This window comes from Ursus arctos, unplaced genomic scaffold (assembly GCF_023065955.2).
Source record: "Ursus arctos isolate Adak ecotype North America unplaced genomic scaffold, UrsArc2.0 scaffold_19, whole genome shotgun sequence".
Classification (NCBI taxonomy): Eukaryota; Metazoa; Chordata; class Mammalia; order Carnivora; family Ursidae; genus Ursus; species Ursus arctos.
In genome coordinates this window covers 38,587,037-38,641,563 of record NW_026622863.1, presented here as the reverse complement: position 1 = coordinate 38,641,563, position 54,527 = coordinate 38,587,037, and the positions used below count along the sequence as shown (strand labels likewise).

At 40.8% G+C, this 54,527-nt stretch overlaps 1 protein-coding gene across 9 annotated transcripts; it reads right to left on the bottom strand.

The window, feature by feature from the left end:
- Positions 1 to 3,335: 3,335 nt before the first annotated feature.
- ZNF507 (zinc finger protein 507) lies at positions 3,336 to 49,102 on the bottom strand. 9 transcript variants are annotated; one of them, XM_044378925.3, is made up of 9 exons: positions 48,909 to 48,986; positions 47,396 to 47,489; positions 45,898 to 46,020; positions 39,564 to 41,698; positions 38,030 to 38,147; positions 34,297 to 34,411; positions 15,895 to 16,029; positions 15,470 to 15,777; positions 11,961 to 12,753 (listed from the first exon to the last, which is right to left on the bottom strand). In XM_044378925.3, the coding sequence occupies exons 4-9, from the start codon at positions 41,694 to 41,696 to the stop codon at positions 12,467 to 12,469; spliced, it is 3,096 nt and encodes a 1,031-aa protein (XP_044234860.3). In that variant the 5' UTR covers positions 41,697 to 41,698; positions 45,898 to 46,020; positions 47,396 to 47,489; positions 48,909 to 48,986; the 3' UTR covers positions 11,961 to 12,466. The 9 variants fall into 9 exon arrangements, with proteins under 9 accessions (XP_057170285.1, XP_026340040.3, XP_044234860.3 ...); XM_057314302.1 differs by lacking the exons at positions 11,961 to 12,753; positions 45,898 to 46,020; positions 47,396 to 47,489 and adding exons at positions 3,336 to 10,451; positions 10,868 to 11,029 and having other exon boundaries at positions 48,943 to 49,102; XM_026484255.4 differs by lacking the exons at positions 45,898 to 46,020; positions 47,396 to 47,489 and adding an exon at positions 10,486 to 11,029 and having other exon boundaries at positions 12,594 to 12,753; positions 48,943 to 49,097.
- Between the last annotated feature and the right edge of the window lie 5,425 nt (positions 49,103 to 54,527).

Genomic DNA, 54,527 nt, shown 5'->3' with positions numbered 1-54,527 from the left:
CATGTGTCCACTGCCTATTCGACATATCCAAGTGTGCAGCCATCTCCAACTCAACTTGTTAAAAAATAAACTTTCTAATCCCTAAACCTGTTTTTCATCCCCTGTGCCCAGTCACCCAATTGTTCAAGTCAAAACCATAGAAGCTGAATGTGGTTACCCCTATCATGTAATCCATGTATTTAAACACCAAATCCTGTTGGACTTGTCCCTAAATATCTCAGAACTTGCCTGACTTTTCTCCCCTTCTATTGCTACCACCCTAATCCAAGTTACCATTCCTTGTCAGGATCATTTTAATGGCCTCCTAGCTGACGGCCTAACCTCCTTCCCTACACCTTGTCCTTGTCCACTCAGTCCACCCTCCATATAATAACCAGAGTGATCTTACTAAAATAGAACTCTGCTGGTGGCTTTGTGGCTTTACGTAAAAATCAAGCTCCTTAACACAGCTTGGAATTATTGCCATGAATCAGCTTCCATTTACCTCTCCAGCCTTATCTCTACTTCCTATTGGTAAATTTCTTTCATGGTTTTTGCAGGTGTCTCCTTGCACTCTCTTTATCTGACTTCCCTGCTATTCAGCCTTTGAATTTCAGCTTCAGTGATCCTTGCTGCCTGGGGTTTATACCCTCATAGACTCCCCTCATACTGAATTGTAGCTGTTCTGTTGTGATTGCTAGGATACCATTGAAATGACTTTGTGGAGCTTAAGAGATGTCCCAGTTTCAGCCTTAGCCTCTCTTGGATTGCTCACTTCGGGGCCTCCAGCCACCATGTTGTGAGGACACTCAAACAGCCAGTGGAGAAGGCCACCTGGGCAGCAGCTGGCCTCTGGCCAGCAACGAGCGGCATCTTGGAGGAGGGTCTGCCAGCTCCAGGTCAGCCTTCAGATGACTGCAGCCTTACGAGAGATCCTGAGCCAGAAATGCCCATCTGTGCCACTCCCGAATATCTGACACAGAAACAATAAGGATAATAAATGTGTATTGTGGTTTTGAGTTTGGGGGTAATTTTGTTACACAATGATAGGTGATCAATCCATTAATATTCCTCTACGTGGATGGATCATAGTTTTATTTAACTATTCCCCTCTGGTTGGACACTTAGTTGTTCTAGCTTTATCCTATTACAAGCAATGCTGTAGAGAATATCCTTATATTTAGGTAATTCTTCAGGACGTATTTCAGGAAATGGAATTGCTAGAAGTCATATTTTAAATGATGATAAACACTGGCAAACGACATTCCAAAAAGGTTAACGATTCTATTACTCTACACTTCCACCGAAGTGTATTACAGTGCTAATTTCTTCACGCCCTGCCAACAATGGATATTTTTAAGCTTTGCCAATCTTATGTGACAAATGGGAGAGTACTTTAAATGCTACATGTGAGGTGGAGACAGGTGTCAGGGGCTTATTGGCTGTTGTGTTTCTTTTTCGAGGATTTGTCTTTTTGTGTTCTTTGACCAGTCATTGATTTAATGTTGATACAAAGGGATTATTCACAGATATGGATATCAGCCTTTAATTTTATACCCTGCAGATGTTTCCTCATTCTTGAATGCCTCGTCAGGTGTCTCGATGTGTAGCAATTTTCCGTTTTTATGTTGTCAAATCTATCACCTTTCCTTTATAGCTTCTGGGTTTTTCCATCATGCTTAGGAAAACGTTCCCACTGCAAGATTGTTAAATATTAAAAATACTTCCTTCTAGTTTTAAAAAATATGGCATCTTTTTAATATGGGACGAGATGGGGATCTGACATAATTTCTTTCCAGCTGGTTGGTCGGCTGTTTCACCATTATTTCCTGTTGCTTTGAATTACCTGTATCACATCTAATCCCTGAATGTCTATGGCCTATTTGTTAACTCACTACTATGTTTAAATGACTTAAAAAAGGAACTCTATTCAACAGTTCCACATATTGGTAATTACTGTTTCTTTATAGAAAGTTTTGATACTTGTGAGAACAAGTGCCCCTTTATTATACTTCTTTTAAACATGTCTTGGCAAGTTTTACATATTTACTTGCTCAGATGAACTTTATAATCATTTACCAGTTTTTTCTTTTTCTTTTTTTTTTCTTTTTGCTTGTTCATTTTTGTTTTTTCCTTCCAAATTTTTATTTAAATTCTAGTTAACATATAGTGTAATATTGGTTTCAGGAGTAGAACTGAGTGATTCATCATGTATATTCAACACCCCGTGCTCATGATAAGTATCCTCCTTGATACCCATCACCTACTTAGCCCATCCCCCCAGCCACCTCCCCTCCAGCAGCCCTCAGTTTGTTCTCTATAGTTAAGAGTCTGTTTTCTGGTTTGTCTCTGTCTTTATTTCTATCCTCTATGTTCATCTGTTTTGTTTTTTAAATTCCACATATGAGTGAAACCATATGGTATTTGTCTTTCTCCGACTTATTTCACTTAGCATAATACTGTCTAGCTCCATCCACATTGTTGCAAATGGCAAGATTTCATTTTTTTTGATGGCTGAGTAATATTCTATTGTACATATGTACTGCATCTTCTTTATCGATTCATCAGTCGATGGACTCTTGGGCTCTTCCCATAGTTTGGCTATTGTTGTTGCTGCTATAAACATCAGGGTGTATGTACCTCTTTGAATCTGTATTTTTGTATTCTTTGGGTAAATACCTAGTAGTGAAATTGCTGGAGCATAGGGTAGTTCTACTTTTAACTTTCTGAGGAACCTCCATACTGTTTTCCAGAGTGGCTACACCAGTTTGCATTCCCACCAACATGTAAGATGGTTCCCCTTTCTCCACATCCTTGCCAACACCTGTCGCTTCCTGTGTTGCTGATTTTAGCCATTCTGACAGCTGTGAGGTGGTATCCTATCGTGGTTTTGATTTGTATTTCCCCGATGATGAGTGATGTTGAGCATCTTTTCATGTGCCTGATGGCCATCTGTAGGTCTTCTCTGGGAAAATGTCTGTTCATGTCTTCTGCCCATTTCTTAACTGGATTATTAGTTTTTCTTTCTTTTCTTAAATTTTTTTCAAGATTTTATTTACTTATTTGTCAGAGAGAGAGAGAGACAGCAAGCAAGCACAAGCAGGGGAGCAGCAGGCAGAGGGAGAAGCAGGCTCCCCGCCAAGTAAGGAACCCGATGTGGGACTCGATCCTAGGACCCTGGGATCATGGCCTGATCCAAAGGCAGATGCATAACCAACTGAGCCACCCAGGTGTCCCTGGATTATTTGTTTTTTGGGTGTTGAGTTTGATAAGTTCTTCATGGATTTTGGGAGTATCCAAGTCAGATACTGGAAGTACCCCTTATCAGATATGTCATTTGCTAGGCTTCCTTTTAGTTTTGTTGATTGTTTCCTTTGCTGTGCAGAAGCTTTTTATCTTGATGAAGTTCCAATAGTTCATTTTTGCTTTTGTTTCCCTTGCCTCTGGCTATGTGTCTAGTAAGAAGTTACTACAGCCAAGGTCAAAGAAGTTGCTGCCCGTGGTCACCTCTAGGATTTTGATGGTTTCCTGTGTCACATTTAGGTCTTTTATCATTTTGAATTTATTTTTGTGGATGGTGTTAAGAAAGTGGTCCAGTTTCATTCTTCTGAATGTTGCTGTCCAGTTTTCCCAACACCATTTGTTGAAAAGACCATCTTTTCTCCATTGGATATTCTTTCCTGCTTTGTCAAAGATTAGCTGACTGTATAGTTGTGGGTCCATTATTCTGTTCCATTGATCTATGTGTCTTTGTGCCATACTGTCTTGATGACTACAGCTTTGTAATATAGCTTGAAGTCCCGAATCATGATGCCTCCAGCTTTACTTTTCTTATTCAGGATTGCGTTGGCTGTTCTGGGTCTTTTGTGATTCCATACAGACTTTAGGATTGTTTCTTCTAGCTCTGTGAAAAATGCTGTTGGTATTTTGGTAGGGATTGCATTAAATGTGTAAGATTGCTTTGGGTAGTATAGACATTTTAACAGTGTTTGTTCTTCCAATCCATGAGCTTGGAATGTTTTTCCATTTCTTTGTGTCCTCTTCAATTTCTTTCATGAGTGTTCTGTAGTTTTTAGAGTACACATCTTTTACCTCTTTGCTTAGGTTTATTCGTAGGTATCTTATTGTTTTTGGTGCAATTGTAAATGGGATCAATCCCTTGATTTCTTTCTCTGCTGCTTCATTATTGGTTATTTACCAGTTTTCAACCAAGAATCCATGGAGGTTTCTACTAGCATTGTGTAAAATGTACAGAAACGTTTGGGCGAAGTGAGATCTTTCTAATGTTGGGTATTCTTTTATAGGAACATGTATTCAGTTGAAGACAGTTTGGCCAACCACCTATGTTTTTCTAACAGTGCTTTCATCCAATTCATATTTTTCTGCAAGGGTTGACTTTTCAAGTGTCTTGATAAAAGAGCAGACTTTTTGCGTTCATACCTTTATTGGATAAAAATTGTATACACATACATATATTTAGCTAAAGTAAATACAAATGGAAATCCTTGTACGTTCTGCCTGCTTTCCATTGGATTGTTTTATACATTCCTTGTGTAACACCCACACGAGAGACCGCAGACACAGGCTGTGCCTGCAGCACCCCTCTGAGCTGGCTCGGCGTGCTTCGTCTTAGGGAACCTGTGCTGAGTCCAAGGGAACACTTCCTCAGTGCTTACAGATCATTACAGAGTTGCACAGGAATTGACCTGACACTGGAGTCCTTCCCTCCTTTAAGACATTTACCAATATAGGGGCGCCTGGGTGCCTAGGTTGGTTAAGCCTCTGACTCTTAATTTTGCCTCAGGTTGTGATCTTCAGGGTCAAAGGATCAAGCCCCAGGACAGGCACCGTGCTGGGTGTGGAGCCTGCTTACGATTCTCTCTCTCCTCTCTCTCTCTGCCTCCACCCCCATCCCACTTTGTGTACACATTAAAAAAAAAAAAGAAGATGATATTTGTCAGTATATGGCTCCTTCCCTGTGAGATTCTTTAGAAAGGCATTATGAAATATTGTTAGTATTGATTTTTTTTCTTCCTTTGATCAACTTTGTCTTAACTAGATTTGTCGTGGTTTAAACAGTGAAATTCAGGGGCGCCTGGCTGGCTCAGTTAGTAGAGCGTGTGACTCTTGACCTCGGGGTGGTGAGCTCAAGCCCCATGTTGGGTGTGGAGCGTCCTTAAAATAAAACATAAAATAAAATAGTGAAACTCATAGGCAGATCAGCATAGGTGCACAATTATCCGACTCTTAAAGTTAACAGTACTTCAGCATTGCCAATTTTGTTTCATTTTCTTTCTTAATAGCTGCTACTCCTACCTCTACTCGTCTCTTGTTCCTACCTACACCTTCTTTTTTCATTTCCATGGTTAGAATAACTGTTGTACTTCTATATTTCAAATGAGGACATGAATAGTCAAGTTATTCAATTAAAGCAGATGGTGATGCTTCATCATAATAGCTTTTCGCCAAATGTGACGATTCCTAGACGTTGGCTGTTCTCGTCCACAAACCAGTGGCCTTGGCTGGTCTTCCCAGTTTGTTCCTTGGGACTGCTCTAATGTCATTGCCTGCAACAGGCATAACACAACAGGTGTCTAAACTCCTAGAAGTACACATTTCCTCCCAACGGATGCCAAAGCGTATTGTCTGGCTTGGGAGTTTTTCCGTAGGCAGAAGTAGGACTTGGAGCCAGAAATGTATATGTTTCTAACACTCTCAAACGGAGTTATTTTATCCTGCCTTAAATTATGGCTAATCTAGCACTGGGCTCGATTTTTCACTAACACTAAGTATTCCTCTGCAACCCTCCTGAGTCCATCCATGAATTTGGTGAGCCAGCCGGAAGGACTCCTTCTGGGTAAGAATTCACAGGTGTGGCTGCAGCTCTCCAGGCCCACCAGCCAGGACTCACAGACCCCAGCAGCTGTGTGGACTGTGTACCGGGTGAATTCAGTACTCTAGTGATCCCCACATGATGGGGGAGCAGATACAGCCACCTTGGAGAGGTTTTTACTCAAAATCTCTTGATGACCTTTTGAATTTTCAGTCTGGATACCAGAAAATGGTTTGGAGTAGTATCTTACTCTCCCGACAGTGATCATCAACGGGGTCGTTTATATAAAAGCATGCGTTCTCCATGGTAATATGCCCCCTGGCAGGGAGGAATTGGTCTTGGGGGTTGAAAAAAAAAATCTTACTCTTTTTACATATCAAGCACAGATATATAGTATATCTAAGGTATTCAAATTTCAGGGGTCGGGGGGCTGATTAGAGAAAAAAAAGTCTAAAAAGGGCTCCTTAGGGGAGTGATAATGAAAAAAAAGGTGGAGACACCGGTATGTGTTAAATTTTGGTGGTCGGAGCCCTGCCCACACCCTGGAGGTGTGGTTTTCCCTTTACTGGATTTTCTCTATACACAGATGGGGGGCAAAAGGGGGAGGCTAGAAGTGATGGCTGAGGATTCAGTATTGATCCGGATAAATCAGGATACGGGTTGGACTGCCGAAACCACACCTCAAAAAACAGTGGCTTCACCATGACATTTATTTCTGTCATGGAAATAGCCCAAGCTCTGCCATGTCAGGGACCCGGGCCTGTGTCATGGCTCTGCTCTCCCCAGGATGTCACACCTGTTCCTGCAGTCAGCCTTGGCTCTTCACCATGGTCACAAAACAGACAGCAGGAAGCAGAAGGGAAGGGGAGGGAGCTCAACCCAGTAGTTTGATGTCACTTCTGCTCATACCCCACTAGCCTTCATTTGGTCACACAGCCTGGCCCGGCCACAAGGGAGACTGGGAAGCGGGCTAGCCACGGGCGCCCATCTAGAAACCCTCCCTCGAGGTTGAACGTGTGCTGTTCCACACACACCATTAGTCTCATCTGTGAGGATCACAAACTCTGGAAGCTCTCGAATGCTAGTGTGTGGGAACGGCTCACAACCATGAAACAGAACCAGAGCGATTCATCATTAACGTGTATTGTGAAGGGTCCCAACTCAATCCAAAAGATACCGGATTATTGAACTGGCTACCGAATGAGGATTCCCTAGCTGTCAGTACCCCCCAATTACCCCCACTTTATGGAAACCCACAGATTTTTTTTTTTAAACCAGAAATTTAATTTTATTGGGATAGGTTTTACCAGAAAAGCTCACTTGAGGGTATTTAGAAACAGTCCGTAGTTTTAATGACTTAAAAAATTATTTTAAAAAATTAGTAGATGTTTGTTAAGTATTTGAGTAAATCAGCTGAAAGGTGCTACAGGTAAGATTTGGTGTCTTCTTGGAATTTCAAACACAAGCCCCGAGGGGTATCTAATACAAGGTAACTCAAGGTAGCTAGAATTTGATTCTGCATTTCTACTTACACAAAATGAGTGTTATTGTTTGAAGGTTTTAACTGGAAATCATGACCTTTGTCTCTCACTCCCATACATATCCTTTTGTTTTGTAAGGTGCAACTCAAAGCTGGAAATATGAATATTTAAGCTCTTACTCTATTCATTCTGAAGAGCGAGTTACACCTACGGATAATGGTTAAACACAAGTGCCGTTTGGTTTCCTCTCTGTCACTTCTGCTATTTTCCCACCGGATCACAGCCCCACTTGGTGGAACGAGGCCTGCTAGGCCCTGGGCCCTGAGGACAGTACCCCAGGGGAAGAGGACTGCTCTGTGGGTCACAGTCCCGCAGCTGGAACAGCTCCGTGTGAGATGGTGGGACACTGGCTTAGGTGTGAGGGCCTTGCACGGGCTGAGATAGGGCAGTTCTCATCATCCCCAAGAACTTGCGTCCCCCCAAACGGTCCAGTGCACAGCCCTCGCTCCCAGACAGTTAGTGGCTATTTTTTGGCACAGTGTTAGCAGTAGAAGATCAGAAATAAATGCACTCTCCTTGGGCCGAAGTGTTGCCAACGCTGCGAGCTCACCTGCTCATTCAGGGAAAGGGTCAGTCTCCGGGTCCTTAATGGCACGTTATAGGTGTGAGAAAAAGATGATACGAACTTAACGTGACGGCAACAGAGTCACGTTCTAACCCTTTCTCTTGGACTGTTATCTTTTTATTTTTGTAATAAAAATTATTTTTATAATTTTGAGTATCCTTCCTCAAAAACACAAGCCAGCATGGTTCTTAGGTTCCTTTCCAAGGCTGTAACAAGAATCTTTGCTACCAGGATTTCTAAGGGCAAGTTTAATCTCCAGCCAACCCCCTCACAGTTAATGTGCCAACCAAAGCCACCGCCGTGGAGCTCCTAGATGGCCAGGCCCTGGAAACACGCGGTTACTCGTCTTCCCAACTGCCCTACAAGGTTCAAGTAGTACCCTCTGTTCTGCTGATGAAGAAACGGGGGCCCGAGAAAGGCAGAAGGCCTTACTCAAGGTCACACGGCTTGGAACCAAGTTCTGTCCAGAACTGCGTCAGCACTTGACTAAGTATTTCAGAGACGATCTCACTTGACCCACGTGACTCTATGAGGCCGGCAGTCGACTGGCGGCTTTATGGTTCAGAAAACAGAAGACCTGAACTTCAAAGGGACGAAAAAGGGTAAAGCCAGGCCGTGTTACAAACCGGCGGAGGTGGCAACACCCCCTGTGGGCAGCTCTGGTGGGCGACATTGCCCCGACATTCCTCCCCTGGTTTCAGATGGGAACGTGGGGACTGCTTTCCCATGAGGAAGAGTCACACGCTATTCTTTTGCTGCTATTTCGAAGTTTAGTTTTAAAAATTGCCAGGCAGGATGCTGGAGCTGCTTATCAGCACCCGGCACACGGTGGCTCCAGCTGGGCACAGGCTCTGAGCCTGATTTTAGATTTTTGACCTACACGGCGATACTCTACACGGACTCCAATATCAGCGTTCTAGAAAGAAAGACACCACCTCACCAACTGTGTTCTGCTTCACACTGGAGAAGGGCTGAAACAACGAAGGTAACCTTGAAACCGCTGGTTTATTTAATTATTCTGGCAGGACTGTTTTTTTGGTACAATGTGAGCTGTAGAAGATCAGAAATAAATACAGCTTAAGATTTGAACCACGTCCTGCTGTACTTTTTCTCAAGCCTGAAATAGAATTTTCTAACACCTTTTGTGGTTGGAAATACTGAATTTAAATAGGAGTGCAGATATAAACAAAAAGAGCAAGATGTGGATTGATGTGCCTATTTCAGTAAATGCAGCCACAGTATTTCTGAAATACAGATTCAAAAACTGACAAAATGACAAGTGGAAGATACAAAAATCTGGAGATGTGCACTGTAGTGACAATAGGCCTTTAAATAACGCTATTAGGTACTAAGAAAAGACCCGAAAAACGAATGACTTATGTTGTTGGGGGTCTCTTCAGGTCACAATTTTTAAGATTAATGATTAACAACCCCATTTCATTATTGATACCAGTGGCAATGACATGGATAAGTATTCTTTTCCTTTTTCTTTTTAATAAAAGATAAAGCTGGGAATTCAGAAAGATGAGGTAACTAGGGAAGTCTGAGCTCACGGTCAAGGATTTATTTTCTTTTGATTGTGTAAACTCCATCTACCTACCATGCAATGTCCTTGCCAAACAAAGGACCCAGGTACCTCAGTATAACTGTGGAAGTCGCTGTCTTGCTCAGTTTTGCAAACCGTTATGCGACGGTGCCTTCACTATCTGGACTGAGTGACAATCGGTGTAAAGGTGGTTGAGTTAGGAAGCCAAAAGACAGCAATATTTGATAATTTTGTTAGCTAATGGTAAGAACTCATATTAGATGCCTAAAATTAAACTCTTTAATTCCAAGGAAGGTCTACTATCATTCACTTTTGTAAGGCAAACAAGTGAAAACAGTGGTTACCCATTATTGGCAAAAATACTCAGTAGACAAGATAACCAAATATGTCATAATCTTGCAAACACTTATGGTTCAAGTAGGAAAATGGAGCACCACAGAACGAGGTCTAGTTCCCAACACAATCTACAAGGCGGGTTTGATGCTCATGCAGGACCCCGGAAATGGGTCAAGCACCTCACTTACAGTCACTGGGATTTTGAGCTATAAACCCAAACATGCTAAGTCAGCCTGTCCTATGGCCCCAATTTAAAACTTTTCTAAGAACCTCCAGGGCCGCGAATGTTCGTTTTACATCTTTGCCGACGGCCGTGGAAGAAATCTAGGAAGGAAAGTACTGTGACTTTTTCTTCACTCTGCCAGCTGGGTCAACAGATCTACACTAAAGCCAACTACAACCTCCTTGTGCGCGCCTTTCCACTCGGACAAGCTACTCTCCACCACAAAGACGTGCACCAAAGACTCTTTTCTCCGTACTGGGATTATTCCATCAGCTGTCCCCAGGGTGAGGGGCTTAGCTCCCAGGTTACCTGGTTACCCAGTTACCAGGAGCTGCTGGCAGTCGCAGTCGGCGGTGCGGGCGGAACAGCCACGCCAGCTGAGGCGTCCACGGTGCCCAAAGGGTGAAGCGGGGAGGGGACGGGCAACACTGTAAGGCCGTCAGGAGGAAAACAAGACAAGACTTTTTATAGCAGCATTATTGAATTTCTCATTTAATCGTGCACTGTTATTTTAAACAAATTGTGTGTGGCTTTAAATAGCAGAGATGATGAAATAGGTTAAAGTCATAAATTATGGATAAGGGCCGTGGAAGAACAGGAAGACTTTATAAAAATTACAGAGGGAGAAATAATACGATTTAGCTAGAAAACAGTGCTATAAAAAGCTTTCTCTACAAAAAGCTTTTTTTTTCTTCTTTCTGGTAGTTTTAAAGCACAGGTCATACCATTGTTCCAGCTCAGAGGTCAGCCAACTTCTTTTCCGGAACGATTTACTATCAACAAAGAGTACATCATTTGGGCTTTGTGGGCCGCACGGTCTGTCTCAACTCCTTGACTATCGTACCTTGAAAATAGCCATGTGCCATATGGAAACCAACGGGTATGGCTTTATTTACAAGGCCAAGTGGAAGGCCAGAATTGAAGCCAGGGCTGTAGTTTAGTCTTCTAGCACTATCCAACGGGAAAATTACATCAGCAACACGTGTAACTGAAAATCTTCTGGTAGCTACATTAGAAAAATAGAAACAGGTAACATTTTAATAGTCTATTTTATTTAACCCCAAATATCATTTCAACATGTAATATAAAAACTATTAATTATATACTTTTTTTTTGTACTAAGTTTTCAGAACTGTTGGGTACTGTACATTCACGGGGCACTAGCCAGATTTCAGGTGCTCAACAGCCACACGTGGCTCGTAGCTACCAAGTTGCACCATTATGTTCTAGAACTTCCATGCTGGGATTTCTACAACCAATCTGGTTTAGTGACCAAGTACTGGCATTTGCTTCTTAAAAAACAGGGGATGGAATTATGTTGCCACGAGGGAGACGGGACAAGGGATTACAGCTACTGGGAAGAAGTATGTGGCCTCAAGACACTGGAAGCTGAGGTGGCTCAGGGTGCTGGGGCACAGCTGGGTCACGAGAGCTATGATACAGTCGGATAATGTTAGCTTCACATGTCGATGCAACAAACACATCTAATTCAAAAAAATATCTGGTCTAGACCACAAAATGATCACAGTGTGAACACATCGTAATTTTTGGCCTTCAGTGAAGAATGCTAATTGTCATTAACAAAGCTGGCCTTCAGCACTGTCACTGTATCAGAATTGAAAGCGTATTAAAGATGTGATTGGGAAGATAAAATGGAGAACCACGCAGCAAGGGGAAAAAAAGCTACAAAAGTAGACTGAGGTTTTAAAATGATTAAAATGATCTAAGTGCTTTTCCAATTATTTTTGTATGACAGGGTTTAATGATAGTTGACGATAATGTAACAGGTTACCAAAGGGTAATCTTAAGCCATAATCATAGGTTCGACCCTTGGGAAGTTCTTCAGTATTTAAACGTAACTTTCCAAGTGATCAAATCAACATTTCTAAGAAAAAAAATGGACAGAAGCTTTTGGTAATAAAACGTAGAGGCAAGTGTTTTTAACAAAAAATTTATTACCAAAATACAATATTAAAGTCAATACATGACAAACTCCTGTAAAGCAAAATAAATTATTCTAACATAGTACAGTATTTCCCAAGGTAGTTAAAGAAGCACTATAGACCTTGCTTCGCTGTTTGTTGAACAGATAGACTGTTCTACCATGAACACAATCCTAGAGTTTTAGGCTTTAAGGCATGCAGCTCGATGTGCAGGATAATTTTACAAAATGCAAATCATCCTATTTTAATAAGATACAGTGTCAGAATTAACTGTAGTCTTTACATGTCAGTGTTCCAGAAATTTTTAGACTTTGGCTATAGAAGCAATGCCATAGTGTTACACAATACTCATTTCTTAAAAAAATACATGTATTCATGTCCATGAATATCAAACTCAAATTTCTATTAAATATATTTTATAGAATATTACTTAGAGCACCTTGCTGTACAATAAAAAAAGATTAAATAAGTGTCTATGAAAACTAAAAATATAATAAGTCTCAATAGAGAAGCCTGCTTGTCTTTGTCAAGCCAAGTACATCGTGGGAAGATACAATGTAAACATGGGTGCCCACCATCTGCTTTGTGAGAAAAGACAGAGAAAGTAAAGAAGCCACCAAGAGGTACCTCGAATAGGATGAGAGATCTAGAACAAAGGCTTCTGTCAGTGTCCATACGTTGCGCTGGCTGGACACAGAACTGAAGTGTACAGGCAGGGCACTGGGAGAACACTGGGGCCGCCCACCATCTTCTGGGTTATTAGACGAGGAGAGAAAATGTGGGCCCCCTGGAAGGTATTATTTGTGATGATCAGAACGCATCGTCTTGCCCCCTCCCCACCTTTGCCTCACATCCAGTACGTTCCTTTAAACTATTTCTACTATCAAATCTTAGAACTGGAAAGTGTTCAGAGTGGAAAACAAATACTATGAGCTTTATTATGGCAAAAGATCTACTACAAATAAAATGTTATTCCTATAAAGAGAATTCCTGCTGATTACTGTAATACCTATCTCTTCTGCAATGACAATTGCATACTTAGCCTTCATTATTACTTTTAGAAATGTTCACATTGTTCTTGGTAGAGACACTGTTCACTTAAGGCTTGCCACAAAATGGTAGCAGGAAGGTAGAGAACACCCATGGTATATGGTTCCTCCTATAGCCCTGGGGAAAGCGTTTGAGGATATTCTAAGGCTAGGATCAGATGAACGTTTAAAGGTTTTGAACTTCTGGGTTAACTTTTTCTCCATGAGTTAGGTAAATTTTAAATCCATGATTCCAAATGGAAAATTTAACAATCAATGGAAGTGGTTTAGGGAACCGAAGGTAATTAAAAAATTCACTATTGATGTGTTTGGGATTTTTTTGGGTTATTAATATTTTCCAAATGATTACATGAAATTAAAACCAAGGAAACTTCATAAAACAAAATCCTGCTAAGGTTAACTTTCAGGATGAGTGATAAAAATGGAACCATTTAAAAGATTTATTTAAATTTGAAATGAAATATAATTGTGTTTTAATTCCGAAAACAGGAGAAAATATAAATCCACATGCAGTGAATTTGGGTAATATAATTTAGTATTTATATGAATTCATTTTATCTTTTTAAAAACCACCTATCAGAAATGGATTAACTCTCATAAATAAATTAAAGCTACCTAAATCAAACAGCTGCAAAGTTACGATCAATTCTGTTTAAATATCATCATCAAAATGAGATTTAAAAAACATTTAAACAATGTTTCGATATGGCCTGGCCCCACTTAAATAAAGTTCCTGATGTGACCTTAAAAATATTAATTCATTCAATCCATACCTGGACTTTGGGAAGGGAAGTCTATCCTAAAGTATGTCTACAGAGTATTCCACTCCAAAAATTCTGTTTTCAATGTCTTCTAAGTTTATCAGAGTCACAGCCTCAGCACTAGAAGATGTCAGAAATCAAGTTCAGAAAGAGCACCGTGAAGATGGCGCACTGCACGGTGCACTGGCCGTCTGCTGCGTACGCAGACTTGACTTTGACAAAACAACGCAAGAATAAAAGACAGGTACTGCAAAAGCCAAAACAAAAACAACACCCCTGCTCTCTTCACTTTGAAACACATTCTAACACAAACTGTGTAATTCATGAGAAGATCCCATCTTCCGAAGGTGAGTTTTAGCGTGAAAGCACTGGTTGTTGGTCTTCCCTATGTCCTACTGCACACTGACAAAATGGAATATCCCAGACAGGAGAAACCCTGTGGACTTGCCAAATGTTATTAAAAGTTTTATAAACAACCTGAATTTTTACTATAGTTTAGCCACATTTAATTATACCTCTTATGTTAAGTACAACTAGGTTAATAAAATCTCCACAGCACTACTCATTGGAAGGGGCTTTTAAATTTCACCCTTCTTCCCCCAAACGATTTTTATTTAAGAGTTCCAAGTACTTCCAAGGTCTTGATGATCAAATGCAAATTTTCGTACTTTGTTGCTTGAACAGACCTTTGCGATACCACGCTTGGTCTAGGCTGGGAGAGAGGACTGTACGGCCTGTGTAGCTACGGAGAAAATTGCGCTGTTCTGTCAAACACTTTGAAAAGACCCTCTGGGACATGTGCTGTGCTACATGAATCCCCATTCTCATGAACCTTACGATTTGGTTTGAGGCCGATGGGAATTCTATTTTCTCCTTTGCTCACAAGAAATTCACTGTAAATTTAAGACAATAATTAACTTCTTAAATGCCTATTTATACTCTGGATTTGGAATCAGAGGTTTCTTTCTTTTTTAAGAAGTAATGTATCTTAAAAAGAAAAAGTACTATATCTTAGATTGAGTATATGATTAATTCCTATTGATTTGGGGAAAGATTCAGGTAGGTCACTTCAAAGCCCTCTGGTGATCTTTTCCTTGTTGACTCTACTGGTGACAGTGAAAACCCCCGAGAGAGCGGCCTCCCACTGCTCACAAGAGGCCCGTCCCTCTAGAGCTGGCATGTCCAAGCTCAGAATGAAGAAGAAAATGAAGCTCTGCTTAAGACTGTGACACTTCTACAACAAAAAGTTTTAGAACAGTTCCAGAAAAGCTCTTTCTTAATTCTTTTGCTTGCATTTCTACACTATGATAAGCTTTGAATAATAAATACACTCAACACGAAGAAGAGGTAACAGGGTTAACACAGGGTTACATCTTTGCTTCCTCCTCAACCCGCTTCCCCTCACTCAGAATATTTAAATATCATCACCGTGTATCCATTTGGCATTTTTTATTACACTGCAAATTTGGTTCCAAAGTCACATGCGTCTCTTCCTCAAAAAAAACAAAAACCAAAACCCAAACACCACACCAACTATTCTTCCGTGCCTAGGAAGTTACTTGATAGCGCAAAGGTGAAACTGTGGTTTAAAGGACTTCTCTTCTACCGTGTTCCTCTTCAAGTAATTACTCAATCTAATTTGTATTTAGAGCGGTGTTGTGGTCCTTATTGAGGATGATGTTTACGATCTCACCTTCATGCTCTTTCATATGATCCAAGAGGTTTTCTTTGCTGGTAGATTCGAAGCCACAGATACAACAACAGAAGAGTAAAACACAATACTCCATGCCAGGAGGCGCCAGACTGCAGTTTTTTTCCAAACTACATGAGGTATTACTTGTAGGGCTCAGTTTCTCATTTTCGTTGGAACCTACAACTTCGCCGGGAGCCTGGGACATCAGCTCTGAGGATGATATCAAGTTTTCCGAACTTCCAGTGACAGGATCGGCTCTTTCCTCACTGCTGTTTAAGAGCGTCTTTGCAGGGGATCTCCCCAGAACTCTTAAAAATAAAACACAACAAAACACACCAAATCCTGAGTTGGTTAGAACGTACGACTAGCAGGTGTAGCCCTCCCTTTAGTTTACGTACGACAAGGGCAGGGGGAGGATCAGGTACCTGCCACTCTGTGAAATGGCGTCATTGATAGCCTTGTTTACTTGTTCGTAGTTGTAATTCTGGTCACTTGCATGCTTCCACATGTGGGACTTCAAAGACGGAGGATGGCTGCACACGTACCCACACAGAGAGCATCTGAAAGACACGTGTGAGTCAGAACGATCCCATAACGTCATCTGAAGAATTACAGTGATTCTGTAACAAACTATGAAATTCCTTCTCTGGAAGCCTTATGAGACATCTCATTTCACTAAATCTAAGATGTTACTGATTATGAGACATATTGATTTCGGAGGCTAAAGTGTCCTAGAAGAGATAGCCTAGAATCAATAGAATTAAGTATTTTCTGTTATAAAAAATTTATTAGCATCATGACAAACATCCCAGATTACTTTGGCTATTGCAGTATTTGGAAAGATTTCTAATATAGTAGTATACAAAATCTTTGCTCTAAATTATTTAACCACACACAGAAAGAAAAATACACAAAATCAATACTCTATACCACTCTACTATTTAAGAAAGCAAAAAGGAGGGCGCCTGGTGGCTCAGTCTGCTAAGCATCTGTCTTCGGCTCAGGTCATGATCCCAGGGTCCTGGGATCGAGTTCCGCATCGGGCTCCCTGTTCAGCGGGGAGTCTGCTTCTCCCTCTGCCTCGATCCCTCCCCCCTGCTCGGGCTCTCTCTCGCGCTCTCTCAAATAAATAAAATCTTAAAAAGAAAAGAAGGCAAAAAGGAACTGAATAATTTTAACATGAACTTTGCTTATTTACAAATCCACAGAAAATGGAAGTAGTCCTGAAAAGCATCAACAATTTAGATTTCATAAATAAAACCATTAATTAATAATCTTTAAAAGGTTTCTATTCAAAATAACATTTGTTTCACATAACCGGTTACACTTGGTAAAATCTGAACTGTATGAAGTATTTTTTAAAAAATGTCAAGAAAAAATGAATAGACTTTCTGAATAGATTCTTTTAGCACTTTTAGGTTTATCCCCTTGCCTCTGCATCCTGTTCCCCTTAGTAACATCTCGAAACGGTGTGGAGTATCTGTTACAAATGGCGAACCAAAATGGATACAACATTATTAACCGCTGACTGTTGGGGTTACACAGTTCTGTGTGTTCTGACAATGCATTATGTCATGTATCTACCATGACAAATCATAAAGGGTAATTTCCCTGCCTGAAATATCCTCTGTGTTCTGTGTGTTCACCCCTCCCACCCCCTTAATCCCTGGCAATCACTGATTCTTTTACTGTCTGCACAATTTTGCCTTTTCCAGAATGTCACATCGTTGGGAGTCGTACAGTGTGTAGCCTTTTTGGACTGGTTTTATTTAGCCATATGCATTTAAAGTTCCTTCATGTCTTTTCATGGCCTGATAGCTCTCTTCTTATCACCAAATAATATTCCACTGTCCGACGTACCACAATTTGTTTATCCACTCGCCTACTGAAGGGGATCTTGGCTGCTTCTACATTTTGGCGATCATGAATAAAGTTGATGTAAACATCTATGTGCAGCTTTTTGGAAGGATAGGAATTTTCATCTTTTGGGTCAATACCCAGGAACACAACTCCTGGAGTGTACGGTAAAATTATGTTTACCTTTTTATGTTATCTTTATTTTTTAAGATTTTATTTTTAATTAATCTCTATACTCAACGTGGGGCTCGAACTCCCAACCCCGAGACCAAGAGTCGCGTGCTCTACCGAATGAACCAGCCGGGTGCCCTGCAAAGGTACTCCGTAGAAGAAATTTTTGTTAACTACGTAAGTAGAAGCCTAACAAATCAGGCAACTTATCTGAACTCTTCACAACAATAGGAGACATGGTCACTAATAATGAAGTGCAAAGAAAATAAAAAGGCATAAGTAAATTTGACAATGAAACAGGCAAGGTCTAAACTCTCCCTCTAAGCCACCTTCAACTTTATGATGGATGCAGCAGTATTAGCTTTTATTACATGTCCTGACGCATCAAGTCCAAGGTGAGTGTAGGGCCTTTTACCTTAAAAAAAAACAAAAAAAAACCAAACAAACAGGCCATTTAAAGGTAATAAATGGGCAATTCTTGGAAGAACCTCCATAAAGTCAAACATAAAAAAGATGTAAAATTTTCATTAATAAGCAGAAAAATGCATTATGCCCACAAGCCTGACAGAAATGAGAAGTCTGATAATGTCATTTTTGTACAATGTGAAGAAATGGAAATGCACAAATTGCAGGTATGTAAATACAAGCACCCTGAAGAGCAACTGTGTTAAGACCAAAGAGGCACACATCCGTGACCCTGTGTTCTAGTTCTAGGGGGCTACCCTAAAGATAGTCTTACATGTGTTCACAAGGGCACATATACAACAATCATCACTGTAGCCATGAACAGTTGGAAAAAAAAAAAAAGGATGCAACTCACAGCCACTGTTTTCCCACAGGAAAATGGAAATAAAATGGTTTATTTTCATATAAAGGCACATTATACTCTGCCTAAAATGAAAGAACTAGATGTTTACTTATCACCATGAACCAATATTAATAATGATCAATGAAAAGACAAAGTAACAATTTGTTTAGTATGTCATTTAAAAAAATTGTGAAAATACTAAAACCCGTATATATTAATACATGTACACACATGCGCGCGCGCGCACACACACACACACACACACACACAGAGTAAAGTCTTGAAAAAGAAAAAGCCAGGAAATGATACATATTAGTATCAGGACTATGGGAAGGAAAGGAAGAAGTTTTAGCTGTCCCTGTTTTATTTCTTCAAAATGTGGTAAGATGTTTGAAAGGTTTAATTATTTAAAATATTTTAAAACTTTATCCCATTCTCTCTAAGACTTTATAGCTTGCATAATAATTTTACTATTGGCCACACACAGAAAATCAACCTTAAATCATTTTACTTTGCCCATTATATCCGGGATGCAGTACTTTTTTTTTTTTTTAAAGTAGGCTCCACACCCAGTGTGGAGCCCAATGAGGGGCTTGAACTTACGACGCTGAGATCAAGACCTGAGCCGAAATCAAGAGTCGGACGCTTAACCGATTGAGCCACCCAGGCGCCCCGTGAGATGCAGTACTTTTTTTGACACATCTCAATGAATCTTTTCACTAACATGCAGAAAAGGGCTGGCAGTTGGTGATCACTCCTACCTCCATGCCATTAAGCTCAGTGTCCACAGCCAACTATACTCATTAAATGGTGGGGTGAGTGTGCTCTGGGTATAGTCCCCGGCTCAAGTGTTTCTGGACTGGTCCCCTGAAAGGAGACACTGCCCTGCACCACTCCAGGTCCACACCGGGCAAGTGCGGGTGAAAGGGCCACGGCCAAGAGATGCCCACTCATTCCCACCCAGTACTTTCACCAAACACAATGCCTTTACGCATGTCAAACACTTCCATGGTAATTTATAAGATACACACCTTTATATTTATATTAGAAAAGGGGGAAACATACATAAACTCTTGACTCTTCAGATTACTTGTCTCCTTATATATATTAAGACTCCTGCCCTGAAACCTCACTGGAAAATTCCGTACCCAGAGGAACCACAGAATGCTGCACATCAAAGGGTTCTCTGAATGAGAAATCAGTCTTATGCAATGAGAATTTCATACTTCGAGAAAAATGGGTCAAAAAACATCAGAAATTGCAAATTTACCCCATGGAACATCTCCAATGTTACTCAAACCTTTTAAAAATAAAGGTGGTGAATTATTCAGTTAAATAATTAATTAAAAAAAACTAACTTTAGAATAGTTTTACAAAAAAGTTGAGCTTCTCCTATTGTTAACATCTTTTACTGCTAAAGTATATCTATCATGAATAAGAAGCCGAAGTTGATATGTTATTATTAACTAAAGTTCATACTTTATTCAGATTTCCTTAGTTTTTTTCTTTTTCTATTCTAGAATCCTATCCAGGACACCTTGCTACATTTAATCATGATATATCCTTTGGATCTTCTAGACTTTAACGCTTTCTCAGACTTTCTTTGTTTTTAATGGCCATGACACACTTGAGGAATACTAATATTGGTCAAGTATTTTGTACAATGTCCCTCAATTTGGGTATGTCTGATGTCTTTCTCATGTTTCGACCAGGGTAATGGGCTCCTGGGGGGAGGAAGACCAAGTGGTATAGTGCCATTCTCATCACATAATACGGTCATGACATGACTTAACACTGTTGATGCTGACCTTGAGATCAAGTTTCTCCACAGAAAAGTTATGCTTCCTTATCCCCTTTCCACGCGGCACACTTTGGAAGAAAATCACAACATCCAACCCACACTTCACTTACGGAGTGGGGATTATAGTCCACCTCCTGCCAGCAGAGTATCTATATAAATCATTGGGAATTTTGCACAGGAGCTTTCTCTATTCTCATCCATTTATTTATTCAATCATTAACGTCAGTATGGACTGCTGGATATTTTATACTCTGGGATATAATTCAATACTACATTATTTATTTTATTGCTGAAATCACTGAGGGCTCCTATGTCCTGTTGACCTACTCTCATTGTTTTGTTTGTTGAGCACTTCCCTTACTTTATGGCACTGCAAGACGCTCCAGGCTTACTTATCTACCTACATAGATCAATCATTTCTCTACGCCATTTCTCTTGTTCCTTTTACTGGTATCAGAAACCAAGATTTAGGTGCTGAATGAACTTTCTTTTTTTTCTTTTCTTTTTCTCTTTTCTTCCCTCCCTTCCTTCTTTAAAGACTTATTTATTTTAGAGAAATAGAGTGAGAGAGAGAGCTTGTGGGGGGAGGGGAGGGAGAGGGAGAATCCAAGCAGACTCCCCGCTGAGTGTGGAGCCCAATGTGGGGCTTGATCTCACGACCCTGAGATCATGACCTGAGCCGAAATCAAGAGTTGGATGCTTAACAGACTCAGCCACTCGGTGCCCTGAACTGCTTTATTTCTATAAATAACTTATTTCCTGATTTCAAATTTTACTGTAGGAAATTAGAAATATACAAAAATATACAAAGAAAACAAAAATCACTTATAGCTTAACTTCTAATGTAACCAATATTATCATTTTGAGGTGTGCTTCCCAATCTTAATATACATTTATTTATAAAACTAGGATCATGCAGGTTAACTATTTTGTTAATATTCCTCAATATAACTTAAATTTTCTACAATAAAATATTTATGGCTGCCCACAATTCCATCCCTGATGGAACTGGTGAAATTCCATCCACATTCCCTATCATGTTATGCAAAAAATATAATTCTAAAAACTGACATTTTGCCAGATGGCGGGGTAAAAGAACCACTTCACAATATGCCAAAGCATTCTGTCCTTGATAAGATCTACGCCTAGGACAAACTAACCAGAGCCTAACCTGCTGGAGTTTACTGAAGCATCACTGGCCTGAGGGAAGGCAAATGCCCACTCTAGCTGTCTTGTTCTGCAAAGGTGGCGGACTGGAAGCACACATGAAGTTCTGTCTGCAGGCACAGACTCACTAAAAAAACTGATACCTCATGTCACAGGACTACAGAACGCTTCCCCTTCCCCCACATATTACCCACTACTAAAGGTCTATTTACAGCACTGCCTTTTACCTAGCACATCATGCCTGGCTATCAAGAAAAAACTACAAGACATATTAAGAGGTAAAAACCAAAGTTTAGAGAGACACAGCAAGCATCAGAACAAGACTCATATGTGGTAGGATACTGATTGGAATTTTCAGACTGGTGATTTAAAACAACTATGATTAATATGCTGAGAGTGCTAATAAATACAATACAGTGTGTAATAACAGATGGGTAATGAAAGCAGAGAGATGAAAAGTCTAACCACCAAAAAAAAAAATGCTAGAGATAAAAAAATATGTAACAAAAATGAAGATTGCCTTTAATGGGCTTATTAGTAAACTCGACATGACTGAGGAAAGAATTTCTGAGCTTAATGGTGTCTCAGTAACAATCTCCAAAACTGGAAAGAAAACAGAAGAGAGACTGGAAAAAACAAACAAAATATACAACCAAAGAAGGTGTAATATGCATGTACCGGGAATAGAGAAGAAAAGAGAAAGAACAGAAGATACGAAACAATAATAATTGAGAATTTCCCCAAATTAATGTCAGACACCAAACTGCAAGTCCAGGAAGCTCAGAGAACACCAAGCAGAATAAATAGCAGAAAAACTACATGTAGGCATATCATTTTTGAACTACAAAAAATAAAACAAAATCCTGAAAAGCCAGAGGGAAAAAATACTTTACCTATAAAAGAGTGAAGGTAAGAATTACATCTGACTTCTCAGACACCAGGCAAACAAGAGAATGGAGTGAAATATTTCAAGTATTGAGGGAAAAAACCACCTATAATTCTGTAGCCAGCACAAGTGTTCTTGAAAAGTAAATAAAGACTTTCTTACACAAACAAAAAAACTGAAGCACTTTGCTGCCAGTAGACCAGCAAGAAATTGTCTTTCCAAGAAATGTTAAAAGAAGTTCTTCAGAAAGAAGGAAAATAATATAGGCCAGAAACCTGAATGTACATAAGGAAAGAGAGCTTCAGAGAAGGCCTGAGGGAAAATTTTTAAAAAATCCTCATTTTTCTTATTCTTAATTGATCTAATAGCAGTTTGTTCAAAATAATAGCAACAATGTACCTGATTATATATGCTTATGTATGTGTACACACACACACACACACACACACACAACCTTATATATAAATGAAATTAATGACAGAAATGATACAAGGGAAGGGACAGAAGATTTAGGATTATTTTATTATAAGGTACTTGTACTACCCATGAAGTTGGTATAATGTTATTTGAATGTGGATCTGGATTAGTTGTGAATGTATATTCCAAAGTCTAGGGAAACCACTAATAAAGAGTAAAAAAAGAAATATAACTGATATGCTAAGAAAGGAAAGAAAATGAAATCATATCACATCCTCAATCAAAAACACAAACAGCAGAAAAAGAGCAGAAGAAAAAAATAGGAACAAAGAACAAAGGCAACAATAGTAAATATGGTAGACAGAAATTCAATGATATCAACAATAATTCTGAACGTCAGTGGTCTAACAACACCAACAAAAAGAGATTGTTGCGAGCGTACTAAAAACAAGAATCAACCACATGTTGTCTATAAGAAATCCATTTTAAATATAAATACAGATGAAAAGTAGATGGATGGAGATACATACACCACACTAACACTAATTAAAAGAAAGCAAGAGTAGCTATATTCGTTTTAGACAAGGCAGACTTCAGAGTAAAGAAAAGCGATCAAGTAAAAAGAGGGGCATCACATAATGATAAAGGGGTCAACTCTCCAAGACAGACGATCGTTAGCACGATGTGCCAAACAACAAAGGATAAAACTACGTGAGGCAAAAACTGACAGAACTGCAAGAAGGAACAGATGAGTCCACTATTGTGGTTGAAGACTGAAACACCTCTCTATCATAAATAGATCCAGCAGACATAACTGAACTCAATACCACCATCAATCAGCTGGATATAACTGACACCTATACATTAATTCACCCAACAACAGCAGAATACAAATTCTCAAACTCACGAATATGCACCAAAACAGATCTCATTTTTGGCCATAACACACCTGAACAAATTTAACAGAAGAGAAATCCTGCAACGTCTGCTCTCAAACCACAATGGAATTAAGGTAGAATAACAAAGATACCTGGAGATTAAACAACACACTTATAAATAATGCAAAGGAGAAACGTGAAGAAAAATTTTATAGTATTTTGAACTAATGAAAAAGCAACTCACCAAAATGTGTGGAATGCGGCAAGCAGTGCTTGGAGGGAAACTGATAGCACTGAATGCATATATTAGAAAAAAAGAAAAATCTAAAATCAGTCATTTAAGTTTTCACCTTAGAGAACTAGAGCATATTAAATCCAAGTAAGTAGGAAAAAAACAATAAAATTAGAGCAGAAATCAATGAAACTGAAATCAGGAAATCAACTGAGAATACGACGAAACCAAAAGCTGGTTCTTTGAAAAGATCAAAAGTCAGTAAGTAACCAGTCTACTTAACAAGGAAAGAGAGGACAAAAGTGATTAATACCAGAAATGAAAGACGGGATATCACCACAGATCTCATAGATATTAAAGGGTAATCAAGGAATAATATGAACAACTCTATGCTCATAAGTTTGGTAACCTAGGTGAAACAGACTTCTTGAAAGACAATCTGCCAAAACCCACACAAGAAAGAACAAGACAATTTGGAGATCCTGTAACTATTAAAGAAATTAAATTAATAATTGGGAGTGCCTGGCTGGCTCAGTTTGTACAGCATGCGACTCTTAATCTCAGGTTCAAGCTCCAGATTGGGCATGGAGCCTACTTAAAAAAATAATATAAAAAAAAAGGAAATTAAATCAATAATTTATTATTTATTATTTAATTTATTATTTATTTATTTATTATCTTCCAAAACAGAAAGCACTATGTCCAGACAGGTTCACTGGTGAATTCTATCAAATATTTAGACAGAAATTATACCAATTCTCTATAATTTCTTTCAGAAGATAGAAGGAGAGGGAATACTTCTTAACTCATTCTATGAAGTTGGCATTACTCTAATAACCAGACAAAGACATTATAAGAAAAAACAAAACTATAGCCCAATACCTCTCATGACTATGGATGCAAAAATCCTCAACAAAATATTAGTAAACTGAATCCAAGAATGTATAAAAAAATTGTATACCACAACCAAGTGAGATTTATCCCAGGTATGCAAGCCTGGTTCAATATTCGAAAATCAATGTAATCTACTTCATTAACAGGTAAAGAAAAATGTGATCATATCAATAGATGCTGAAAAAGCATTTGACAAAATCCAACACTCATTCATGATAAAAGCTTCCAGCAAACTAGGAACTTCTTCAAATGGATAAAGAATATCTACAGTAAACATACAGCTAATGTCATACTTGATGAGGAACTGGAAGCTTTCCTGCTAAGTTTAGGAACAAGAGATGGATATCCCCTCTCACCACTCCTTTTCAACACTGTACTTGAAGCCCTAGCTAATGTAATATGGCAAGAAAAAGAAATAAAAGATAACAGATTGGGAAAGGAAAAAAAACCTGTCTTTGCAGATGACATTATGGTCTATGTAGAAAAGCCAAAAGAATGGACCAAAAAACTCCTGGAACTAATAAGCAATTATAGCAAGACTGCAGGATATATGGTTAATATACATAAAAGTCAATCACTTTTCTATATTCCTGTAATGAACAGGTGGTATTTGAAATTAAAAGCACAATACCATTTACATTGGCACTCCCAAAATGAAATACCTAATTTTAACAAAAGATATGTATAAATACTCTGAGGACAACTATAAAACTCTGATAAAGAAATCAAAGATCTAAGTAAATGGAGAGATATTCTACAGTCATGGATAGGAGGACTCAATATTATCAACATGTCAGTTCTTTCGAACTTGATCTATATATTCAATGTGATCCCAATAAAAATCCCAGCAAGTCATTCTGCTGTTATTGCCTCTCAAGTTTGTATGGTTAGGCAAAAGATCCAGAATAGCCGACAAATATTGAAGAACTGACACTATACAACTATGGAATCAGTTAAGAGATCAGTGGTCACTAGGAGTTTGGAGTGTGTTGTGCGTGTGTGTGTGGGGGGGGAGGGGAGAAGAACAGGTGGAGCACAGGGGACTTTTAGGGCTGTGAAACTACTCTGCATGATAATGTATTACTATAATGGTGGATACACGTCATTATAAATTTGTTCAAACACACAGAATGTACAGCGCCAAAAGTGAACTCTAATGTAAACTATGGACTTTGGATGATAATGATTTGTCAGTGCAGGGTCATCAGTTGTAATGAATATACCACTCTGGTGGAGAATGTTGATAATGGAAGAGGCTATAACTGTTTGGGACAGGGAGTATATGGGAAGTCTTTGTACTTCTGCTCAATATTACAGTGAACTTAAACGGCTCTAAAAATTAAAGACTATTAAAAAAGGTTGACAATCATATATTAAGAATTTTACGCACTTAAGGCTTTTGATACAAAAAGTCACTGAGAACATTGCCCATAAGCTCTAATATTTGCCCCAGTATATGTTTTTTCTTTTAGAATATACTTAAGAATAGAAATTAGGAAAAGAAATGAAATATCAATGTTCTTTTCAAGGACCACCAGGTCGAATGTTTAAACTCAGTGGAAAATAGCCAGTTTCTTTGTATTCAAATTAGCTTGTGCCTTCAAGTTCCAGAGGGTTTTTTGAAAAGTTGTTCAGTCTTTTTACAAAGTTAGAATCACACTAATACTGAAACTTGGCAAGGGCAACTGAAAAAAAAACTACATCCCAAATCTCAGTTACGGATATCAATGCAGATTATCCTGAATAAAATGCTGGCAAAGAGATTCTTACAGTTTATTAAAGGAGTAATATACTGTGACCAAGGGAGGCTTATTCCAGGAATACAGAGAATTCAATATTAGGAAATTTATTATTATCATTCACCATTTGAAAAGATCAGAAGAGAAGTCATATTTTCACTGCTGTTGCTGAAACTTAATCTAAAGAAATTCAATAACCATTTAAACAAAATTTTTTACTATGGAAAAAATTTTTTTTTTTTTTTTTGAGAGAGAGAGAGCGTGCGTGCTTGGAGGGGTGGAGAGTCGAGGGGGGAGAGAGAATCCCAAGCAGGCTCTACACCCAGCACAGAGCCCAATGCAGAGCTTGCAACCCTGAAATCACGAACTAAGCCTAAATCGACAGTTGGGTGCTTAACCGACTGAGCCAACCAGAAGCCCCTCAATATCTTTTAATATGAAGAAGTCCTTAAAAAACTTCTCTAAGAGAGGAAGAGAGAGAGAGAGAGAGAAAGAGCAGTGTATGGAATGACTAAGCCTTAATTCTAGGAGCATCGACCTCAGGTCAGTAGAAAGGTTATTCCGAAGGAACACTCACAATGGTAAATATTCACTGAAAGATCTGCTTGTGAAAAAAGTGGGGAAAAAATTGGTTAATCGGTAAATAAGGTTAAACACTTATTAAAATGATTTTCAACTGATTAGAGGAGAGGGATACTACAGGAGAACCTCAACTTCACAGTAACGTACAGGCAGCTTATACCTATTTCTACCTGCTTTTTAAGAATAGGTTTCCTTTAACTAAAGCACTATTCTCCCACTTTCCATTCCATCTGCATTCTCCCTATACAATCCCATGATGCAAACCAAATTCTCTGAGTTTATAAAAATGAGAGCGAACTATTATTATACCATCACTTTGTTTTATTCACTTTGCTTACTATACACTTATTTTCTGAAATTATGTTGTTTACTTATTGTCTATCTTCTTTCATGAAGGTACTGTTAACCTAAAAAAAAAAAAAAAAAAGCTGCCAGTTACTTATAAGGAAAAAATGGGTTTATTTGGTAATAACACAGAATTGCAATCCAGGGCAAGCGAGCTTTGGCAAAACCTTCTGAACAAAGGATAGGGATGCCCTTTTACAGAGGAAAGCAGGAAGTTAGGAAGGCTGTTATAAACAAAAAATCCATTGGGGTAAATGGGGAGCTGGAAGCATACTGGCTTTTCATTGGCTGAGCTATGACCATCTCTCACTGCCTGTGCTGTTGGGGGCTGGGGGTGGAAGTGAGGTGGTAAGCCTTTCTTTCTCCTACTGAGATTGGAAAGTAGTATCCACCTGCAAGGTCCTTCTCTTCCTGCTGGGGTGGGCAACTGACCATGAGTGGTAGGGCATGAGAGCTCCCCCTGCTGAACCTGCAACTCCACTCTAGTGAAGCTTCCCTTTATTAATCTTCATAGTATAAATGCCATGAGTCAGAAAATGAACAGGTGACCCTATACCAACCTGACCAAAATACAGGTAGTACCTCGAAAAAGCATAAAAAAAATGTTTCGAAACAGGACTATCTATATCTAACAGTTCATTTCTAACCATGTTACCAGCAAACCATCAACATCCCTATTTCCAGTACGCTGGGAGAAGAGAAGAAAAAAACAAAGAAAAAAAATAAGAATAAAACCCAAAAAGTAAACCAAAACAAAACCCTACAGACACAAGAGGAGCAGCAGCACATTTACATGACATCACTTATCACAGTTTTGTTTTGGTTTACTAGTGGCCCTGCCTGATGCTCTGATGACAAACCCATCTGGTATTTCAATTATTCAAATCTATCAAGGCAAAGTATACGTGTGACCGGAGGAAACAAGTGAGCACCCTAACAGATCAATTGCTGGTGGAGCCTCTGAATAAGGCTGGTCCAAAGCTCTGGAATGCCAGAATGAACCCTATCTCCCTGTTAACCAATAAAGTCACAATCCATATCTGTATGAAAAATGAGATTTCTTCCCAGTGCAAGAAAGCGATTTTGGCAACCACAAGAAAGCTAACGGAGAAACCTGTGATACTGTGAGTTCTAAGAAGAAATATATATTTGGTCTTTGTCCCCATTCCTGGCACACAGTTCCAAAACCCTTAAAATTTCCTTAGTGAGGAGAGCAATCACCGCATCTTTTGTTATGTTAATGAGGTGACATCTGAACCCCTCCAGGTAACCTAAGGATGGGGGCTGGTTGCCAGAGGAACCAACCATAGGATTGGAGCGTTAGAACTTTCAGTCTCCCCTTGCTGGGGAGGAAAGGGGCTGGAGATTGAACCAATCCTGACTATGTAATGAAGTTTCCAGAAAAACCCAAAAGGATGCTCTGAGGGCTTCTGGGTTGGTGACCACACTAATGTGCTGGGAGAGTGGTGCCCAGAGAGGGCATGGAAGTTCTGCCACTCCGGGGCCTTTCCTGTGAACTCCTCATCTGGCTGCTCATCTGTATCCTTTATAATATCCTTCAAAATAAACTGGTAATTTACAAGTAAACTGGTTTCCTGAGTTTTGCGAGCTGGTCTAGCAAACCTCTGATTTATGGTCAGTTGGTTAGGGGCACAGGTGACAACGTGGAAGTGGGGACAGTCTTGTGGAACTGAGCCTCTAACCAGCGGGATCTGATGCTATCTCCAGGATTCAATTTGTAGGACCCCGCACCTAGTCACTGTCTGCTGAGAACTGAATTAACTGCTAGATGGTGTAGAAAAAACACACATCAGAAAACCCAATGTTTCTCACGATCTGGCTAAAAAACCAAAGACTGAATTTTTCTATAGGCTTTCTCCTATTGCTCAAGGGTCACTTACTCTAGTCCCATAACCCCAGGAAAATAAGAATGTGACCTTATTTCCCTGGCCTGGGATCATACTTGGACCTTACTCCAGGTCTGATTCAATCAGGAACAACTGCCTTGAGGGATTAGGTAGAAGAAAGAACCTGGATGTTCTATAAGATCTGAAGTGACCTGAGTAGGACTTGAATATGCATAAAAAGATTTCGATAAAAATTCTGCAGTAGGGTTTATCTTACCACATTTGTTTCCTGTTTTCACAGGAATAAATAACTGAGGTTCAGAGGAGTGGCCACTTTAAATTTTGTGAAGAACCCAAGAAGCCTTTACGCCACTGTGAAAAACAAACTCCTTTGGTTCATTCCTTTAAAATGAAACATATTGTTTTCCTTCAAATTAAACTATCTGCTATGTTTCCTTCATAGAAATCCAAGTTTTTCAAAGACTTGAGTGTTTCCCCAAGCCAAGAAAACTGACTGAGAAATTCAACATGCCTTCGGATTAAGAGAGAGACTGAAGAAGTCTGTAACTGGTGGAAGTGATGGTCTGTAACTTCCAAGGGTAGGTCATAAAAAGGTGATATGGTGCTTGCCTACTTGTAATCTAAGCATTCACTTTGGGGCACTAGCACAGCTGGGATGTCCTCATGGAGAACTCACGCGTGGGTTCCAGCTGAGTGCCCCGGGCGAGGTCCCAGCCAACAGCCAGTATCAACCATCAGACTGGTGAGGGAGCCTTCAGATGGAGTCTGAGCTAAGGCCCCAGACTTTATGGAACAGGGACAAGCCACTCCTACAGTGCCCTTCCTGCATCCCGCCACTGTTTTATATCACTAAACTGGGGGAAGAAAGATAGTTCGTGCCTGGGAGGCCCCAAAAAGAGGGTGTTGCAGAGGGGCTGGCACTGGCTTATTTCTTGGTCTGAGTAGTTAAACGGAGGAGTTTAATTTGTGACCCATCCATCACGCTGTACACTTACAATATGTGCAATTTTCAGGACATCTACTACCTTAAATTATAAAGTATTAAACATTTAGAAGAGAGAAAGACTTAAGAGTCTTATCAATTAAATGCAATGTTTGGACCTTGTTTAGCTCCTAATTTGAACAAACTAACTCTGAAAGTATATTTGAAACATTTAGGGAAATATTGGGTATTTTGGGCCTACTCTTAAAAAATTCAACATACCTATCTGGGCAGCTCTTCTTAAGAAAAAGCATAGTAACGCCACTGTACATTTATTTTCAAAACACAATAAACTTATAGAACCAGAGCCATTTCATAGATAAGAAAAACTGAGGTATACAGATAACTATCAGTCAACACTTACTGAGCACCTAATACATGCCAGGTAGTGTATTGAGTACTTTAGTCCACAGCCCATTCCTTCCTTCGTCATGTTGCCCCTCCTACCTCTTGCCATGCCATGGTGTAGTTTCAGAACATAAGGACCAAAACAAGTGTGTTTATTTTTTCATTTCCATTTTTAATTTTTTTTTTTGGGGGGGAGGGCAGTGGGAGAGGGAGATTCTTAAGTAGGCTCCATGTCCAGGTGCAGAGCCTGACGTGGGGCTCGATCTCACAACCCTGAGATCATGACCCAAGCCGAAATCAAGAGTCAGATACTCAACGGACTGAGCCACCCAGGTGGCCCTGAAGTGTGTTTCTAAGGGAGAATGGTTCAATGCCACATAGTCAGGAAGCTTGGTACTTGAGGAAAATGTGTTGTCATCCCATCTTCCATCTCCAGCTGGTCAGTCACAAAAGTGATATTGGGGGATGTAATCCAGAGGGAACTCTAGAACTGCAATATTACACTAAACTGAGGATGATCTACTACTTAAAAATTCTGAATGCAGCCCTTTAACTGCAGGGTCAATGTTATAAACATGAGGTATGTGGTTTACAGAATGTTCCTTAATGAAGCACTGAAAAACAAGGTTTGCTGCATTTGGTAGGACTGGGGTGGGATGATGCCTTTTTCATCTTTCCCTGTTTTCACAGACGAATGGCAAATAGTTCTCTTCCTTCTGTGATGAGGACAGAGTTTCTGATATGACCTTACAAGTGCAGAAGCAGCAGAAGAAAACCAGCCCCTTCGACGCACCAGGAAATACGCTGTGTGTTTAACACATATGACCTCACTCAATCCTCACAAAGCTTTATGAGCCAGGCAGTATTCTCCCCAGTTTCATATGGGAAAGGAGGCTTAGCCTGGAATAATATCCACACGGTCACCCAGCTGGGCACAGGTGTGCGGCCAGGCCTGAGACTCTAAAGCATGAGTGCTACACAAGACACTGGGTTGCCTCAGAGTGACACCATTTCTACCTGGGTATAGCATTTCTCTCGTAAAAGAAATAAGCTATGCCTGTCTATCCAGAAATAGGACTCCTGTTGGTTTCTGAAGGGAGAGGTCAATAGCATTTTTGGGGGTGGAGGTGGGGGAGGTGATGTTACACAATGACTCAGTGAGAGAGCACGAGGACAGAAACTGGGCCCAATGAGTATCAGATGGCCACCATTTTATGTTACATATGGTATTTAATTTAGTCTTCATGCCTATCCTGTAAAGCAGGTGCCTTAATTATCGTCATTTTAGAAAAGATAAGACCAAGCACAGCAGGGTGAATTAGCTTCCCCAAGGTAATAAACGCCAGAAGTCGGAGAGCTCAGAGTCAATCTCAGGACTATCTGCCCCAGAACCAGGGCTCTTAACCAGTACAGGAAGCTGTACCGCCCAGATCACACAAATGTGTTCCGTGAAGGACTGGAATGGCAACATAAAAAATAAAGACACGAGCAAAGAATAGTTATACTGCAGAAAAGCTATTACATAACAGGCACATTAAAACACCAAGGCACCTGTTCTGCCCTTGTGCAAAGACTAGAAGTTGTCCAACCAGGCACTCTAACTCTGTAAGAAACTCACCACTGCTCTGGGTGAGCATGTTTCTTAACAAAAAGTAGGTAATCAGAAATATGTCGGGCATGGATTCTGAGAAAAGCAGTCCAAATTCTGACCAGTAAGTGTATTAGGCAGCAAAACTGAATGAAGCATATATGCAGTAAGCTAGAAAGACTATGGTGATTACTTACATTAAATTAGATCTCAAGAAGGCGATGCTAACTAGCTTAACTTAAGGCAAGTGGTATTGACAAGGAAGAGAAAGTCCTAGAAGCCTACCGGAACACAGGGTGTTAATTCATAATCCCGTGTGGATTTAAAGTATTTAGAGAAGGTTAAAAAAAGAGTCACAAGATTTGACAGTTTGAAAATAAGACTTATGAGAAAATGTTGGTTATAATTACAGGGAGGGGGACATACGACATTTCTTCTAAGACATAAGCACTCAGGCCAAACCCAGTGACAAAGAGTAGTGTGAATGAACTTGGAAAGTAACACACGGATGCTGCTCTGTTGTTAAGAGGAAGACAGTTCTCATAGTGTGTTGCCCACTGGTAGGAAGACCCTAGGACAATCACAACCAAACCTAGGAATCTGTGAATATTTTGAGAACGTAAGAAAACATAAACTCTAGGACACCAAAAACTATCAAAATTAATCTTTAAGCTGTAAGACTAATCTACTCAGGTAGATGTGAAACTCTCCTCTATAGACCCAGAATTTTTCATAAACTTACCATAATCACGTATTTGAGAGTTCACTTATTTATTATCTACAAACTTCATGATAGGGGCATACTATCCTTTTTATCATGACTACACTCTAAGAGCGTAGTACAGCTCCTGGAACATAGTATTTGCTCAATAAATACATCTCAATGAATCTGAATGAGAAGTCTAATTCTAGACCCAGAGAATGTTATTTTATTCTTGCCTGGATCACATGAATTTGGCATGGTATGTCATTACATTTAAAAATAAGGATACCCAAAATATAAAGGCAAAGCTTTCTCCTCTTACCAGATGAACTAGAGTTCCCTGTTCCCATCATGCTCTTTTAAATACTTCCTAGTGTAAATCATAAATGATACAGGCTAAATACCACCTATCACTCCTCATCTGTAGTTTCTGGCACAGAGTTATTGTTAATAACTGTTAATGGCCTTCATTGTACTCTGGGGAAAAATCTTTTTTAGGGAATCCTAGTTTTAAAAATGTTTGAAATAAAAATAGACACTGAGGCAGGGCCAAACACCTTCCATAGAGCTACGAGACTTTGCAAATGGATATACTGTCTGAAGAGTGAATATGAGTAAATAAGAGTGATTATAAATACGTTTGCAAACTAAACAAATGTTATATATTTAAAATCATACACATACAGACATAAACTACAGCGTTAAATAATGGCATTTTCAGGCATAGGCTGTCAGGTTTTCATTTAGCTACTAATACAGTGGGAAAGTTTCCCTACACTCACTGTGTCATACCTATATAAAGACTGGGGAGAGAAGTTAAAACGTGAAACAGGTTTTGATAAGCCGTTCAAAAAGTTCATGTCCTTGGCCTAGCATAACTAGTCATGGTGACTGTCCAGCTTTGAGTAGGAACCTGATGTTCCATTACGGGTGCAAGTGGAACAGACTGCTCTGTGACAGCTGGACAAACTTCTGCAAACACGTCTGTACTTTTACCTTATGAACAACACGCAGCTTATTCTCAAGAGCCAAAGTGTACTTAAGAAATAATGATTTCCATCTTTCTATCTTGATCACCTGAGAACGTATTTCCTGAAAATATGTATTAGAATAGGCTTTTGTGAAAAATCAAGTAACAAAATTAAATTAAATGATAGCTTAATTTTCAAAAAGAGAGTCTTTCATGGGGAATTTTATTGCTTTTAAGTTTTAAGTATCTTTTGTTGAAACATGGAGTAGTTAAACCACCAAATTACTGAAACGTACTCTAAGCACTGAAGATTACTGTGGTAATTTATACCCACGTGAAACTGAGAGCATCAAACTGACAGACGTAGCTTATCTTCCTACATTTCAACTAGATGAAATGCCAACTGTCCTAAGACTCAAGCTTAAAGCTCATATTCCTTAACTAAACAACCCTCATGAAACAAGCAGTGAGTTTCTCTGCACCTAACTTGTGTTTAAACAAGTGTTATGAATCTTTAATTATTTCTATTTTTTTTCTTTACTATAAAATATTCTAATACAAGCATTAAAACTCTAGGATCATCACATTTACCTGTATGGCTTGTCAGAGTTATGGATTCGTCTGTGGTTTCTGACACCAACATATGTCGTACTCGTATAATCGCACACGTCACATCTATACTGTTTCTGGACTGAAGACTTATTCCCTAGACAAGGGGTTGGAGAGCTTTAGCGACATACACTGATTAGATACCAATGACATAATTTCCACTGTAAATGAATATTTGTAACACATAGTATTAACATTTCAATCAAGGCTTTCTCATTTAATAAAGTTAACAAGTTTGAACACGGCTTTCCAGGTTCTCCTGCAACTGGACTATCAGCAGATATAAACTGAACATCATCTGACCTGTAAACACAGATACATTGGGTTAGTTTCTATATAACCTTGAACGAAATGCTAAAATAGAATAAACTTGATACCAGCTGCCCTGCTGTGTAGCAGCGGAATCAACCAGAGATACTCTGTTCATCTGAAAGGTGTTAGTCTAATTGATACTGGATACTCGTCTTAAGGAAACACTGATTTGCTGACAAGCTGAGATTTAGTACTATAATGTAATATTATACAGTATGGCTACAAAGCATACATAACAAACTCCAGATAAAAAGCCTAAAGCTTTTTTACCCTGTGGGTTTCCTTTGTTTGTAACTGAAAGTCAGCTGTCAGTGCAACAACAATGGAAGGAAAAACAACCGCAAATTATTCAGTGCTAAATAATGTCTTATCATCATACCTAGCAAACTGGCGGGTGACAAGGACAAGTGTTACCACTAATGTGAGTATGTGGCTCTCTGAAATCCGGACTACATGGATCCACTGGAAGAGAGGCCATGTTCCCACCCTCATTCTGCAGCAATAGGGCTGGGTAATTTTAATCAGGGTAAGCCTGAGAAAATACAAGCTGGATGCCTTGATCATGTGAAACTGTTCCTGGAGATATTCAACACTCTCTTTACTCTTCTGTAAGCACAAAGTCCGCAGGCCATTCACAGCCTCATTGCTTTATATTCAGGAACAAAGCAAGCATGGAAAGCTGGAGAATAAGGCAGAGCAGGAAGGAAGCCTAGGTGGAGTACCACCACACAGTGCAGAATCGTAAAACTGGTGGCACAAAAGAAACCCACGCTGAAATTTTAACAAAACAAAGAAAACCCTTAAGTTAAATTTAAGCTTTCTAAATCTGATATTTTCTTTTGCCTGTAACTACTTTTGCCAGGCAGAACACAATGTCCTAATTTCCTGGTGTAAGTCTACAATATTAATATACACACTAATCATAATTATAATGTAAGTATTACTCTTAATTGGTAGGTTAAAAACTTGGACTTGATTATAAGTGGCATTGTTCCAAATTCAGTTTTTTAAAAAACCCTGAAAAAATGAAGTGTGAAATATTGGATAATGGTTTTGTGTGAGAAATATTACAGATCAATGACAACTAATAAAAATGACAGATGGAAAAACTTAATATAGCACAGAATGAGAGCCCGTGCTACTTCAAGCAACTGTTTCCAACGGAAGGAATATGAGATTTAACGTTCAAAACTCTGGGCTTCATCCTTGCTCTTCCACCTACTACCAGGGTGATCATGGGCAAAGCATTTTACCTTGTGAGGACTCAGTTTTCTCATCTACAAAATGGAAATTCTAGAACCTCTCAGCATGGTTTACTTAGTAAGCAGAGAATTCTCTATTCTTCCCTCATCACAGTCTGTATGTCACCTGCATTTGTGTGTCAGATCTCTGACCTGTCCCTGGCTGTAGATTCCCCAGAGGGCAGGGATCTGTGTGTTTCGTTCATGCCGAATTTCCAGGGCTTTGCGAATTGTACGTTTGCAATAAAGAATGATTTAATTAAATTTCACAAAGGAGCACCATACGAAAGTGCTTTGCCCATGGCTCTAGTAGAGCACCTGTGAGGTCGGCTGACAACCCCGGCAGTACGGTTCTGTCTTCCTCCCCGGCTGCGGTCCTTACAGGCACTGATGCCTTCACTGGACTCCCGGCAGCTAGCTCAGGATGGGCACTCCACGCCTTTTGGCAGAACGAATGTCTGAAATACCATTACACTGGGTCTCGGAGTCAAAAACATGTCCCAAGTTATCTGTGCCATCAGAGCGGGCAGAGGCTGGGGACCACTGAGGCACACATCCCCCAACTTGTTTATTAACTTTACTAAATGGCTAAAGAAGTTTTAGTAAAACATGAATTACTTTGACCTTACTTGTTTCTTGGCCTGACAACCAGATTTCCAAAGATCTAATACTGAATTAATGAAGTATCAGTGTGAGTGTGCAGGAGGTTATCAGTCATCTGAAGTGTTTTACGACTATGACAGAAAAAAGCAAATGGAGCAAAGTGAGGAAAAAAGAGACATGGCAAACAATCTAAAATCCATACATTTAACCCCAAGAAACAGAGCAGAATGCACAAAGAAAAGACACTGTAAAATGGAATATGGTGGACAGATGCTGTCGCTGTAAAGTTCAAACTGGTTACTTTAATTTTGAGCCGACAGTTTAATCTTTTTTATTAAAATTGTGAGTTCTAATTTAACAACCCATTTGGACAGTTTTATAAATTACTGCTTTTGAAGATGGTGCTAGAAAAGACATATTCCTCCACTCGTATTAACCGCAGGTGGTGCCACTGAGTAGTATTTACTTTATTCCTTCATTAGGGATTTATGGTCCAATGACATCAAATGTTTTAATGTCTCCTTTAAAGGGGGATATGGAAACATAATGAATTAAAATAAAAGGAGGCATTTAGGGCTATTTTGTAAAAACTGTTTTAGCTCAGCCATCTATTGCAGAAACAGATGCTATGTCATAAACTCCTTTTGTTTTGGATAGTTTTACAGGGATGACATCTGTTTGACAAGGGAATTTTGGTGCTACAGTGGTGTCAAAATCAGTTCTTTCAGAAACATTCTTGAATCAGTTATGCTTTCTGGGGTATAATTTAATGAAACATTATGGTAAAACATTTTACTCTGCAGTTGTTTCTAACTTTAATTCTTAGGAAATCTAAAAAGGAAAGTCACCCCAATATGTTTTATTTCCCATAAACACTATGTACCGCACTTGAGACATTTAAAGTATATCAATTTAAGAGAGCTGATGCAAGGAAGCACAGTTTATTACGCTTTATCCCTAATTCTCCGGATGTGGCATCCGCCTTTTCATGGAACTCTAATTAAATCTTTTGATTCTAATATTCCTATTAGCAGAAACTTGGCCGACTGGTACCTAACTGGTACATAAAAAGATCTTGTGTTTTTTTGCGTTTTTTTAAAATAATGCAGATGAAATCTGGCAGTCATACTTGGATAAGAATAAGATCACAGCAGGAAGCCTCACTTAAAGTTTGAGGTGGGGGCCTACCATCTGCAAAAGCTGTATGTTCTCAGTGGGTCAACTGGTACTGAGAGAGGGGGGCCTGCTTCCCACACTGCGACTTCCCCGGCTTGTTGGTATGTCACCCAAGGCTTTGCGCTGGCCTTGGCTCTTCCAGGACAGCATAAATTTCAGCCTATTATCTACCTACATTATCGAAGCTGAGTATTCACTAACACTGCATTTCAGTCAGTACCTCAGGATATCCTCAGGAACACAGGTAAGATTCACTCCGCAGTATGAAAAGAGGGAATATATGCAGCTTTAGTCCTGAAATTAACCCACATGACAACTGAGGGCTTTTTAAGAAAACTTCATATGCTAGTCATGCAGCCTGTACAAAACAAATACACGGATACCTTCTTGAACACATTTTCCATCAGCTGTATCACCAGAAATTCTCGACTCATTAGAAGTTGCTACTGACAAGGTATCTGGAAGACTGTGTTGCTCTCTCTCATGGTTCCTCAGCTGACTCTAAAAAATTGAGAAATATTCACATGTAACCTTCAATAAATATACTTGCACTGTTACTAAGAGGCTGTAGAAGCAGTTAATTGCTTTCACGGCCTAGTACCTAGAACACATTACCAATATTTTACAAACAAACGTGCTAAAAGATTATCTGACTTATTTGACAGTTTATGGGAAGAAATACACTAGGGAAATCACAATCTCATCAAAAAGGCAGTTTTGCCTTCTCTGAGAGGAATCCCCTGCTTACACATGGCACGTGCCTACTTACTGAACTGCTGACAGGCCCGGCGGAGGGAAGAGCAGGTCACTCAGAATAACCCAATGCTTTCACAAAAATAAATCCAAACAGTAACTGCTGGACTCCTGCTAATTTTTGCCTTTCAGTATCAACTAAATGTGTAAGAGAGACCTAATTGGAACGGTTCCTCCACGGTATCTTCTTCCTCCACCCCCACCAATCAAGAATGCAGGAGCCAAAGAAACTTCTGGAACTTGCTTTTGCTGCCCATTTGGATGCACTGCTTGTCTGGTAGCCTGAGGCCACTTCAGAATTTCATGAGGGCAATCCAAGTAGGCAGTGAACCTCAGAGTCAAAGGCTTTTTTATTCCTGATTACCTTTTTACTACCAGCTAGACCCCAACTCTGGGAAATCTGAGAGGAAATGTCTACACCCCAGTTACCCTTTTAGGACACCTTTCTCCTTCCACCAAACAGCCAGCTGGCACATTAGAGAAGAAAAGTGCGAAACTAATGATTCAATGAATCCAGTTTCCTTTACAAAAACAGTATCTCATGCTGGTTGTTGGTTATAAGGCAGCATATAAGATGAAAATCACAGTCAAAATAATCCTTCAAAGTCTCTTAAACTGCCCATAAAGCAACACATGTGGCTCTATTTCCACCTTACTGTCTTTCATGAAGTCCAACACAGCTTATTTTTCCCCCTGCAATGACACAGATCGCTACTGGCTGGGGGTGTAGCTGAAGTGAATGACCTACATTTTGGGGCCATGGAAGATGAAAAATAGCTGTTTTTTTTGTACTGATGATGTAGGATTACATTTGTGTAAATCAAACGTGTGTATGTCCCTCCACTGTACGTTCCCTCGTAATTACCCTGCAATTTAAAATCAACACATTTAAAAAAAGATAGCCACGCCAGAACTAAAGCAATAAACACAGAAACTGTTAAGGAGGCGGTAGGCAGGGAAAACAATCGTACACCAGAAATTCTGATGACCCAGATTTCAGTCCCAATTTCAATTCAGTTGGGATCCCCTGGGCAAATTACCCAACTTTCCTGGGTCTCAGTTTCCTTATCTATAAAATGAGGTGGCTGGGCTCTCTCTACCAAGTTCCCTCCTGGTTCTAAAGATTCTAAGGTTCTCTGAATGATTTCATGAACCTATGCTTACCTTATAATGAAAAGATTCCTCACACTGTTTGCACTGGTATATTCTTGTTTTACAGTGGTTGATCATGTGGTTCTCCAAATCTTTGCTGTTGTCAGCTATGTGCTCACAGATAGGACACTGATACGGCTGTCTCTGTCGATGCACCCGCAAGTGCTGCTTGATGTAGCCCTTGTTCCCGCTTGCGTAGTGACACAGGCGGCAGCGGTAGGGCCGATCAGCATTGGGGATGTATTCTACCACGCTGCTTCCCGACAAGCTCGTGTCGCTGCTGGGTTGGCACTGGGCGTTGTCCTGCAACTCCTTCAAAATGTCATCATCTGAAGCATTTTGGTCTGTCCTTTCCCTCAGCTTTTCAATGACCGTCAGTAAGGACATGCTGATGCCAGTCTTAACTTGCCCATCTGACAATTCCTGCCTACCCTCTGGGAGTGCTACCAAAGTAGAGTTGCTTTGGTTAAAAGTAGTTAATCCATCTGCAGAGTTTTTAAGTGGTGACATCATTTTAGAATATGCTGCCAACGTACTATCTGCTTGCCTTTGGCCGGTGTCTGGATCTAAAAGGTTTATATTGCCGTAGTGCCCGAGGTTGGCCCTCGTCAGCTCTGCAGCTCTTATAGGCATCGTGACGAGGGCTTCTGCGGCTAACGAGTGCAGTCTGAGAGACTCAGAATTTGTTCTTCTTCGGCCTGGCGGGGCATTCTCATCAGCAGCCAGTCCTTTGTTAACTAACTCACTGTCTTTCTTCTCTGGACTGCTCCAGCCTATGATCAGCCCCCCGATGTCAACAGTACATTTATCAGCACGATAAACTTCATCTCTTCCTTCACACCCAATCTGGGATTCTGTCGGGCTCAGGTTTTTTCCTTCTTCGATTTCGGCATTCATGAGGAAATGTTTCTGTGAAAGAGTTTCTTCAGCATTTGGCAGACGCTCCACTATCACATTAACGTGACCTTTTTTATTTGGGCTGCTACTGATGATCTTCTGTGCAGATGAAAGTAGGCTATCAGCAACCAGATTCTCCTCCACATCGGAAATCACCTCTAGCATTTCTTCCTCGTTAGGGTCAAGAGTAACTGACTGACCTAGATGAACTCCCCCTTCCGTACTCTGTTCTAAAGGAGATGAAGAGGATAATGTTTCTGAGCTGCAAATCTGCACTTGTACTGAAGGCCCGTTGTGGATACTCAGTTCGTTGTCTCCAATAGCAATGACGACTGCGTCCAGCGCACCAGGTTCAGCAGCCACTGAAGAGTCCAGCAAGCCTAGGGGCTCGTTTTCATTTTCAAAGATTGGATAGGAGCAATCGACCTCCCCGGCATGCTTCCAAGCATGTGTTTTCAACATTCTCTGCTGGCCACAGGTGTAACTACAAAACAAGCACCGATACATGCCATACTGTTCATACGCATACCACTTCCTCTTACCCATCTCTGTCACGGGTGCGTTTTGGGCAGTGTGAATTTGCAGACTGTCCGCACTCACGGCGAGATCAGAAGCGGTTTCGTTACTTCTTTCTGTGGGTCTCTGAGACAAAGGGTTGGAAGGGCTTACACACTGTTGGGCTTTGGATTGAGTGCGACTGTTGGCATCGTTTTCATGGTCATTTACCACGTGAGCTTCAAGTTCCTCTTGGCTTTTAGATGTAATATGGCACTCTGAGCACATTAATATCACCTCATTCTGCTGACCATGCTGCTTGATATGATCTTTTAACACAGAAAACGATGACGACAGAAACTTGCAAAGGCTACACTGGTAAGACATGGCCTTCCCATCGTTCTGGGCAAGAGAGCCAGGGGTAAAATGTATCTGCGACATCTCAGCCCTTCTACTCTCGGCAGCAGGTGACTGGGTTACTTTAGCTGGAATCTCGCAAAGTTCTTGGGCTTCAAGAGAGTGTGCTACACCACTTGAACGTGAGCGTTTTTTCCCAATTAAAAGACATTTTTGTGACTTTTCATGTTCTACTATCTTACTTAACTTCTGGATAACATGGATCAATGGATCTGTTTTAACTTTTCTTTGTTCATCGATTTCCAATGATGAACTGATGACAGTTTCAGCAGTCAATATAGCTTCCTGTTCTCCAATATCTGGTACCAACATGGCAACACTGCTGCTTTCTTCCATATCTAGAAAGGATAATATACAACAGAAAGAAATAACCAGGTTATAGGTATCCCAGGTATGTAATTAAACGAAATCGAAGCTCATCTTAGAGTTTAAGCTCATCTCCACATTCTCTAACCTGGGAGCTCCGTATCAGTACACCCGGCTAGCCCCAACAGAGACTTAAATTGTTCACAACTTCTCTTTGGAGTGCCATCCCCTATCAAGACCTTTTCATCCATTTCTTCCTTTGGAAATGACTTCAACAATTGGCATCTCCTTTTTCTTCACTTTCTTTCCCCTAGACATCTAGCTGGGCCCAATCAGTACTCCCTCTCTTTTGCCCAGTGCCAAAAAACAGGACTCCTATTCCTTGACTGAAGGAACACAGGCATTCCCAGTGCATGTGGAACCACCTCAAGTTACTACAGAATACCACTCTGTAAAGCTAATACATGATCGACACAATCCTTGGGAGACAACTTCTTATACCAAATATAACTGTAGCTTTATTAATAAAATCATAAATTTGGTTTTTTACTCCCCAAATTTTTGGAATTATAAAAAAGAGTTGTGAACCTCTTGCGAAGGGCAGAGTGAATTTTGAGAAGTACCATGTAACCGAAACTACATAAAAGCAATGATCTAGTTCCCTCTTTTACTTCCTTCCATTTATCTTCCTGAAGATAAACCACAAACTACGCTGTGGTTTTTTCCTAGAGGCCATATTAGTGGTTAACTACTACTCATACACATGTATGCTTTTTCTTTTCTTTTTCCCCCGAGAGGGAAGGGGCATCTGAGAAGGAAAACAAGTGATATTCTAGTTGTGTTTCAGGTCTAAATATTCAAAGTCCTTAAAAGGGGTTCTCTGTAAGTTCTAGCAATGCATTACAGCCAAGGAAGTTACAAAACAAAAAATACTCACAATATCTTTCCGCCTAAATCTTGAATCCTCTATTTCCTGGCAGTACTTTCATTTCAAACATTTCCTTTGGCTCAAAGTGAGATTAATTTGTTGACTTGGATCACATTTTTCGGTTTAGGCTTTTTTCCAGCAACAAGTTTTGTTTTTCCACATTTTAGGTGCATTCTGGAGTCTTACTCACAACATTCAATAAATGCCAGCAAAATTTTTAGTGGCACCAGCTATAGACCAAAGACCATACTATTCTTAAACTTCAGTTACAGGCTCTGAATTCTTATTTTAGGAGGTGAATAATGGCTTCTCTCCCCCCAGGTGGCTCAATCAACATGGAAGAGCCCTTCAGCCCCTGCCAAGATCAAACCTAACTCCTGCTAGACCCTACCGGTGCTCTGACCAGCTGCGGTGCCAGTCCTCCCATATCTACTCTTGGCAACAATGATGGCTTTTCCTCTCTGATTTTCTGCTCTTTCTGGCACACAAACTTTCTATATCTAGGTCCACATCAGGCAAAAATGCAAACATTTTACTCTCGGTTTCTTTAGTACTACTTCTTCCCTCCTTCCTGATATTCTGTCCAGTGTGATCAGCTTTCTTTTCTTTTCCATGTCCAACTGCACTCATGGTAGGGAATGCACTCCACAGCCATTACAACAGTGACTGCTATCCCAGCTCCCACACACCACTGGCCCTTTAGCCACTCTCTCCCTTAAACAACCTGAGGGCATTACCTCTCAACAGACTATGTAGTTCCTTTCCATCCTTCTCAAGTAGGAAGAGCAGTATTTTTAAATCTCTACACTCAATCCTAAGTCACTAAAGAAGGGACCAGTACGGGAACAATTTGTTTCTTTAGGAAAATCCATTGTGACTTCATAAGTCACCTTACTGCCTGAGAGTTTCACATTTTAAGGCCAAAGGGCGCTGTGGCTCTTTCTGTGACTAATGATTTCCTTTTAAGGTCACTCACTTAAGGCTTTCCTTTTTTCAGTTCAGTTGTTAAATGAAAATTAGTTAAGTAACTGTTAATAACATGAATGCCTGAACATTTAATTTCTTTCACAAGATCTGGTGGTCTACTGCAGATCTAACGTCTCCTTCTCCAGGAAATGTGTCACCCATGTAGGCTGACTGTAGTCTGCAGGTTAACAAGTGAATATTTGCTCAACAGACTTTGCATACCCACAGGGTTACAAAGGTGATTCATGTTATCCCTCTTTTACTTAATGATAGAATAGGAAAGAGCAGTGCAAATTGCTCCCTGTGGATATTTTAGTGTGTAACCTTAAAAAGAAAGTGAAATGAAGAGGAAGAGGAGTTCATCTTATCTGAAGAAAAAGACTAATACAAAAGAAACTGACAAAACATTCAGATTTTAAAAGCTGTGTCTGCTCAGGCATTAAGAGCTAATGGAAATTTGCAGCAGATGCTCCAATTTTCCCTGAACATTTATGTAAGTACCTCATTTTAGAGGCTGCATACATTTGGGGATAAGTACAGAAATGGCAGCTATAAAACAGATATGACAACATAAAATACATCAAGAAACACCTGAAAAACCAGTCTGAGTCCACATGGCAGAATCAATGTACAAGTTAAGTCTCATTAAAACAAAAGTCTCTGTTAGAAAAGGTTAGATAAACAGTTCATAATGAAGTATATACCAGGAGGGAGTTAAGCTGACCTTAAGGTCAGCCCTTTAAATTTTCATGAAAATTTCACTTACGCCACCAATGTACAAATATATATCGGATTCTATGCCAAGTGAAGTAAAATTTATTTGGGAAAAAAAAAGAGGAAAACAAAGAGTACAAATATAATCCCAGGGCTCATAATGATGACAACAAGGATTATGAACATCTGCATACTATCCACGGCCTTCAAGAGATCAATGTAAATGCAACTTTAAAAAACGACTCTGGTCAAGGGGGTGGGTGGAGAGGGTGGGGATAGAGAAGGAATGGCAAATTTTACAACTGAAGTTAAGTGATGAGTATCTAGGAATTCCTTATACTGTTCTTTCTACTGTGTACACGTTTAAAACTTTACATAATAAAAAATTATAGTAAAAATTGTTAAGTGCAAGGCATTAAGCAAAATACAGTATGAAAAAAAAATCACAGTACTCATGGTTTAAAACTGAATTGACTGGATAGGACAAACATATTTAGAAGTTAAAAAGAATTAACAGCTTTTAAATAATGAAACGGTACACCACGTAAAATAATTGGAACGGAACAGTCAATGACCAAAACCTAATAAAAAGTGAAGAGCTAATTTTGGTCTAGGAAGGTAAGAAAAGGCTTTTTGAAGAGGGAAGAGGTGCACTGTATTCCAAAAGACGGCTGTGCCAGATGTCAACCATTTGCCCCTCTGGGCTCACTGTCTCCTTTTCTCCACTCTGCTCTCTGCCCAGGAGGTATTACATCATTAGACTCCCATGCCCTCTAGTTTCTGGTTGCCAATGGGGAGCCACGACAGGAGACCAGAGGGAGGTAGTGGACTGAGATCAGGATATTCATGTCCTTGGTTCCCTCCCTCTAGGTCACCTTGGATTGGCCATGTTCCTCAATGGAAGGCCATTCTCTCCAGGCAGAGGGCTCTACAATACACTCCTGGTTCTGGTACCTCTTCCTTCTCCTGATGCTGCTAGTTTCAGGTAACTGCATTATCCCTGTGGTTTGCCTGTACAAGTCCTACATCTTTATTATGAGTATCTTTGTAAATATATCCTCCTTGAATTATCCCAGAGTGCCTCAGTTGCTCTTTTGGAATTCTGTTAATACAAGGGTAAGATTGACAAGGAAAACAGCCGTAACGTTATTATATTTTCATAAACTAGAATAAACTTGCTATCTAGTAGTTAGTGAAAAGATCAATATGGCTGAACAGGAAGGTTTACAGAAAGAGGAAAGACTAGAGACATCACTAAAGTAAGGAGCTTCTTGTTTGGAATCTTTAGACATAACAACATTAAACAAAATGTATGACATTGTTACAAATAAATAAATGTAAGTCGCATCCCAAACCAGAAACGTCCTACAATCCTTCCTAGTCTCAAATCTTTCCTAGACAACAGGACAGGTTTCTCTGGCTATCTGAAAGTAGAACCTTCCTATGAAATCTTTCAGAAGCCAAAATGATGAAAAGTGAGGAAGGAATTACCATTAATTTATATGGCAGAAGTTTTGAGTGTTCCCCAAACCAAAAAATAACCTCTTAGGCTTTTCTGATACCTCAGGACACACCTTGCTAACGAATGCACAAAATAAGTCAAGATAAAGCACAGATGCTCACAGACACAGTTCAAAGCTTTGGTGCCTTGATGCTGAGATGCAGAGCCCAGCTCCCGGGCAGGGAAGGAGCTTGGTGGGGTCACTCTTGCCGCTTGGGGTATGCGCTGCCTCTATTAATGGCTCCCTGCAAAACAAAGATTGAAAACTATTTTCGCTTTTTGTCTTTTTTTGTATAAGTGAAATCTTCGGATTTCCTTCAGTTAGAGAAAATAGGTACTATTGTAGGTCTTTCATAAAAAGCAAAGTGGGAGAAAGCAAACTGAAAAGTGGGGGAGACCTGAATTCCACAGGCAAAAGCTTATAATTAATGTCTTTCCCAAGAAAAGAACCAAATTATTTCGGTTGTCTTTCTTTCCTTGTAATTTACTACTTGGTTTCTTTGTACATCTAATTAGTTCCTTTCAGTTACAGAAAATGGTTATCGTAAGTAAAATCAAGTTGAACAATTCCTGTGGGCCTGAGGGGGACTGGAGGAAGGCTGTAATTTTCTGTGTGCGTGCAAAGGCAGTTTGCTATGTTATAAAGAACATTTTCTTTCAGACGAAGAATTTGTTTTTTCCCAACTAGACAAAGACTGTGTGAAGTAATGGCCAATTTCCCATTCTTCTAGATTATAATTCTAAAATATAAAACATTTTGCTCCAGCTGAAAGGCAGAAGTTCCTCTTCTGGAGTACCCTCAGTCAGCTGTGTGACATTAGGCAAATCACTGTTTCTGTGGGTTTTACTCAGATTTCTCAGATGTAAAACAAGAGACTGGTACTGGATAAACTTTCATGTCCCTGAATTGTAAACTGTCTATAAAAAATTACCTCGAGATTGCTTACACATTATTTATAGATTTATCTTATTGTCAGCTACAATTTCTTTGAGTTAAAATCTCCTTAGCTTAATTTGATTAATTGCCACTAAGAAAAAATAGTATAATATCACAAATACATGAATTTCATAATCTAAGATTTCTTAGCTGGCATCTAGCCTGAAAGAATATTCTAATTTGGCAGCTACGGTGAAGACATAAGGTCTAACTAACATTAACCAGTAATAAGATTTAACATTTACTGAGCACCTATAATGTGCCAAGCACAGTGCTGGAGACTACTAAAGTAAGTAAGAAGAAATCCTTGCCCTTCAAGTGCTCACCATCCAGGCGCAGTGCCTATGTAGACTTTGTGTATTAGCATGTTATTTCTGGTAATAGTAGCCTCTTTTTTGCAGGTAAGGAAACTGAGGCTCACAGATGTAAGGTAATAACTGGCTTAAGAACTGGAATCCAGGCCTGATTCTAAATCCCCTTTCTTAATATACCGTTTTCCCTCTTACATCTCAGTAAGAACAAATATGTATAAAGAATCAATACTGAAAAGAATAATAGCCCCTTACAGCTAGCCGGTGTCAAACATGTTAGTGTTTGATCTTTATAACGCTTTGGAACAGGCCAGGTGGGTGTTACACAATTTTACAAATAAGGAAACACTCAGTGTGGTTTAAGCGACTTACCCAAGGTTACATGGCTGTTAAGTGGCAGAGCCAATGTCTTTCAAATCAATTCCTGAAATTAACACAGTCCCTTGGATCAATCTTCAGAATTCAGCTGTGGCCAAGAATGGAAGTATATAGTATCAAACATTTCTCTTTCTTGATGAAACAAGGTAATTATTTCTTTTGGCAGTGAAAAATTTCCCAGTATTTTATGTCAAAAAGAAATTCAGAGGAATGTTCACGCAACCCAATCACGTGATGCAAATTTACATAATTTCTCTAACAAGTAGATTATGATTTTGCACAAGTTAGAAAAAAACTGCTCTGGAAACTTCTCCCAATAATTGTGTATTTTGTTTTAGCTCAGAATTTATCTAATTGACTCAAAATACTATTGTTTTTACTGATATCACTTTCTAATGCATAAGGAACAATAAATTGTATATTGCTTTTTCAGTTTTAACCAAAAAAAACAATCTAAAGGATGATTCTGCAAACTTCAAACAGTTCTGTGCAAGCACAGTACGCATGAAAAGAGAGGACACAGTAGACTGACCTATATATCTTCTAAGGCAGTTTCCTGCCCTGGTCTTACATTTCTTTGCCACAGTTTCTTATACTAGCTAGACTGAATCTCAAAAATCGAATAATGCCTATTCGTTTCTCCTAGAATGCAGCTATCTTATCGATTATGGTTAAGTAAATAGTTCGTTGCCAGGGCAGAAAGCACGTCTTTGGTCCTCCCCTGAAGTTAATTTTAAACGAGTTAGTAAGGTAAAGGAATGAAGGGCCAGGCTTTCTCTTTTAATCAATAACGCAACCCATACACTGAGTCAAAGCAGAGTACTGAAGAAAGTACAAGCTCAAGGAGGTGATAAATCCAGTAATTGCCTGATAAAAGAGATGCAGACTGATAGTAAATTACAGCCCACCGCAGTAACTAAAAAGATCGCCTACGGGTTGGGATGATGGCCTCCGCCTAATTAATCATCCAGGCCTTCCACACAGACCATTCACTCCGGATGCCCGCAGGTCTTAAAAGGTGGGAGCTTTTCCCACTGATCTCAGTGATCTCTGGGGACACCAGTTCGCCGAAAAGATTCGTAGGGGCAGAAGGCTAGGATTTTCTGTACTAGCTTTTCCTACACCAAGAATTGGCTAAAGGGCTGGGGCGATGGGGCTTGAGAAAAGTCATCAGGAGATGCGGTGAGGGCACCGTCGTGAGCTTTATCCAGGCTGGCCTAAGCGGTTTCACATCTGCAGAGGGGAAGGAAGCAACCAACGCCTAGCAGGCCCGCCTGGAGACCAGGCTGGTGACAGTATGCGGAGAGCGGCAGGTTCCCCCCCACCCCCCCGCGGCAGGGCAAGCCCGGGGTCTCCGCAGGCCTTGCTGTGGGCGGCGCAGAGCACTGGAAGAGGACGCGGAACTTGGGGCATGTGGCGAGCACCGGGCGGTGTCGGCCCGCAGAAGAGGAAGCGGGCGCCGGTAGAGGCCTGAGGGTAGGACGCACATGGCCGGCGGCGGCGCTACCTGCAGGCGGAGGGGCGGCCCCGGGGCGCGGTACCTGCGGTCGGGCGGCGGCTGCTGCTTCCGCGAGCCTCCTTTGGCCGGCCAGGAGCCCGGCCGTGCCCTCGCCCTCGTCCTCGCCCACCTCTCTCCCGGCTCTTTTCCCTCTTTCCCCCCGCTTTTCCCCTCCTCATCCGGAGCTCCAAGATGGCGGCGCTAGGGACGGATCACGTGAGCCGCGGGCAGGTCAGGTGACCCGAGTGGCGGGCGGCGGGGCGGGGCGATACTCAGGCCCCGCCCACAGGCGGCCTGGGGCACTCGGGCTGGGCGGACGCGAGGAGGGTGTAGCCCCGGTCCTAGGTGGGTTCGGGTCTAGGTCGTTGTCTCCCGAGGCCTGTATATTGTCCTCTCAGTGGTCGCCTGGGCCAAGAAGTCGGTGTGTCTTCCCACGTCGCCCCAGTCTCTTGTGGGCTAGCTTCATCACTCCATCTCCTCCCTAATTGGCTTTTCACCATGAGAACTGGCACTCTTTTCAGCCCTATGCGTATGAATTTGTTCCTGCGCTTGTTGGGCTATGTTTTCTGTTGTGTTCTTGGCTAAAATGGAGAGGTCCTAGCTAGGTTTGCGGCTGCACTTCAGGTGTGACTGGTGAGGGGCAGGGCTAGCCCTGGGTAATCTATTTGCTTGAGAGAGAGAGGGAAGATTTCCAGGGAAAGAACTCATCCTAGGGGTTATGGCCCGACTTGGTAGTTCCACACAGTAACACAACCTCAGTCCTTCTGAGGGGACCATGGTGTTTGTCATCTGGCTCTGTTTTTATTCGTGATATACACACCAGGGTTATAAGCAGCCTTATTTTGGTTCCCCTGAGAACAAAGTAAAATACAAAGGGAGTGAAGCATTGCATCCAGCTTCACAGAGAATGCTGGACTATTTGGGTACATTAGGAACTACACAGCAGGGTGTTTGGGTCTGGACTCAGTAGGTGGGCCAGGAGCAATAGGAAGGGAGCAAACCTAAGATTCCCCTCACAGCAATGGATTGGGCTTGTTCATTGAGATAGCTCTTGGGGACTTCTAGATGTATTTAGAAGTCTTTGCAGTGGGCTGGGCTCTCAATTATTAAGTGGGAGAAATATCTAGCAAAACTTAGGCACTGTTCAGACAGGTCAGTAATTCTTCTCACTGTATCTCAGGGTACAAATTCATCTGAATCGGGGGAGTTGGGGAACCAGGAAAGTTAGATTTCTGCTAATCTACAGACTCCTTTGCCAAATTGGACCAAATAGCTAAGAAAAAGGACAAATAAAGTGTTGAGCTATTGTTTTTCAATAAAAGAGATTGGGCAGGAGATGACCGTGGAAGAGGGAGGGAAAAATATAAGGAAAACTGGAAATATATGAAAAGGAGAAAGTGAGAACAATTAATGTGCAAATTTCTTTCCTTTCCTTGAGCTATATGAATAATCCTAGCTTATAACCATCTGAAGAGAAAATTTTCTTTAGCAGTAACTGTCATGTCCATGAATCTGAAAGTGGACAGAAGTCAGAGAATTATTTGATCAGGGAAGAAGGCAAAAACAAAGTGGAGCACTTGTGATCCAGGGAAAATAAGGGACTTCTCAACAAGAGAAAGAAGATTAATTTATCTGTCTGAAGTTTCTCTGGAATTCTGAGGAATTCTGTGGAACGCACCAGTTATTTTCCAATGTCCCTCTTGCAGAACAAGGTTAGATAGAACTTCCTGACCCTCTTCCTGGCTGAGGTGTGGACTGTGGCTGGTGCTGGCTCATGAATTGTGTCTTGTGGAGGTGTCCCTCCATCCTGGAGCATTTAATCGCCAGCGCAGTTACCTCCAGAGTACTGTTTTCCCACCAACTTGATGACTGGCAGTGTTCAAAATGGTGGCCACCCTGCCAGCCGCCATCTTAGAGTAGCAGTGGTGAGCCGAGCCCCCAGCTGTCCCACAACGGATATGTAGGGTGAGGAAGCCACCAACCCTTGGAGCTGTTTGTTACTGCAGCATGGCATGGCCCCTGCTGACTGACATTCCTCCTCCCTACGCTGATGTAACAGGAAGAGGCAGAACCAATAGAAAGAAACCAGATAGCGATGTTAATGAATTAGAACCTTCATTACTGAAGAAAGAGAAAGTGTAAGACACGGAACCAATAGGAAAGCGTTAGCAATTTCAAAAAGCCAGTGGAGCAAAACCTCAGTATTTTTCTTTCCTGTACGAGAGCTCTCCAGAGAATTACAGTAAACATTTTTAAGTCAGAGGAATGCAAAGACACTCAGATGTAGTGAATGTCTTTGAACAATTGAACTTATGGTCATCCCACTGAACCCTTCTGAGCAGCTTTCACTTGCCGCAGAATGTTATTTATCATGATTTAATTAACCGATCATAGTAAGATTCAGTGTTACAGATAGGAAACTTGCTTACTCAGTTCTCTCGCACCTACTCCTGGAATCTGATTCTGTCTCCAGATGAGAGATGACCTGGATAACTGGATCCCTATCTCCACGTATCTCATTATTCCACTTTGTGATCATTAATTAGTGGATGAGGTTAAAGGTTTTGCTTCTACAAGTATCATGGGTCTGTATCTTCTAAAATGACCAGGAAGTCTGATAATACATGGTGTGTGCTCGATGACTTCAAAAAGAACACTGTTTAAATTTTGGGAACGCTAAGGGCAGTGCAGTGAATGAGTTGCCAAGGTGATGACTGACTGTAAACTGAATGAGACACTGAACCAGTCGAAACTTGAGAAGACCAACTTGTTCCCAGCCACCATACTTATAAAGGACACCTTGTCTTTGGTGTAATAAGATTAGATTAGATTTCTTTTGACAGGATTAATCGTGTAAGTGTTTGGCACAGTGCAGAAAATTGGAGGAGACACGTTAGCCTGTATTTCTTTTAGTTGCCATTTTTTATCTTGACCTTTAAAAAAACATCCTTTGAATATACTGCCTCAAAAAAGGAAAGATGGTGGAGGGGTGACAGGAGGCAGGGGGCGGGGGATGGCTAAAAGGAGAAAAAAAAAAAGAGTAATGGTGTGAGCTGAGAAGATAAACACAAACATTTCCCCCGACTTTCTGTTTAGCTCCAGTGGGACTGTGAGCAGGTGGGCTCCGTCTTTCTGATGTTTTTTCATCCTGCCTGTAAAACAAGGAGTTCAATTTATCTTTTTTTTTTTTTTGAGCTTCAGATGTCTGGTATATGGAAGTATAGAGTTTAATTATAGGAGTCCTCCGGATTCAAAATGGGACTTCATCATTAAGAATAATGGCAAGGCTTGATTTTATTAATGAATGAAAGGATTGCTTGATGTAAGTCAGAAGGAATGTAAGATTAAAAGACATGATATATTATTATATATACAGCTGTCAGTAATAAATTAACTTTAGCTCTAGGTTCCTTACACTTTGCATCCTGAATATACACCTAGAAATACTTCATAATTGCAGTTCAGATCTCGAGAATCATCATAAATTATCTATCTGTCATTCATTCTGTGCTAAAAGCCACAGACCTACATTATTTCCACAGCACATTGACATCTAAAATCTCTGGTTCTACGAGGCGCACATATTAATTTATTTCTTACCGAGGACCTGAATAAACCAGAAGGATGCCCAATGACCGGTGATGGCTAGGACTGGTTGCAGGAAGTGCAGGGGCACCTGTTGTGAGAGTTAGGGGCTGCTCTAGCTAACACTGCTCATACTTTCAGCTCAGCTGTTTGGGGTCTGAGCCACCAACGGGTTTAGAGGAGGCCCGCTGAGGAGCCCAGACCGTCCTAGCATCTAAGGCAGCCCTGTGGTCCAGGTGGTGATGGAATTCTGTGTAGACTTCCCTGAGCCCCCGGGACTGGCTTATATGCAGGACTGGGGAATAAGGACAAGAATCCGTGGTGGGGACATCTAGTGGCTTACCTGGAAGGTGCAGTCAAGCCACAGAGCACTCCAGTGGCAAGTGGGACATTAGCCTTGGCAAGCTAACCCAGCTCCGACCTCTGGGCCCCCAAATCAGCCTAGGAATTCGGTTTCTGGCAGAGATTCCCTGAATTCATGTTGATTTATGGTTGGGATCCAGGAAAGGCAGCAGCAGGCTGGGAGTGGAGGTGGAGAGGGGCTGCGTTTGAGGACGTCGGGAGGCTCCTTCCAGTCTGGTCTGCATATGCACAGGCTGGTGCGGCGGCACAACGTGGCTCGGCGAAGCTGCCACGGAGCAGGGAGCTCGCCTCCGCCAGACTGTCTCTCTGCCTCAACGCAGACTGGTTATTGGAACGCTCAAGCAATTTTCAGTCGTCTTTGTCAATAAAGTCAGTCTCTTTTCCACAAGGGGAATGAAAATGAGATTCTGAGGCCTCCGGAGGGCTGTCTCCTTTGGTCACTTTATCTGCCTGGGAGCTTCCGCTGAGGTGCGTGGCAGCTATTTGCAATGTCCCAAACCCCGTTGACAGGTAATACCACCTGCTTCCGAGCAGGACGATGTGATTATAATAGGATACTGTTAAATTCTTCTCAGAGAAGTGGTTTCCTTAACGCGGTGACCTTTATTGATGAGAGGGGCAGGGGAAGAAAATGAAAAGAAGGAAAAGAAGATGAAGAAGGGCACTAAGAGGAAAAATAACCGCTAATCAAACCAAGAGGGCCTGGCCAAGGGGTAATCCTGCGACCTAAAAATGTGTCGTTTGTTATTTTGACAGCTCCTCTTGAGGTGATAGACTAGGAGAGGCCACTGGCATCATCATTAGCTGGCAGGGAGCTCCACTTCTTGCTTCCTGAAGACATCAGTAAACGGCACCCGTAGATAGCACGTCGTCTCCCTTCTAGGGTCTTCCAGCTCCGAGCTCCTCACATACCATGGAACACTGAGCATAAAAAACATTGTGTAGGGGCGCCTGAGTGGCTCAGTCATTAAGCGTCTGCCTTCGGCTCAGGGCGTGATCCCGGAGTCCTGGGATCGAGCCCCACGTCAGGCTCTTCCGCTGGGAGCCTGCTTCTTCCTCTCCCACTCCCCCTGCTTGTGTTCCCTCTCTCGCTGGCTGTCTCTCTCTGTTAAATAAATAAATAAATAAAATCTTTCGGAAAAAAAAAAACCACATCGTTTCGTTTTTGACCTTCTGGGAGGCTTCTTTCATGGACAAAGAAACACAAGTGAGAAAAGAAAGGGAAAATGCGCATGGCTTCCAGAGATAGTCCACGCTGCGGTTTTTAGGCCCTTTCTGGCCATGACGCTCCAGCAAGTCCGAAGGTTGGGAAGGCCCAGTGGCAATCTGTTGTGAGTTGGAAGTGGTACTTCCAGAATCAGGCATGAGTGGGGCTTCCTGAGTAGGTGACAAGACTCCCACGTCATCCACCTCTCTTGCCTCTGCGCCACATGGACGGAGATCCCTATGACCAGCTGATGGAAGGGAAAAAGCTGCTTGAGCCTAGTTTCTGAATGGATCTGCTTGGAATGTGGAAGTAAATGGACCAAGACGAATGGAGGTGAGAAGTGGCGTGGACACAGGGCACTGTCTGGGTCGTGGAGACAGCTCGGCTTGGCATGGGGGGCTTGCAGAGGGGAGCAGGGAGAGCTTTGGCTACCAAGGCACACTGGGGCTGGGGCTGGGGCTGGCCCAGGCACA

Excerpts from the sequence above, each read along its gene's own strand:
- ZNF507 (XM_026484253.4), bottom strand. The coding sequence starts at position 49,078 with ATGAGGAGGGGAAAAGCGGGGGGAAAGAGGGAAAAGAGCCGGGAGAGA. Across the intron at positions 41,699-48,942 it reads CAGCCGCCGCCCGACCGCAG|ATATGGAAGAAAGCAGCAGT; the intron begins GTACCGCGCCCC and ends TATCCTTTCTAG. Across the intron at positions 12,754-15,469 it reads TCATATGAAAGAGCATGAAG|GGGGCCCACATTTTCTCTCC; the intron begins GTGAGATCGTAA and ends AATACCTTCCAG.